The sequence below is a fragment of the Aulostomus chinensis genome, chromosome 13 (genome assembly GCF_037954235.1).
Source record: "Aulostomus chinensis isolate RoL2024-O1b breed Wild chromosome 13, RoL_Achi_v1.0, whole genome shotgun sequence".
NCBI lineage: Eukaryota > Metazoa > Chordata > Actinopteri > Syngnathiformes > Aulostomidae > Aulostomus > Aulostomus chinensis.
This window is the reverse complement of record NC_141332.1, coordinates 15,747,712-15,819,800: the sequence shown is the minus strand read 5'-3', so window position 1 is coordinate 15,819,800 and position 72,089 is coordinate 15,747,712. Positions and strand designations below refer to the sequence as shown.

The 72,089-nt window shown below is 40.6% G+C and overlaps 1 protein-coding gene and 1 long non-coding RNA gene across 3 annotated transcripts in view; both read left to right on the top strand.

Annotated features, from left to right (window-relative positions):
* Positions 1-4,783, top strand: part of LOC147251145 (uncharacterized) — a 10,092-nt gene extending 5,309 nt beyond the window's left edge. Inside the window, exons 2-5 of one of the 2 annotated variants that reach the window (XR_015119045.1) lie at positions 932-1,032; positions 1,531-1,572; positions 1,722-1,879; positions 3,983-4,783. This is a non-coding gene — a long non-coding RNA (uncharacterized LOC147251145). Of the gene's footprint in view, positions 1-931; positions 1,033-1,530; positions 1,573-1,721; positions 1,880-2,482; positions 2,566-3,982 lie in introns of those variants that run through there. The other variant, XR_015119046.1, reaches the window with a different exon arrangement.
* A 13,812-nt stretch (positions 4,784-18,595) lies between these two features.
* Positions 18,596-65,628, top strand: trpc7b (transient receptor potential cation channel, subfamily C, member 7b). Its single transcript, XM_086221604.1, has 12 exons — positions 18,596-19,156; positions 24,985-25,747; positions 31,722-31,904; positions 35,843-36,007; positions 40,645-40,861; positions 41,969-42,202; positions 43,762-44,026; positions 57,924-58,119; positions 59,066-59,287; positions 61,945-62,025; positions 62,785-62,860; positions 63,155-65,628. Exons 1-12 carry the CDS (start codon positions 18,687-18,689, stop codon positions 63,292-63,294), a joined length of 3,012 nt encoding a protein of 1,003 aa, XP_086077730.1. The 5' UTR covers positions 18,596-18,686; the 3' UTR covers positions 63,295-65,628.
* Positions 65,629-72,089: the final 6,461 nt, after the last annotated feature.

Here is a 72,089-nt window from a genome sequence, read left to right as displayed (position 1 = left end):
TCATGACTGGATTCTTTTCCCTCATGGCTTTTCTGTCTCACTTTTTTTAGATGGTTTTCTAACTTTCCCTCCTCAGAGTGATAAACTGCGGCAGCTTGTCTCTTTCATTCTCATCTTACATGTTCTTGAGTGACTCCCACGCAACTTTAAACTTTGTGTTCATTCACATATAAGTTTATGTCTTATTGATTAAATGTCCATGCAGAAGGTCAGGAATTAAGACCGGAGGAAAGGATGGGTTGGGAGTGATGAGACAGAAGGCCGAATTGGATCGGTAGGGGCATAGGACAGGTTGTGGGCCTCTGTAAGTTTTGGATGACGGCTCATGAAAAATAGGTCAGCCTGACAATAAGACTCTAGTGCTTTTTTAATTCTTACCTCGTTTTTCTTCCCCCATCATCTTGAAATCGTTCCGCTTCTGTCTTCCTCTCTCTCGCTTCGAGGGCTGGTACCAGATAATGTTGAGGGGGCGTAGAGGCAGGCAAGAAATTAGGGTTTTCTAATAGCTCTCAATGTGTTATTATATACTGGAGTCCAAGCTTGACAAATTTAATTAGCTGTGAGAAAAGACTGAGAGTATGAATACTTTGTTCTCACTATTTTCAGGAGCCTCGCACAACTCTCTTGAGGTGTCTTTGAAAATCTACCCTTTGATTCTCACTGGAACATTTAAAGAGTTACTGAAGGGAATGCGCAAATTTGAAAGAACTTATCAAGAATGAGCTGGGAGGCAGGATTCCATGTGGAGCTCAGTTCAACACATGCACGTGGTGACACTCACACTGGAGAGTATAGAACCCCAACTCTTTCAGGAAATTTGGTAAAGTTTTGAGCACACAGACGGTTTGGAATGTTCTGGGCAATGCATCTGCGAGTTGGTATGAGACAATGTTACATAGCTTTACAGCTGTTACTCTTTGGTCTCCATTAGCTTCCAGCAACAAGTACATGCAGTTGATTCTCCTGAAGTCTGGATTCACCAAGAAGTGGGAGAAGAAACAAAACTTCTCCATGAAATCAAGGCATAGAGTGGTGAGTAACGCCCCCCCCCCCCCCAAAAAAAACTGTTTTGGGTGAAGTATCACTTTAATGATAATAACCACCCTAACTAAACATAGGACAGAGCCTCTCTGGTAAACCATGGACAAAGAATACAACAACTGGCTTGAATGGTGATAATGCAGAGGCGCCTCTCCTATCCTCACATGGATACATCTGCACAGCTGGTCATTTATATAACTTTAAACTATAGTCGTGAAATTTCTGGGAGGAAAAAGAGGAGGATTAGCTTGTCTGTCTTGTCTTAATTTGGGACAAGCCTCAAAACACAATCTGAGAGAGAGAACAAAAGAGAAAGTGGTAAAAAGTTCTAATTTCCCAGCTCTGCAGAGGCAGAACAAGTTAATTAAACTCTGTGTCTTGTTCAACAAAGTTTAAATGATTTAAAAAGACTATTATACATCGTGAGGAGGAGGAGCGGGGGAATTTTTTTTGTTCATGATACTGAGAGTTTCTTTTTACTGTCTACAGATAACTGCCTGTGAAATTGAAACCTTGGACATTTTAGGCAAGGTACCCAATTACTGTCTTGCATGAAGGTTTCATGATATGAATGATTATGCATTAAAGGGATCATTGTACAACGATGTTTAGCATGATTAGCTTGTGTAAGCTAGCGCTGGTCCATCTCACCTTCTAATGCCAGGTTTTTTTTCCTCAAGAGGCATCAGTGAGCCCCAGTATTGAGAAGTAGCTGTGGTTCTATTTGGATCCCTCTTTGGAGTTCATGAACTGTCTCGCTGATCTCTCCTGGCAACAGCTCAGGAGCATCCAACCTATGCAGGGAGCTTCAGTCACCACCCAAAGTTTGTGACCAGAGGTGAATGTTTGAACATAAATAAATTAATAAACTGAGTTTCACCCTGGGTGCCACGGTGGTGCAGTGGTGAGCACTGTCACAAGAAGGTTCTGGGTTCGAGCACAGGGATCTTTCTGTGTGAGTCCATGTTCTCCCTGCTCCTGTGTGGGTTCTCTCTGGTACGCCAGCTTCCTCCCATAGTCCAAAGACATCAAGAGGGGACGAGGCTGATTGATACTCTAAATTGACTGTAGGTGTGAATGTGAGTGTGAATGGTTGTCTGTCTCTATGTGTTGGCCCTGCGATGGACTGGTGACCCATCCAGGGTGAACCCCACCTCTCGTCCAAGGGCAGCTGGGACAGGCTTCTGCCCCCGTGACCCTTAACAGGATAAGTGGTAGAAAATGGATGGCTAGATGGAGTTTCACCCTCAGGCGTTAACAGCCAAACTCTCTGCTGCCCTATACTGCCTTTAAGTGTTGGGCAAAAACAAACAGATCATTCTGAAAGAATCTTTTCAGTGTCTGATATGTATCGGGTCAGCCTGTCAACACTACAGATATCAACCCACTTACTGCTGGTTAATGTGTCCTCTGCTGCTTGTTTACCCTGAATTGGATGCAGGACAATCAATGGAGGAGCAAAGACAGACTGAGCTGGAACTGATGAGTATGTCCTAAGGATAGATTCACATCAAAAAGTTACAGGTACTGTGTGTTGTGGGTGAATTACACTCTGAAATACAGGTTTTATTGTACAGTGTTGCCGAACCCCATCCTTTAGCAAGTTACTATACAAGCCATCATTAATTCTTTACAGTGATAGACATATTTTCTTTAGGTTTTTTTCAAGCACGTACAGAGATCCCCATTGGTCCTGTTTTAATACGACATATTCCTTATTGACCCCCAAATCAGCTGTTTTGACAGTTACATTTAATAGAATAGAATAGAATAGAAAGCCTTTTTTGTCATTGTATGGTCAGATACGATGAAATTGGGGTGCAACTCTGATATAAATTATATTAATAATTATACAAGGTAGAGAAAATACTATACAATTGACACCTTTGTCGGTATTTAAATGTGCAAAATAAAAGCACTTCCAAATTATTTGTGAAAATTTCAATTGAAGGAGCTTTTTGGCCTCTTAACCACGACCCGGAAGTCATCAAAGTATCCTTGTAATAATTCAGAGAAGGAAAGTCTCAATGTTGCCCATGGAGCTTGTGATTTCCATGTATTCTTTTCAGGTTAATTTTGGAGTTTTTGAGGGGGCAGGAAGAGTTTGCTCTATAATGCTGCTGTGTAGTAGAGAGGATTAAATGATTTTCCCCAGGCAAAGAAAGCCTCAACAATTTTTTTTGTTCTCGTTCTCAGGGTATGAAGCTTTTGTCTTTTAAAATGTCACAAGTTTAACATCCTACAGAGCCAATCTCTGAGAGTTGTTATTGCTTGACTACTTCTTCTTCTGTTAATCAATACAACCTTTAGAAATACCAGTGTGTATCTACGTGTGTGTGTGTGTGTGTGTGTGTGTAAATATCATGTACTTTGCCCCTCATCTGTCTGCCTGTCGCCCAGCCACCCACTCGTCACCGAAAATGTAAATGACGATGAAGCAAAACATGTCATTTGTTCCTTCTCTAGTTTGCTGTCAATTTAGAGAATGACATAGGGACTTTGTTTTGCTGCAATTAAAGTCTTTTTTTTTGTGCAAAAATATGAGTCATTAAAACTGATAAAAATTACTAAGATGAATGCATGCGTAATTTTTTTAACAGAAAGGACCATGTATCTATTTGTATTCCCTGCTTAGCCACTTAATAAAAACTTTCATCTGTTTTTGTATAACATTGTTCGATTTCTTATAAATAACAAAAAAATACATGTTTGCAGTCCTTGAAGATGATATTTTTCGATGTTGTAAAGTGTAGCGTGTGAGTGCGTGCATGTCTGTATGATATCCTCTGGATAAAGAGCAGCAGTACATGTAAAAAAAAAAAAAAAAACTAATTAATCCAGAGTGGTATTATGTAACTGAAATAATTAATTTTATCAGTAACACACACACACACACACACACACACACACGCGCACTCATACTCCTTTCTTCTCTCCACAGTTGTTGAGTTTGCAAATGTGGCGGAGTGTCACTGAAAGACTGCGATAAGCGACAGTTGGACGTACAAAGTAGAGGAGAGAGAGAGACTGAAGGGACAGAAAAAGAGAGAGACACTGAAGGGAGAGAAAGAGAGAGACACCAAAGAGACGGAGAGACAATGTTACAGAGTCAAGACTCTGCTCTGTGATAGATAAGCTTGGCGATTCACCAGCAGCTCCTCATATCTCCCTTTATGCTTGATTGTGAGCACAGAATAACCTTTCAGGAACACTCCACCCACCCTCCATCCTTCATCCTCCATCCTTCTCCATACTCACTTTCAGCCGTCAGACTTTCAGTACACTGGAGCGACGTATCTGGAGTTAATTCACTTCTGTGTTATTTCCAATCAGCTTTTCCTCATGTAGCAAATTGACTATGAATGCATTGAAGCAATATGAAGGGAATCTTACAGAGAGGAAGACTAGGAGGAGTAATGTGACAGGGTTTGTCAAAAAAAATAGCCTGAGGGAAGTCTTCCCTAGTCACCCCACCTCTCTGGAGAAAGCTTTCTTTTTTTGTGAGCTATGAGGTCTTTAGAAACCTTTCTTTCTACACTCTTGGGAGTTTTATGCAAGTACAGCACCAATGTGGCATTTAAATATACTGTCAAAACTAGACACACCTGTCAATCTCTCCTTGACTAAAGTATTTAAAGCACCTGAGTGCTTTAAATACGCTTCAGTGTCCACGTAGACTCGTGCTTGTACGGAGCAGCATGCACCTGAGATTTAGTAACATGCCCAAGTTTGGATGAAACATTTGAAAGAAATATTTCGATTTGCACCACACTACAAAAAAAGGTTTACTAAGTTCTTTCTTTATTTCTTGTGAAAAAGAATGTCCTTATACTTCAGATGAGACTGAATAGCTCAAAAAGTAGCATCCAGGGGAAATAAAGAGGGTTGTTTATTCTCGAAACAATGTAGTCTTATTTTCTTGAAATAAGACTACATTGTTTTGAGGTGCTATTTGTTACGGGAATTTCTCTCTTTTTCTTTTTTTTTTTAACTAGAAATTAGACTAATAAGCATGGATGCTCTGCTTGTTTGCAGTTCTAAAATTAGGATTGTGACTTGTTTCTGCAGAATCTCATCAACTGTCTGTCTGTCACTATTGTTGTGCTCATTTATGCCCCAACAAAATCTTATTTCACTCTGAAATTTCATGTATATTCATGTCTACTTGCATCTGATCGTGTAGCTGCAGATCTGAACCCACCTAGTGAACATCTTCTCCCAAGTCAGTTTTTGTTTCATTAAACCCACAAAAAAGAAAAACATCTGACGTGGTTTGTCTCAAATAAACCAAAGTAATAAGGCATCCAATTAATGTCTCATTGAAATGTGTATAACTGCTGGTGTTTAGTTCGACCCTGTTCAACTTCTTGCTTCTTTCCCCCCTCCCCCTGATTTCTATGCTTTTCTTTATCCTCCTGTAATTCTGTGTCCCTACTTTCACTTCCTGACTCTGACTCAGCCAAAAGACTCTTGCAGATCAAAAAGTCCACAAAAAGTAAGTGTCGTCAGTTATGTTCTCCCCCTCCCAGCCTCCCAGTGTTGGAGCTCAAATAGCCTCACAGTGACTTCTCATCCATATTTTAAACAACCTCCTGCCTTGGACTACTGCTTTTTCTTTTTCTTTTCACTATTCAAACTCTCCTTTCAGTGTGTGGATGAAAAATGAGGAGGAAGGAGACAAACTATTCTGAGGTGGGACAATAGAGGCTCTTGAAAAAGGAAAAGATTTTTTAAAAAAAAGCTGGAAAGGCAAAAAGAGTTCATTGGAGGCAAATTGCAAACCGTGTGTTTTGGTGTTCATTTGTCTTTTCAGACCCTTATCCATATAGGAGACAAATATTTGCCGGTGCTTTGGGGGACAAATGAACACACCATTCACACCTCACACCTCACACACACACACACCTCTTACCAGAAGAAACCATGAAGTTAGAGCTGAATTAATTTCACTTTCTTTTATGAAAACATTTGCATTTTGTGACCCCAAAAATTTAAATTTCTAAAGAAAAGCCATTTCCACATGACTAAGGAAAGGCCTCTTGTTGCTCTTTTCTGAGATACAGGATTTTTCCTCTGACAGCTTCTGCTAGTTGGCGTCAGCTTCTTGTCTCCACTGGTGCACCTGGGTGCGAACACACACACACACACACACACACACACACACACACACACTCTCTCACACTCTCGCTCTCTCTTACAGGTACAGTCCTGTTTAATGAGCAGGAACCTCAACCGAGCAGCAAGTTTGGAGGATAAACAATACTTTTGTTTTCTAGGGGAGATGTTGACTCTTGTGAGGCACGTTGGATGAACTGTTCTACCCATGTCACATCGAGGAGACTTCATCATTAACTCTCACTGTGCTCATAAAATAAGACAAGTGCACACAGTACCAGTCAGTGTGTACTTGAATTTCCTGTCGTTCTATGAGTCTTGTTCTGTCACTCTTGCTGATAACTTTCAAACAATCCACTGTGAGTCCCAAATTACACAGACAGGAGTAAATATAGCAGAAGGCCTTGATGTTCTGCTTTCTCTTGTTCCTACACAATCTCCCAGCCAGATGTGTTTCAGGAGCTGCATGTTCAGTCAGAGTCATTTGTTTGATTGACATACATGATAAGAAACTTGCTGTTGGGACAAATAAGTTGAGTGTCTGTAGGAGGGAAGCATACATTTGTATCACAGGTTGAATGCAATTCACTTGTTCCAGGGGAATATAACTTCTGGCTCAGCAGACATATGAGTATTACTGCTTCTTTATCATTCAAGCACAAGTAGATTATGAATTCTGAATGGCTCGCGAATGTGTATTTTCTATGGCCTGGACAATAGGTCAGTGTTTGCTTCATTCTGTCAGTTGCAACCGTGGTGTATTTAAATCTTTTCAGCAGCTGAAGATCACCCTCATGACATTGTAAGTCCTGTGTTGTATTTGAAGGTCCCTTGCTAAAACCTGCTCCATCGCCATGGTAACTTCGTACACCTAACCTGCTCTGGAGCAGCTTATATTTTAAAGTAGGTATCATATTATTGTTTTTTTCCTCAGGAATTTATGGTAAACAGACATTACTGAAGAAAGCAGCATGGAGGGGCACTATTTCTTATCTTTTACTCCAGTTTTCTCAAAGTTGATGCAAACTGAGTGATGTTACAGCTCTGCTTACAGGTTGAGTTTGTAGACGAGATGACATTAAGGTCAGAAATAGTACTGGCTGAGGAGGCAAACTTCGATCGCCTCAGTGCTACATCTATATCTGCCTCAGTGCACTGGTCCTAGCACTTGTCGAATGTCAGTCTAAGACTGAAGCTGCAAAATAGAGCAAAAGGAGCTTTAGAAAACAATACCGCCGTTCCTGCAGGGTTCCTTTAGCGCATGGATAATGAAAGTCTCTCAGGAACACCAGAATTTTCAGACAGACAAAACCCCTGTCTACTACTGGAGTCTCTGAAGACCCCAATGGTGAAAATCTTTCATTTACTTTGTAATAAAGGCCTCATCACATCCCTACCTCACACAGCCACTGCCTGCATGCTGACCTTTCTCCACTTCTAGCTTCTGTTGAGCACTTATCTGCCTCAACACCCATCATCACCTGTCTCCCTTCTGTGTCACCAGTAACCTCCTTCAACTTTCGACAATAAATCCCTTTATTCAGCCTCGCTCCCCTCATCCTCCTTTTTACTGACTGTGACAAGAACTAGAAGTTTAAAGCAGCAAAACCCTGGTTGAACATTAGAATTTGTAGTTTCATATTCAACAGAAATCTTCCACAAGAAAGGATTTTCCTGTGAGCACTAAATCTCTCACCATGGTGACTTTGTAAACATGCAGGAAAAAAAAAATCAGTAATGAGATTCAAAAAAACTGCATGTTATCAAAGCCTGAACCTGACTAGCACAGAAAGGCGACCTGGATGACAAGGGAGCGACAGCAATCCTGCTGGCGTTTGCTTAAGATTAGAAGAGTTAAGCTGCTGTCACGCTACATTTAAGTGACGATTTTAGAGGCCCTCTTGTTCATGGGTTTGAATTTTATTTGGTTGTTTCTAGCTGTTGTAGAAGACAATTCCAGATAGTGTTGTTAAGGGTGACATGATTTGTTTTTGGCTTGGTGGAGAAGACGAGTTCTTTTGTTTACCATCTCTTGAAAGTGAGTACTTTTTCTTGCCGTACTTTCATTTCATGTCAGAATAAAATAATGACCTTAGTTAAATCGGAGGTAAAGAAACAGTGAAATAGTACCCTAGGTGCTCTGTGGCATCAGAGTTAAGGCATAGATATCAAGTCTCTTCATTTGGATGCATCAGGAGAGTTGACGTGATAATTAGCTGCCACCGACAGTCAATGTTTCATCTCATTTACATGCTGGGGGGGAAAAAAACAGACATCTCATTAGAATTTCAGCACTTTTTGCAAGTTAGTTTTCCACTCTGCCAGGTAGGCAGTGGACCCTCGCCACGAGGCCAATGTGCTTTCTACGCATATGTGCACCCATTATTGAAACTTGACATCGATATATGGCGTCTGTTACTTAGGTTGTGGCCCTGCAGACTAATACCATTGTGCTGATAAGTTTCTTGGTTGTTGATATTCTTTATGAGATTTTAATTTCAAAGCTCTTTTTTAAAGAATGAAATTATTTCAGTTTTATGTCATTGTTTATCTGTGTATGAATTCATGGCTGATGCCTTGAGCTCATGATTGACATGGACGACTGAGAGCTATGGTAATGGATCTGCTTTATATGCTAATTTCACTGCTCTAATTTCCAAGTCAGTGCTGAGAATGCATGCAAAGATAAACTGAATGCACATTTCAGAATGAACAGTAACCACATTAAACATCCGGCATTTAAACAATGATGTATTTCAACTCATTAATGAGATCAAAAGATAGTTGATCAACCTTTTTTTTCTGTTCAGAGGGAACCATCATTAGCATTTCTCTTCTTGCTTTTTATAAACCAATTTCGCTGAAGAGATTAGGAGCTGCATACCATTATAAATGACGCTTTCCAAATGTGTAGCATTCTGTTTGCAGTTGACTGCACATGATGAATGGCTTGCTGTGGTCATCCAGAATGAGCAGTGTGCAGTCAGAGAATCTGGATAGGTGGTCCCTGCATCACACATTGTAAAACACAAAAATGGCCCGAAAAAACCCCCAAACAAAAAAACAACAACAAATGAACAAAAACATCAAAAAACTGTTTCATCTGAATGTTACTACAAGGATTAAAACTGGTAATATTGGTCCCATTAAATACTCAAACTCATCATCTTTGATGAGATGTGAACAGTGTTTGGGTTTAAACATGTTAGCCTACGTATGAATGCATATACACCAAAAAGCCAGTTATTATTCAGTGCGGTTTGGCTGATGTTCACTCTTGCAGCCTGTGTATTTCGCCTCTTCTGCTCTTCAAACGGACAGTTGGCCGCATGGAGAAAAACCCAGTCAAATGTGTCCAGACAGTCCAATTCTGACTATAAGACACCTGAATGATTCCGGTCCTAAAATTTTGCCCTTGCCTTATTTCATCGATAAAGATGATTGCCAGATAACCTTCTGCATGCTTGTGGACTGACAGGTAATGACATCATTTTGTGAAGTATGGGAGTGTCTCTGTTCTCTCTACATCTTTGTCCTATATTATCTTCTCCACCACCCTGACAGCACAGCCCAGTGTGTCACTTTCGCATCTCTGTTCAGTTTGTGTGAAAAAGCAAATTTAGCCAGCCACTTGATCCTCCCTGGACTTGTTTCAATTTACGCCATGGATTTCCCACAGCTGTTAAAAGTGTGTGAGGCTGAGATGAAGGGTTTTACAAAGAACTCTGAGCTGTGACACAGCGGCGATAAGGCTTGTGTACTGTATGGGTTCATCACAAGAGTAGAGCTGGATATGTAGTCAAGTCATTTATAGTTCAAAGAGAAAGCTCATGTTACTGGAGGTGCTTACATGGTGCATGGACCCAGAAAGTGATAAAATCCTGCCACAGTCCTGTTTGTTCATCATCAAATATTCATCTGGAAAGCTTTAGAGGCGGTCGGTAACTTACTTATTTACTTATGAAATACAATCAAACATTTTAACTGAAAGTTTCAATTCTGGCAAGATTTTCTCGGAATAAAAGAAAACAGAGGGGGTTTTAAAGTATTTAATGTGTGTGTGTGTGTGTGTGTGTGTATTTGGTTTTAGTTATCTTTTGGAGACCTTTTCTGATATAAACACTCACCTTATCAGGACCCCTAGTCCTCATGGAGACCAAAAACCAGTCCTAATGCGGCAGAACTAAATTTATGAACACCTGGTCAAAGTTAGAGTGAAGATGTAAACTGGAGTTAGTTTGAGGTTGAGGTTAGGCCTCAACTGGTCAGGGTTAGGATTAAGATTAGGGTTTGGGTTAGGATATTCACATGAATGGAAGTCAATGGAATGTCCTAATAAGGATAGCTACGCAAATGTTTATGTGTGTGTGTGTCTGTGTGTGCGTGCGTGCGTGCGTGTGTGTGTGAGAGAGAACATGTGCAGAGGCCTGCGTATGTCTGAGCCCCTGTGGAATTTGAATGCTATTACCTGAGCCATTTTTTTCTTGTGTTCTGCATCAGTATGCAGTCAGCAGAAGAGGCAGATTATTCCTTATTCCTCACAGGAGTTCCATTTTTACTTTTGTGGGAGAAAGTTTGATGCATCCCATTATTTTCTGAATCAACATTTTGGCAAAATGCCATACATACAGTATGTTAAACATATATAGTCCTTACAAAAAGTTTGTGTTGTCACAACTTGTGGCATCTAACATGCCACAGGAGGCTGTCTTTCCTTTGCTTTTATTTATAATTTCACAGGTCGTCAGCTTTAACCTTTGATGCCTCAAGCAACATCACTTCAACCTCTTTATTGGATTTCACTCAGCCCCCTCCAGAACATCAAAAAGCTTTATAACTCTACACGTTCACTGAAGACCTACAAAAAAAACTTTGATGTGTAAAATCAGTTGAGAAACGCTTGAGCCGTGCCTATAAATGCATCGATAATGTATTGTTATGTCATACAAATACTTGGTTGAAGTCATGTAAAGGTCATGTTCCGGGCTAAATATTGACAATGTTCGTCCTTCCAGCTCCCTGACCTCAGCTTGTCGCCCTGCATTGTGAAATTGTCACGATACCTATCAATCGAGAGTTAAATGTTGCAATAATTGTCAATAGTCATTATTCACAGTGCAAAGAAGATAAATAATGGGTTTTGATTAACTTTTCTGAAATGCTGTGGCATTAATGAAACAATCAAATGCTGAAGTGACAACGAGAAGCTTGTCCGGTCGGATCGGCTGAATTAATAAGACCGTTGAGAGCACACTAATCAATGTAAAAGGAACATTTGCTGCATGTTTTTTTAAAATAGAAAATCATGCTTTTTTGCTCCCAGTGAAATCTGAAAGTGGCACACAGCACTCAAACCAATTCAAGCACAATGTGACACTTCAGAAAGAACAATCCAATATTGTTGATACAAGTTTATGAGCCCAAAATGAAATGTCAATAAAGCCCTGATGCGAGGTCATTGGAAATGATAATAAAAAACATTTAATGTACTATGAGAATAATGTCAGCGGTATGTCAGTTCCTATGTCCTCTCATCAGAAGATTATAATACTATGTTATTTAATGGCAATCAGTCTGTTGGTTGTTGTTTAAATGAAAATTCGGCGTCTTTTTTCAACCGATTTTAAATTTTTTGATTTGAATTATTTGATCTCAATGCAGGTGGTAAAATTACCTAATAAGAAGCTGCAGAGAGACGGTGATCTGGCTGCTCGGCTGAGTGAGCAGCTCTACTGTGAATACAATGTTGATGCTGCTCACAGAGTCCACTGGTGAGGATAATTAATGGCATGTATTACTTCAGTGATTTGCTCTGCATGAAGGAATGAAATCACTGCTGCGCCACATTCTCCATTTCACAGAACGCCTAGTTGGATTTCTGCTCTCTCTAACTCAGAGAGAGAAAACTGAATCTGATACTTTCAGAAGATATTATCAGAAAGTGATGGAAAACTCTTGAATAATGAAAATGAATCTGATGAACGTGCGTATATCAAGATGATCTAATCAATGTGGAATAATATCACCAACACTGGTTTGGCCTTGTAGAAGCTTTGTTTCCATTTCTCCTTTTGTCCTTTCCATGTACATTTAATACGAATGATTTATTGTTTCTCTTGATTATAATTTTTTTCAATCTGCTGATAACTTCTTCAAGGCCAGGTCAATACACACACACACACACACACACACACACACACACACACACACACACACACACTGGAAAACACATTTCCTTGAACTAGAAACACTTGTCACTTTCCATAATGACCTAGAGTCCCGTGTTAGTGTGGGAATGTATCGGTTGCAGCGAGGTGAGGAGAAAGTTGTTTTGTTTTTTTTAATAATAACAAAATCCTCATTTGATATTATTAAAGCTCCACTAGTTTGTGAGGAAATGTGTATTAGTGCTGTATTGATTGTATTCTGCTATTTCATTCCGGCAGTGTTGTTTTTGACTGTATGGGCACCAGTGAACATGAAAATTTGCTGTATGTAAATTATAAATGACAATGACTTTACAGAGATTGAAACAGCTCAGGCCATTTAGAATGTTGGCACAGAAGAAGAGGCAAAGTGGAGAGAAAGACAAAAAAGAAGTAACTTCTCTGGTTCATTTGCATGAACCTGAGTGGTGTGTTTGCATATAATAATGTTGGTGTGGGTTCAAACACTTGCATAACTGCACACGTAGAAAATGTCTGATGTCTTTAATAAAGGCCAGTTAGCAGAATACCTCATTAAATGCTCTGTCACAAGTCATTCATCAAAACGAGGCAAGCAGATGTAATAAACCTTTCAAACACTTGACTGCTACTGCTGCTGTGTACCCCTGAAATATGCATAACGTATGTATTGACTCCAATATCTGGCTGCTACTACACACTCAACTGCACAAAAACCTCCCTGGTTGTAAACAGAGCAGACTGGAGAACAGACCAGGCGGGGTGGGGGGGGAATCAGCATTGTCATCTGCTGTCCTCATGGAATTGATGACATGAGCTGTCATTGATCATGTGACCAGTAGAATTATCATAAGGTCGATGGAGGGTGTGAGTGATTTGACATAGTGCCCTTCCTCCCCTGACACATTAACTCCGATTGGCCTGCTGAAGTCAATAGGACGGGAAGCCAGCTGACACAAGGCCTTCTTTCCTGTGACAGGCAGAGCTGTTGTACTGTACCACTTTTAGCTAAATTCACTCTGGCGTCTTGAACAAGAAGGTCTGATTAAAATCGACAACACCTGATCATGGTTTCCTGTGTCCATTTTTTTTTTTTTTTGTTCCAGGCTAACACCGTGATCATACAACTTGAATCCAGCTGCATTTTGAGATGATTTTTGTTGTCCCCTTCGTTAATCCCATCTATTGAGACAAAATCCAAGAACAGGTCTTCATACTGTCACGTGGAACGACAAAATATCGTTAAAAAAAATTGTTGCGCAGAGGCAAGTCTATTGAAAAACTGCAGAGACACTTCAATATTCCAGTGAGCTGTGAGTTAGCCGAGCTTTAACGTCAGCAGTCTTCCACAGCAGTTTATTGTTTAAAGTTTACTTTTCTATGTGATCCAATCTGCAATCACTTCTTCTTTTGCTTTCTTTCAGGGACACAAGACCAGCAGCATCACGCAAAGCAGTTCTGTTGCCATTGTTGACCATAATTGACCAGAGCAGTCATGCAAGATGGCGTGTGATGACAGCAGCTCCTGCAGTTTTTCCCATTTTCCTGACCAAAATTTATAGATTATGATTACTTAACCCGAAATGGTCTATGTTACAAGACAAAAGACAAATGTAGTCTGATCCTGGCATAAGATGAAGGCAAAAACAATGGACCAGTGAAGGGGTGTGTGTTTATGTGCATGCGTGCGTGCGAGTGTGTGTGTGTGTGTTTGTCTTAAAATTGGATTATTCTGGCTTCCTAAAAATCCCCACAGCAGCATCACCCCAAAGCACCATCACAATATTAAACCCAATTGCTGTTAATAAACACAAGTCCTCTTATCCATACAGAATATAAAGATAAAGTAAATGCAAATCTGAAATTAAAAAAAAAAAACCTTCTTTAATCTCATTAAGTGCTCTATTTTATAAGCAGCATGTGATCAGTTTCTAAAAAATTCCTCTAGGCTTGATGATAACGTGATAGGAACAGGGATTAGCAGAATACAGTGAATTTACAGACAGCAGGAAGTTGAAGTGAGGACAGGATGTGAAAAAGACAGGGTCAGAGGAAGGGATGAAATAAATTGAGAAAAGATGCGTGGACACTGGATGATTGATTTTTTGGCTTCTTTCTCTCGCTGACATTGGAACTCAGAGTGGAACTCAGTTGTTTAAGGTTAGAGAAAGATTACAGTATTAATTGAGTTAAACGTTGAGAAATGATAGACTCAAAGAAATGGGGAAATCTTCAATAAAGTCTTATTTTATTACATTTTTTTATCTTCCCCATAATCGAGATTACTTTGAATTTGAAAATGAGAAAATCCCCAACACAAACTAATTTCTTTACAGAATAAACCCCTGTTACTCCACTTAGCCTACGGGTTCTTCCATATCACGAGTACAGGGATGTTTCAAGTTTTTTAAACAACTTTCTAGTCAAAATTGCGAGAGGTGAGGTATTAAGCTATCAAACTTGACAGCCCAGAGGACACTGGTCAGAATATATGACACAAAGGGGACCGGCTGTGGTCAGTGTATCATTGCAGAGGTCTCCTTAGTCAGAGGAAGGGGGTGAGAAACTTTTCTTCTGCAGCAAACTAGATAAACAGCTTGGGGCTGATTGAGCTAATAGATCCTGGTGGAGTTTTTGTCTGAATGCCATGTAGATCAGTGGGGGCAAACACGTGTTGAGGTTGTGGAGTCAAGACTGTGAATATTTTGGAGATTTTTTTTTTTTTTTCCCTCTAGAGAGTGGGGTTCATCATGGTGATACTGGGGTTTCTGCCAGTGTAGCTGCTGGTTATGCAGGGAAGGATCAATGGAACATCAGAGTCAGAGAATCAAAAACAGAGTCAAAGACCTCAGGGTCTAATTTATGGATGTATTCTTCTTTATGGCAGGAGTTCAGAAACTGGGTGTTAGGGGAACTGATACTGTATGGCCTACTTCAGCCACATATATTTTCTTTTAAAAAAGATTCAAAAAAAAGTTACATTACAAATCAGTTGAAATCTGAATGTGCTTTCATAGGAGACTGTCCTTCCAAGTGAAAGTGATAGCGACTGATGTTTCAGAGACGGAGGTCGCGTTCAGACAAAACATGAGCGCAGGAGACTTCTGTTCAGTCCCGACTGCCGGTGAGTTTGTCCCTCTCTGCAGCAGGAGACAGCTGGTCATTTCCTGTCATCGGTGGTACTACAGAGTACTGCATGACTGTAACATGACTTACATGAAATACTGCTGAGGCAGAGGAACAGTGTTGTTTATTCTACTTTAATGTCAATGCCTGTTGCTACAAGGGATGCCATTTTCTATGACTGTGTTTTTTTTTCCAGCAGCGTCAACAACTACGAGAACAAATAAGGTGCTGAATTGCTGTTGAGTGGCAATTAGAAGGCAGTTCTGATTGGTTCCATAACTTTGTATATTCTCATAGTAGTTTAACTTAGGAGGGGGACCAGGCTTATAGTTGCAAAGCTCAAATCCTGAGCTTGTGAGATAAAGTTGAATTCACCAGGATCGAGAGGATAAGAAAATGCTTAAAAGATTCCAGAATTTTAAGAATGTACTTACTGAGACACAGACTCTCACATTCAGCTCTGCAGCATTTGCTCGCATCCAGCAAAGGGCGCGTTTCCACTGGCTCACTTCAGCTTGGGTCAGGTTGGTTTGGCCCCAATTCCATTGGCCCCAACACGGTACCAGCCGTTACCATTTTGGTCCCTGCTCCGCTGGGGTTCTAACCAAGCAGGGACTAAAATGTGATGTAAACACATAGCGGGGCGCTGATTGGGTAACTTACCCGCTTATGTCGCCTAATTTGTATCATCTTGGCCTCGGTGGAATACTGGTCGATCGCTTGGGAAAGTCTTTTATACTTTTCTTGTGTGTTCGGTTTTGCTGCTTGAAGCCTTGCCTGTCTGTCATCCCTTACTTTTAGTTTAAGCAAAATCAATGATCGAGCAACAGGCATAATGCTGCCTTGTTGTTGTGTCACACACAAAGTACGCCGGGGAACTCTCAGCCAGTCAGTCCACCCACGCTGATGTGGTACCTTTTGCTAAAGGAAACGCACCCACACCGAGCTGAAGTGAGCCCGTGGAAACGCGCCCAAAGAGAATGAACCCACCCCACCCTTGAACCCCGACCATAACAAAAACCATAACAGTCAGAGCACATACTCAACAACACTCCACCACACTACCTTGTTCTTAAGGAAGCGCACCCATGCACTTCACACTTACACACATCCTTCTCACGTCCTCCACCACACTTCTCACACGCCTCGCACACTAGTGATCCACCCATCCCTGGAGTCTTTCACACTGGGGTCAAACTCAGCTGATAGTCCTTCATTTGGCTCACATGATTCACGACAAACCCATCTTCCACATCTGATATAATACGTAGTAATGGGATGGGAGAAGGAGACATGACCTCAGATGTCTTTATCTGATGCTTGGCAGTTATACTTGTGGAAAAGAATGGAAAACTTTTCAAACTTACTGTAAGGACAATATGTCAAACAGAGCTTTTTACTGGAGGCCCTTCTCATGAGGCAAACACTTTTCTACTTTGAAATACTTACACAGAAGTGACATCATGACACACACACACACACACACACACACACACACACACGCTGCAAGACATTACCTCTTGACTTTCACTCAGGACTTCTTCTACTGCAGCTCTTACTGTCCCCAATTCTCCCTAATCCTTCTATAATGCCTGCTGGGGCAAACTTCGGGTGGATCAAGTCTGAACTTAAGCCACAATAATGGATCTTTCATTACTGAGAAGCTTGCTGGAAAAGAACCTGCGGCCTAACAGAATGGCTTAGCCATAAAGTATCATTAAAATATGCATTCGTATATGTAATTAATCCTGCAGGCCTACTCCACTGGTTTTCCAGCTTCAGTAATGTGGATCAGATGTGAAAATTACAATATTAGCTGCTATTTTATAGCAACCTCAAGGCAAATATTTTCTTTTCTTTTTTTCTTTTGCTTAATCACACCTTCACAAGATCATGTGAGAAACTTGTCAGAATTCAAGTTGTGCGTTAGTGTCCGAACTGCTTGGTGGTTTAGCTGTGTTAGTTCAAAACAACAACGCTGGACCTCCAGCTCAATAATTAATGCCCTGATTATTAATAAGGAATGTTTAAAGATGAAAAAAGAAACACTGAATCTTATAAATTTGTCAATATTTATCTTTTCTTTGTACCAAAAATACAAACAGATTTGATAAGGGTTTCACAAGTCCGAATTTGTTGATTCATTAACCAGACTTACACAGACCCTAGCTTACATTGTTTGAAAATCTATTTCAGGAACAGTACGCACTGTTGGCAAGATGTTATGAATCAAAGCATAATTCCACCATAATCTACTGACCCAGTGTAGATCGTTTTGGGAAAGCTCTACCAATGGTAAACACAAGGGCAACTGATCTCGTGTGTGTGTGTGTGTGTGTGTGTGTGTGTGTGTGTGTGTGTGTGTGTGTTTGCATGTGCGTTGGTTTCATAAATAAAAGCAAATAGATCAAAGAGCTGAGTTGGGACTACTATTGTGTATTGGGGGTACAGAGAGTCTCCTTCACGACGAATAGGTCTCTGCCTCTAATTACAAGGACACACACACTCTCACCACACATCAACCATTTTGGGTCCTTATATGAAGAGGCTGGATATCGTGTGTGTGTGTGTGTGTGTGTGTGTGTGTGTGTGTGCGCGCGCGCGCGCGTGCGTGAGTGTGTGTAAATATCAAAGAGCTGAGACTGAATGTATCCAAAGATACACCTGCCACTGTGATTACATGCAGGCTTCTTTAAGTGTTGTTTAATCTAATTGGAACCAATAAGAAAATTATGTCTGGGCCAATAATTGGCCAACGACGATGTTAACCCCTTAACTCCCAAAACCACCCAAAGCCTCAATTTGCCCCCTCCCTTTTCCACCCACCCTCCCTCCTTCCCTCTCCCTCCCCCTCTCTTCCTACCAAACATGACCCCGGAACGCTTTATCATAAACAGTGCTGGGAGTGTGTATGGCACGTTTTCGGTGTTTTAGATAGATTGTCTAATATATGGAACAGAAGTTTTGTCTATTGCTCGATGCCATGAGCAAGTTAAACTATTTTTCTCGCCATTTTCTTTCATTTTGTAGAGGGCTGGCACCCTGCGCGCGCACTCCCGGTGCTCTCCAGTGCGCACTCTTGTTTAAAGGTGGAGCTTGGCTCAACGCTGCTGCGCGGCTCGCAGGAAACTTATACGCTCTAAACTTTGACAAATAACTAGCAATGTCTGTCACATAACTGTACTAATTTGAAGTGCATGCTGTACACGAACTCTTCCGATGTCTGACGAAGGGGAAGAAAGCGACAGCGGCGAGAGAGCGCCTCCCTCTCCGCCTCCGTCTGTGTGTTTCCCCCAAGGTTCTCCTCCCGCTCCGCGGCCCCCAGACCTCTTCTCCTCAGCCTCTCCGCTTCTAGAGGACACAGACCCGCCTTACCTTGCCTCTCCGGACTGTCTTCACTCGTCCCCAGAGAAGCGGCAACCCGGGGACTCCCCACACTTCACACCGCCAAAGTTCCGCCAGCGCACCGGAGATACCGGCTCTCCATTCCGCTCGCGCCAGTATGTGCGCTTAGATGCAGTGTGCTACGATGACCCTTTTCCTAACCGGAGTGGACGAGGCGCGGGGAACGCTGAGCGTCTTCAGCACCGCGGACAGAGACTCCACCGGGCTCCGGAGTGCCTGGATTATGGTAACCACCACCCTGTTGAGCTCATAGACCCCGAGTTCAACTCAGACACCCGGCAAACGTAAGTCCTGCTTTAATGATCAACACTGACATCAACTTTAATTCCTCTGTTGTCTAAGATAACAAACCAGCAATCAATTTAGCGGCCTTGAAAGTGCAAGTCTTTTAACTACATTAACTAATGGATAACCAGGGAAACGCTGCAATTACGCACAAGGACGTAACAATTTGTCTATTTGGTTTAATTAAGAGCATGTAACCAGAACGTCAACAAGTTTTGGGAGAACAAATATTTACCTTATTGTGCAGTCATGGACCAACATTGTCTTCATGATGACATCAGAGGGACCATTGCCCGTCTGCAACTGCTCCTCCTCCCAGAAGGAACCCTTATAAGTTGACATTTTCCTCTGTGAGGACCTGCTTAAATGTTGTATTTGTGTCATAAATGTTGTGTTTAGGAATCATATGATTATACAGTCCAACCTTATCCTATTACTGTGTCTGTCTGTTGTTGCTGATAAAGTGTGTGTGCTGCGTCCATCTTAAATGAATGTATGCACAAGCTATAAGGAAGGGGAGGGAGTGATGGGTGTGTGGGTTCCAATGAATTCGTCAGTCTTTGGGGTTTTCCACTACAGCCCATATGCCTCCTTGCTAGCTGAGACAGATAGCCTCCTGATTGGTTCCGGTGCATGAGTGCTGTCAACAGGGATTGTGTGTTTGTGTGTGTTAGATGGAGACCTTGGTGTACTGTATATAACGCTGAGCTGGAGAAGACTAGACATCAGCTAGCAAAACCCCACAATTTCACACTCATCACACACTCTAATAAAACCCTGAGTGGGAACCTCTCAGTCATTTTGAAAACATATTCTCCTGTTTCTCTCTGTACTACATACTTAATTACTTAACAGTGAGATAAGAGTCCTCCAGAGCGTTCACTGAAATGAGCCCAGAGCATGCATGTAGGAAGCATCCACAGAGGCAAATTGGACATAAATGATGACATTTAACTGCTCTTCATGGAGCAGTGCCAGTTTAGCTGGGACAATCAGATATTGAGAGCGGCAGGCCCCAGTGTTGGCTCTTTGATCCTCTCTGCTCTGTCTCTTTGATACACCAGCGTTCAGCTTAAAAGGCCAAGCAGAGGAGAGAAGTGTGTTCTTCAACTGATGTCTGGCTCAGCTAAATGTTGGAAGCAATCGTGTGTGCGTGCGCACACGTGCGTGCGCGTTAGGAGTGGATGAAGATGCCTGGTTCTCATTACCAATATGGTGAGCAAGTCACTTTGATGTCGAAAATGAACAACTGACTGCATTCAAAGGTGTGTGATGAAGTGAGCGAAGTGGGAGTAGGTTGATTGATAAAGTTGAAACTTCTTTAACTCGTATCCTCAGTATGGTGACAAACCAGTTCATTCCAGTTTTTGTTTAATCTACTTTACTGGTTACATGGTTGGTTGGTTGTGAATTGTGAATTGAACAGAATATAAGTGACTTGCACGTGTTTAGCAAAGACTTCAGGATGTCAGATGTGTCATGGTCTGATTTTATCACAATACAATAGGATACATTACCTAAATTGAATTGTGTAATTTTTCACAATTGGGCAGAAGATACCACCTAACGATGTATCACTTTGGTAGTCAAATATGTAGATAAGGCAATGAAGAAATTGAGTAACATTTATATCATTAAAAATTTCTATTCCAGTTTATTAGAACTATTGTTACTGTTACTGATCTCACTGAGACATAACTACCATGACGCATTAGGGTCATGATACAATTTTATTTTGATTTATTGCTATAATATCTATACTAGAGCAAGAATTTTGATACAGCATCGTGAAAAGAAAACACTGCAATATATTGCTGTCTTGGTTTTACTGTATAGCCCAATATTTGATGAGTTAATTACTGAAAGGTTTACAGGAACTTAAGTCTTTCCTGTAGAGTATTCAGAAACACTTTACTTTTGTTATTTTCTCTCAATTCTTAACATTTTAAGTGCAATTCAACCTAATTCTTCCCTTAAAAGACTTCCAGTAGCTGATATTCTTGTCCAAGTTTGAGCACCTTTTAGCAGTTAGGCAGGATACATTCTCCCCCTGCTGTCAGATCTCCTGTTAATAGGAGCGGTGGTTTGTGATTGGACATGGTTTCTGAGCGATTGGGAGCAGCATATGTGACAGTAGTGTAGGCTGAAACATGCCGCTACACGTCAACAAGTCGCTGACCCTCTTTATGCTCATGGCCAGGTTATTCTTAAATGCAGAATTCCATCCATCCATCCATCCATTCATTTTCTTCCGCTTATTCCTATTAAGGGTTGCGGGGGGGGGGGGGCTGGAGCCTGTCCCAGCGGCTACGGGCGAGAGGCGGGGTTCACCCTGGACAGGTTGATGCAGAATTCCCCTGCAAATAAAACTGATCTAAATGGGTTTTTCTCATGACAGATGCAAACATTTTTGATGGCATGCATGAGGAGTGAATGAGGTACTGATTAAGTTTGCCAATTAAAAATAGTATGAGAACCAGTGATTAATATCAAAAAACTATGTTTAATGTCCTTCATTCAATACAGTGTGTGTGTGTGTGTGTGTGTGTGTGTGTGTGTGTGTGTGTGCATGTTCGCAATTTAGCACGCAGCCTCACTTGTTCTCCACCTGTATCCTTTGATCCATGGATCAAAGAGTTATAGACTCCTTACTTTATAGACTCTATTCTGTATGGGAGAGTTTTCTCTACTTTTTCTATGACAGATGTTTGGGACGGGCTTTAACCAAGGCTCGATTCCAGCTTACGATTCACAAGTTGCTATGCTGTTGAAATAATGTAGCCGATAGTCCAGTTCAGAGAGAGAATCCAGCATTTTACTGGGAAACGTTGTTATTTTGATGCCATTCCAGAGATGTAAAGGTGTGTTTCAGGTAATCCTCTACACATGAGAATTAAACTTTAATGTTGCCTCCACAGTGACTTCAGGAGTCACCAGCCTCATATTATTCGCGTGAAGCTTTTGGAGACCAAATACAAACTCTCAAACACATTTCCCAGTGTAATCTACATCTTCTGTCCCTTGACATACATGCAGTATTCCACAAACACATTGATGAGAGCTAAAAGAAAAATCAAACCAAAAGTTCACCTCTAGTTCAGCAAGACCATGCAGGTGTGTGAATGAGCATGTGCAACCTTGAGGAATATCTTATCCAATACCACAAATAGCTTTCATCCAATTGAGTTAGGCCAAGTCAAAAGACTACCAGAGAGACCCAAGTAGATCTCAGGGCTGTCAATCAGAAGTTCCTGGTCGATCGTATTGATCGCACTGTGGAAACAGCAGATCCCACTGTGAGTCAAGACCCACTTGTACAGCTTTCTTCACCTCTTAAGCAACTTTCACTTTATTATGTTGATTCTCCAGTCAGTAAGGCAAAAACCCCACTTGCCACACACAGTACAAATGAATACAATTTTTTTCCTCTTTCTCTCACCCATTCATCCTTTTGATTGTCTATCTCTCACACGGAAGCACGCAGCCATCCACCTCCCTCCTGCTTACCTCATTTCGTTTGTGAGTCTAATTCCACAAAGAAATAATGCAGGTAAATTGTATTTCAGATCAGAATCCCAAACAGTCAAAGATGGATGGAGAGAAAGATGGAGACTGATGGAAGGAATGGAAACCTTCATTACCTGACGATGAGGTTATCTCAAATGGATGGCAGCCAGACTGTCCCTTCAGTCATGAGCAATCCTCCAAATACTAACAAATATCTGTGTGCATGTGTGTGTGTGTGTGTGTGTATTTGTGGGGGGATGGAGGAGAAATTATACTTTTTTCATAATGCATTTAAAAAAGCAATACAGCTTTAAAACACTAAAATGAGCAAATATGACATCAAAGATTAAACAATGCATTTAACATGAAGGCGTTTTTTTTCTTCACCTACATCGCTGTCGAATTGCTTTGCATCACATTTCAGTGATGACGTATGTGGTGTACGCATGCTGCTGCATACATACTGACTGCTGGTGTCGATCCTGTCACTCACATGCTTGCCTAGTGTTGCACCACACACGTTCAAACGATTATTTGTGTGTGAGAGAGATTTACGACTATATGAAAAAAAATCCACAAACACTCTCTCTCTCTCTCTCTCTCTCTCTCTCTCTCTCTCTCTCTCACATACATGCACACACACACACACACACACACACACACACACACACACACACATACACAAACATACACATATACAGTCCTGCAGTGATTTGCCTTGCATGTGCTCTCTTCATCTTCTCAGTTCCACATCCTCTGACACCCCCTAGGGAATATTTCCACTGAAACTGTGTTTCCATTTGCACCTGTTCTTTCAGTGTCCAGCCTTTGGTGCAGTGACACACAATTTACACTCACACACACACACACACACACACACACACACACACACACACACACACACACACGCACACAAAAAGTTAAGGAGTGATTACAAAATGCTTACATTGCAATTAGCCAAACCTTTCAAATCTTAATTTTAATTTGGTAAAATGAAAATGGACCATTGTTTATATCATAATCTATGAAAATCTCGATAAAGTCTATTTATGGATTGTAATAACCAGTCATTCTTGAAATTATTGAAGCTAGAATGTAGTTGTGAATTGTTCTGTTCCATCTAGACATGGAAGTATTTTATAGATTGGGTTTTAAGTCTAAATTGGTTATTAAATGTAAGGTTTTGTTTGTTTGCTGATTTTCATGAAGCTTGGTGGAGTGGAGTGGTAGAGCCTGAGCCAAGAAAGATCCCATGAAATTTTGAGGAAGATAAAGGACCCCCCCCCCCCCCCCGCCGCCCCCATTTTTATATTATCAGGATATATTGGGCTTCTTTGACTTAACAGATAATATGATTTTTTTTTTTTTTATTATAATACAAGTGTTGACTATCTGCTTTTGTGGATGTTTTCTCCAAATGCACATCTTGTTTTGAAGTGGAAAAAACTAAACTGTCCAGGCAAACAATTTCCTATTCCTTCATCAGTTTTCCATGTCTTTCACTGCTCTGTCACCTGGTCTTTCTTCCATTTTCTTTGGGGAACATGTGTCTTTTTTTCTACACAGTGGGTCAGAGAGTCTGCCCATAAAACGAATGCTAGCAATCTGACAGATCTATGTGATTCAAGAGTACAATAGAAAGAGTACAACAGTGCCAGTGAAATGTATTGTGCAGTAACCTGGGTAATTACCAGTCCAGCTACAGCTCGTTATGTTTCAAATACCCCCCACAGATGAAGGAGATTTTTATGTGCTCCGCCCAATGTAGGATGTAACAGTGTTTCCCTGGAAATAATGTTCCGTTAAAGAGGCTAGCAGTGTTCACGCCAGTGTGTCTGCATGTGTTTCAGATTCACCAGCAGCCAGAATCATAATACTCATATTCATCATGCTTGAGACAATTCCATTGACAGCTTCATCTCTCACTTGCCAATCAGAGGTGTTGACCTGAAATGGCCCTTCAGTGAGCTTTGACCCTGCGAACGGTGCATTGATCTCGCTCGGGGTGCAGAGGCTTTGTTGAAGTGGTTTCTTTGAGGTCAGGGGAGAAGTCTGTGTTAAGCACTACTGATTGTATTTGACCAGTCCCTGTCCACAAACTATACTCATCCAAAGACAGTAATTACTTTGTTTTTCTTGTTCTGCCACAATCAGTTCAATGTAACTAATGATACTGTCTTTTCCTCTTCTTTCCATCATTTGATCTCTTGTTCCTCCCCCCTCTTTCTTTCCTTCTCTCTCCATCCTCCGTCACCTCATCCACTGAATCTCAAATGCTAAATTTTTTTTTTCTACTTACTATTTCCTCTCAACCCTACAGGGTGGAGGCCATGCATCGCCGGCACACCACGCTGAGGGAAAAGGGGCGTCGCCAGGCAGTAAGAGGACCAGCCTACATGTTCAATGAGCGTGGATCGGCCCTCACTGCAGAAGAGGAACGTTTTATGGATGCTGCTGAATACGGGAACATACCTGTGGTGCGTAAAATGCTGGACGAATCTAAAACCCTCAACTTCAATTGTGTGGACTACATGGGCCAGAATGCATTACAGCTAGCAGTGGGAAATGAGCACCTAGAAGTGACAGAGCTGCTGCTAAAGAAAGATGGGTTGGCGAGGATCGGAGACGGCCTGCTTCTGGCTATTTCAAAGGGTTATGTCCGTATTGTTGAAGCCATTCTCGCTCACCCTGCTTTTGGCGGCGGTCTCCGGTTGGCTGTGAGTCCTCTGGAGCAGGAGATGCGTGATGATGACTTCTACGCTTATGATGAAGACGGAACCCGTTTCTCACATGACGTCACACCCATCATCCTGGCGGCTCACTGCCAGGAGTATGAGATAGTCCATATTCTCTTGACTAAAGGGGCTCGCATAGAGAGGCCACATGACTACTTCTGTAAGTGCTCCGAATGTGTGGAGAAACAAAAGAAGGACTCGTTCAGTCACTCTCGGTCCAGGATGAATGCATATAAAGGCCTAGCCAGTGCGGCGTACCTGTCGCTCAGCAGCGAGGATCCGGTGTTGACGGCCCTGGAGCTCAGCAATGAACTGGCAAGGCTGGCCAACATTGAGACAGAATTCAAGGTATGTTTGTCTCCTTTTAGTTCTGTGTTTTCTATTTACCCACGTGTTTAATACAGCAGATATATGGGTTGGCAAGATGGTGACAGTGAAACAGGGATTATCTATTGGATACACACATGCAGTTTTTAATGATTTTTGGAACAATAAACCATTCATTTTACCCTGGAAAATAGTTTTAATCACATTTTAAGGATTACAGACCTCACATGAAGGCAAGAGAGGTGACCTGATTGAACATTTGTAAGTCCCTGCCTGCCAATGTTTAAACCTGTACCTGCCAATGATCTGACTCAAGACTCTCAGTTTGAATGGATTTCCCATTTCTGCCTTTTATTACTCTTCTAAGCAACATTTTACCTGGAAACTCTTCCCTCAAGACCTAGAGAAGTAAACACGATTGACTTTTATTGAGGGGCAGCACAGTGTTGCAGTGGTTAGCACTGTCACCTCACACTAAGAAGGTTCCAGGTTTGAGTCCATGCTCAAGCACAGGATCTTTCTGTGTGGAGTCTGCATGTTCTCCCTGTTCCTGCGTGGGGAAATTGGCAAGAAACATGTCATGGCGTGCGTGTATGAGTGTGTGTGTGATCACTAATGAAGTCGTTTGAAGGAGCTGGATCAAACATATTTGAATCATAGCATCCAACGACACACATACATGATTGAAGCATCACATTGTCAACTTCAAGAGAACATATAATAATATCTTTAGGGCAATATCATGTACCAGGAAACAAATGATTTTGTTCAAAAAAATCAAGAAACACTCCAACATTGCCAGCTTTGTTTGCCTTCATGTCCTTGAGAAAGCTGGGGGTCAAAAACAAGCCCACTCACTTGCACGGTGTGGCAGGTTTATTTAGAGAGGGAGAAGGACTTGATTTTCTGCCACCTAGCCACCTGCTACACCTGTTTGCAATCAGTTAGCTTTGGATATTAAAGCCACCACACTTATTTACAAGGAAGAGTTTCTCAGAGGAAGAGGGAGTACAAAGTTGGCTGTGTCGAATGGACTAAAATGTTAGAGATCTATTTTAAGGGCAATGTTGTATCCAAAAACACATGAAGATAATCATGTTTAAACGTCAAAAATTGAACTCTTTCATTGTGTTCTTTTAACAGCAAATCTGTATAGCAGCTCAGATGTTCAACATCATGACTATGGGAATCACTGATTTCTCTATATGTTGAAAAAAGAAAAGTGCATATGAACGTATGTCATTTTGTCTCTGCTGCGGTCGGCACACTGCAGTCTCAATCAACGTCCCACCCACAGCACAATCTGACTGACTAAATGTCATGGATAATACTGCTTTTCTTTATTACTCATAATCTACTGTGGCCCTGAAAGAAAAATGATATTGGTCAAGCTTTATTAACAAAACAATCAAAAAGACATAAATGCAACTCGACATGTCCAAACCTACACGCATGGATTGTAAAAAAGGGGTAAACATAAGCAGATTCACTGGATTCTTGTGAAATATGAAGCTGAATCAGGACTTCCTGCCTTTGTTTGTGAACCCAGCAGATCTTTGTAAAGACTCCCATGTCTTCTGTCCACTATCAACAGACAGTTCGGTCAGTCATATTCACCATTTGTTTAGTTTATTTTTAGTGTGTTGTCACTTTTTCCTTGTAAGACTTCAAAATGAGTGGCACATTACTGTGTAGGATGTAGGACTTAAAGTTGTTTCAATAAATTTTACAAAGAAATCAAAACTACCTTTTAGGTCTGTGTACCTTTTGACACAATTGTGATTGACATGTAGTATCCAGTGCATGTGTCAATAATGTTTTCCCCAGATTGAGGCCCAGTCAGGTTGGAATGATGCCAAATTATGTTTTACTTTCACGCAAAAATAGTAGTTTTTGTCGCAGAGCATCCCCAACCCTTAAACAAGGAAAAGGAAAAAAGTGGGCCATTATTTTATTTTTGTATTTTTCATTTTGGTTTTTAATAGAAACAGCTTGTTTCTATTGTGATGAGAAATGAAAAAAATCCATTAAAAATTATATGTATAACAAAAATCATTAATTTAACAAGCGTGATCAAAAGATGTGATCAATCAGATAATGGGCTGATAGGATTTTCAATTTCTCTCCTTATTGGTCTTCCTCTCTCTGCCCACGTTTGGTCACAATTTCCTCTTTTAATTTTTTCTCTCCATTTTGTAATCTATTCTCCCATCTTTTTTTTTCCCCACCTTTGTCATTCAGCCCTTCTGTTCGTCATCCCATTCCCCGTTTCCAGACAAGTTAATGAGAAGGGCTCACCCAAGGGACCAGAGTTGTGTTGGTGCTCATCTGTCTCATTACCATTTCATTATCACCTACCTCTGTCCCTTTGCTTTATTTGTCTCAGGATAGCCTCCTCTACATTGTCTTGTCATTGTTTTAGAATATCAAACTATCTTGTTAAAGGTCCTGAGGGAAAATCCAACAAGAGGAATGTAGCTTATCATGTCGACAAGAGTTAAAGTAATTTTTTTTAAAAAAATGAAACTATATTTTCAACGGTTTCTTGTACGTTTTATATATCATATTTCAGTCAACTTGCTTGACATGCAGGCCTGCTTGATGATTTATTGGAATTTGGAGAATTTGTGAAGTGCGCTACTCGCTTCTACTCTGAGACTTGGCAAATTTAACCGAAGAAGCTTTCAAGTGCACATGAAACCCGTGTTTGAGTTTTTGTTTGCTTGGTTTTGTGTTCTGAGACCTTAATTTGTTAAAAGTTACATTCCGCATGTTTTGGGAGTTAATTGGAGATTTCCCCCAGCTCCTTTTTTGGCCCAGCAGTTTGGTACACTGCAGAATACCTGATAACTTTCAACAGCTTGCCAACATATTTTTACCTGCTTTGACCCTGCCCCGGAGGATAAACCAATCCAGCTGAAACAGTCTAAGGTATATCATATCATCATATCTGCTCTATGAATCACTTGGTATTTGTTCATCTTTGACGGCAAAAAAAAGGGTACACATATTTAAACTCTGATTGTCTCCTTATCTGTCAATGTAGAATGAGACGTTTTTCCAATACGCCGAATCCAATCGTGCTCAAAGCAGTATCACACTGAGCCTGACATACACACAAGATTCAGATTCTGCAAAATATCCCTGCTTATCTAAGCTGCAACGAACCTAAACACACAGGCCTGTTCAGTGTTGAACGCGCCACTAAACATTCACCTGAAGTACCTGCTAGTCACGTTGTGGCTGGTTTCTCAGAATTTTTAAACTAAGACCCTGAACACTAATGACATGGTAAAATAATGTATAATGATCAGATTGGGACACCTCTATTCTTCTACAGAGGGTAAGTGTGAACACCTCACACACTTTTTGCAGTGGCAAAATAAAATGCCGCCACTAGTGCATGCTAGGTGTTAATGAGGGCAAATCAAGACAACCTAGCAGTCCCCTTATCTGGGGGAAAAAAAAACAAACAAACACTCGTCACGTTTCCATCAGTGTATATTAATACGCATGTTGATTTTTTTTTACCTTAAACAAGGTTGATTGAAGTAGCAAAACTTGGAAATCTTGTAAAAAAAAAACAAAAAAACAAAACTCTTAACGCACACTTTAGGTGGTTTTTGCCTTTTTCCAAATACTCATGTGACTGACAGGCTGTGTCCCCAGCTGATTTTATCCACATGAGATGCAAAATAGCTGATATTCAGTGGTATCAAAGAAGAGCTCGCTCAGTTTAAAATCATTAAGATCTTTTTTTTTTAACTGGTAGATGTCCTCTACTCTATTCACTGCCATTGGTAACATTGCGTCTATGTCTTCTGATTAAAACACACATCCTCTAGACTATTAGCCTCAAACCAGTTGATGGAAATTTGGCTAATTGACATTTCATCTTCTAAAATTCACTTGACAATGAAATAGAAAGATGATGACGGACACAGTTTAAATATTCCTTTAATGATTTGATTTGATTTCCATCCTTTATATTTCGGGTTCTTCTATATGCAAATTTCTACTTTGTTTTTTAATGTTGCTAATATTTGAGACACCTATAGCGTGAAACAGACTGCGATAGAGAAAATGAAAAAGAGGTGGAGTCAGAGTTGCTGCTCAAGGAACATGAACTCCACAGTCCTTCCATCACCCCCGACTCACCCTCCCACCATGCTTGAAGCACCTTGCCCCCCCAACTCCCCTCCTCCCCTGGTTCACTCATCTCGCCCCCCCCCCAACCCCCCTTCCCCTTCAGTTCACTCATCTGTGACCATTTTCACCCTGCTTCACACTGCTCCGTCTCCATTTTCAATCTCACAAACATCATTCCCATTCCTTTATCTCCGCCCCCAAGGCACAAATCACAGGCCTTGAATTGTGTTGGAAATTTCACACGTGTGCTGTTGTGTAATGGCTGTGTGTTCTTGATGTGTGCCTTACATGCAAATATCATTGACTAAGAAGCGAGTAAATGCAGGGCCCTGAAGCAGTGCCCTTAGATGAATGTAAACAAACACATGATTGTTATTGATTTTTGAGCATAAAAGGGAAATGCTACACCAAATGGCGTCTTTTACTTTAGTCCCTAAAGGGCTGGCATATGCTTTACCGTAACTTGATGCTCTTGGATGGGTTTTTTTTGCCGCTTTTGTATACAGTTATGGGCCTTTTCAGCACCCTCATTTAAGATGATATTTTATCACAACATCTCACAAATTTCAAACCGTAATGCATTTAACAGTATTCAGAAGTTCAAATACACTGCGACTCTTGTAATTAAAGCCATTTTCCTCACAAAGACCTCCTCTGAAGCCAGTAAAAATATGTCAAATTTGTTTTTGTTGTATTGAATTCTCATTTTTAGAAACACAGGGGAGACATTTATAGAATTCCAGCCCTCCTTGTACAGAGATTAAATTAAGATCACTCCCTTTGAAAGTAATTTTTTTCTTACTTGATCCAAACTTTTGATTTCTTCACATCAACAGATAATATCACGGTAAAAATGCATTCATTTCTTTGTCAAAAAGAAAACGAAAAAGCATGACATCCATAATACACTGTGTCCCTCAGGTTGATCATCATATCTTTCAGGAATAATCCATGGTTCCACGTGCCTCAAGAGATCCATTATTGTTCTCTTCATTAGCCGGTCTCAAAGATTATCACCCTGCAGCCCCTCATTTGTGCAGGCTTAGCAATCTGGACACGCCACAGTTTTATTTATCAGCTAAATATATGATGGCGACATAGGACATGTTTTCTTTTTATCCCACAACCAAAGACTAGATTTTATTTTTAGATTTGATGCACTTTCTCACGTTATCTCCTCATGTGTACAAAGAATTTGAGAAAGATATTTTATTTCTTAAAAAGCTTCAAATTTGCCTTAAGACAAAACTTATATAAATGCATTCCAACCACAGTTAATAGATATTTTTCTCCTGTTTCAAAGACAATTTTGAAAATGGAAAGGCTATAAAACAAATATAAGGTGAATTACAATTGGGAATACTTCTTTCTGTGAGGTCAGCATTTCTGATTTCAATATGTGTGAAGGGGAAAGGTGAGGACCCTCATGCACCCCAGCAGGAGCGAGATGGGAGGAACAATTTCATGCTTTAAATGGTTGAAATCATTTTAAAAAGGCTGCATGAGAGTGCTAGTACTGTAGACCCAGAGTCAGGTAAGTTGACCATGACATGGCCAAGACCCTCTGTTTTTAAATAGTAATAGTCTGAGGCGATAGAACCAGAAAAAGACACAAAACAGAAAGCAAAGAAAGCAGTTGAAGGGACTGTTATTATCGGAGGAATCTTCCCTTTTGTGATGCTCAAGTGTATACAGATGAAAATCGCATTGGCATTAACAGTCAGTGACATGACTCACAAATTTATCTTCTAATTCCAGCTTTCCCTCTCTTGTCTCTGCACATTTCCTTCCTACCCTCTTGTCTCTCTCTACCCATTCCACTCAACAACCTGGTTTTCTCCTGCAGAATGACTACCGCAAGCTATCCATGCAGTGTAAGGACTTTGTGGTGGGTGTGTTGGATCTTTGTCGAGACACAGAAGAAGTAGAGGCCATTCTGAACGGTGACGTGGATCAGTGCCCTCCGAGCCCCTACAACCGACCCTGCCTTAGCCGCGTTAAACTTGCCATCAAGTATGAAGTGAAGAAGGTAAGAGGAAAAAATTGCTCCCTTTATATTTATCCTGATGATGAAATCATTGGGAAAAAAAATTAATCTTCTCCCAAAAAGGGGGTTGCAATCCAGGTGAGTTTAAAATCAGATTTCAAGAAAAATGGTTGGAAATGGTTGTTTTGGGTGTTTGTGTTTTGAAACTAATGGAGCATCACATAGGTCATCTGTAAGACCGAGATCTTGGTTGTATGTCATAACAGCATCTTGTCACAATATTGTCAAAATATGTTTATTAATCTAACTAAAAATCTCCAGTCAGTCACGTTGCCAGAGTTTAGATTTTAGTCCTTTCATTTGCTAAACCTGCTATTTTATTTTACGCCTTTTATAATGACACTGTCCTTTAATCTTGGTATTTGCCAAACATAGCTAGTGGACTGCCCCCCCCCAACACACACACACACACACACACACACACACACACACACACACACACACACACACACACACACACACACACACACAAGGTAAAATTTGGAGATCAGGCCTCTCATCTCAAAATCTGGGCCTATCTTAATGGATGTAATGCAGTTCCTGCTGGTAAAGAGTTGAAAACAAAAAAAGGAGCGTATGAAGGGAAAACGAGAGTAATGGATGGTATTTCAAACAGAGCACAGGATGGAGCCACAATCAGATTAATACCATAGTTAGTGGAATCATTTCCTATCTCCTACCAGGAGTTAATGTTGGTTTCCTGCAAGATACTGCAGTTGTATCATGAATTGCCTTCTGGCTTTAACCTCCTCCTGAGATTGGTATTGATCTAATGTAACTTACTGCAAGAGAGTGAAGAGGGGCTTTTCCCATTATGTCAAACTCTGTTGAAGTGGTATGAAGACTTGTTGAAATAACTTAAATCATTCTGCCCTTGAGCATGAGACTTCTCTTTGCATTACAGCGGCCTCCACACTTGAGGACAACAATCTGAAGACAACACAAAATAGAGATGACCTCTATCAAGGAGGGCATGTTTCTGTTTGTTTGTTTGTTTCTCTGTGTATGCTGGCAGGATTTGATTTTAATGAAACTTGGGTGGAGGGGTAGACTCATAGATCAGATCTCTAAATGATTCACTCACGCAGACAATGTCTATAAGGTGGCCCGTGAAGCTGATGCAGTGTACAAACACTCTCTTACCAGCAGCGTGAGCACTGTAGGACCCAATGCAGTCAAAGAAGAAAACGCCTTCACAATTTCTTGATGTTCTTGCTGCCAACTTAAGTTGGTCAGTACATCAAATTTAAGTGTTTTAAAAAGTTTCCTCCTTCTTACAAAGGCAAATTGCAAATGTAGGCATTTTATATATATATATACACATATGCTTGTTTTAGTTGCCTACTTTTACTGAGTAGAGTAATGGGCCATTAGCTTTGGCAGGAGTCTGCACTCTCCCAATGCATTTCCAGCTATTTGTTTGTCCCTGTATTTATTATAATCTGCAGATGCCCCTAAAAACTACAAAATGAACAACATATTCCATATATTGATAACAGACGGAGAAAATGACTGCTGGACATTCGTGGAACACTACCGTCTGATTTCAAAACGTGTTTTGCTTTCAGCTTCAAATCATACATGAACACTTAGAAGCGTGTTAACTTGTGTTAACAACTTGTGTCACGTGATGTGCATTTCAGTCACTGAATCATTTGATGAATCTTTTTTTTTCTGAAAAACAAAAATCAACAAGAATAAACAGTATTACACGAACTAGCAAGAGTTAACAATTACCAGACAGATTCAACATCCTTATTTAAAGGCAGTAAACATCCCAAACACTTACGATAGCACATTTTAAATTTCATCATATTTTTTAGGAGGACTATTTTGGTAATATACTGTAAAGTGAGATGAAATTTTTTTTTTGTAGCAATTTTTATACGTGTGTAATCAAGCAAGGGTCTTTGAGCTCATGTATGTATATTTAATGTATGTGTATGTTTATTCATTTGGCAGAGTCTTCATCCATAGCAGCTTAAAAATGAGGAACTGCACTCAAGCTTGTTTACTGGAGAAGATCTGTCAGTAAAAACTAAATCTACTGTAAGAGAGAGTTGAAGGAGATCAAGTAATGAACTTTAAGCGTGAGTTGGACGTGTTAAGGTGTCAGAGGTGTTGGAGGAAGAGGTGCTCTCGGAAGATAAGACTCATTAAGATGTTCTTGGTGCTAGAGAGGTTAGTTCCATCAGGGCACCGCAAACAAGTACTCAAGAAATTATATTTCCTGGAAGGCAAGGTATTGCCTGACAACATTTCTTGTAGGAGCAAGGTGGTCGAGAGGGAGAATATACCCGCATGATTGAGTTCAAGTGGATGGGCACCGACTCAAGTCACTCTTAAGCATTAGTGACTTGCATTTGATTCCAGTGGCTACGGAGAGCTAGTGGAGGTCAGTGAGCAGCAGAGTGACATGTGCCCTTTTAAGTTTGATTGAAAAACCAAACACACACACACACACAAACACATTCTCTCTCTTTCTCATCTTCCAAATGACCTTCATATGTCCCACGTTTTCTATCACCAGCTAAATCCCAAGTTCAAGTTTGTGTATGTGTGTTCTTGTTAATATACAGTATGTGTATGTGTTGGCAAGTATACTGTACAAAAGTGTGTGACCAAATTACATTGAAGGCAAGGGGAGAGGGATGAATAGATTGCCATGGAAACCAGGTGGAGCAGGACTGTGTGTAAAGCATTTTGCTGCATGCAGGGGAGAAGTGTCACGTGTCAGGAGGTGGAGGGAGTCGCTGGACAGCAGTAGGAAACTATGTTAACTACAGTCTTGACTGTGCACCATTGTGTGCACTTCTCTCCTAATTTCTCAATATAGTGACTCTGTGTGTGTGTAGGGGGGGTACTAGCAGAGGGTAAGATGCCAATTGTCAGCTCAGATTAATGCTCTTTGAACGTGATGGCTGAGGCTGATGGTAAAGGGGTGGGAAAGATTGATAGAGATCAAGGAAAAGGGCAGAAGTCACCAGATGTTCAGAGGATATCGCTGTGAACTCAAAACAAAACAAAACACAAAAACAGAATTTGATTGTGACACTAGGTGATTTCCCACTGAGCATCGATTACTCCGTTGTCCACATCCTTCCTCCAGATGGAACAAAAACATCCATCTTCATCCTCTGTCTCCTGAACAGCCAGGCCACACCAGGAGTGGCTTTTATTTATCACTTCCTCTCTCAGAGTCAAGTCATTTACAGATGCTGAAATGGCAGGAAAGCCTTGTCTCATGAAGCTACAATGCTTCAGGACTGAATGTTCATATTTGCAGCCAGCTTTCTTTTGCATTCTAATTGATTTTCTTACCTGCTTGTATAAATGTCAGCCAAATGGCAACTTGGAATACAAACCTGTTGGACTTTATATTAACTTTATAATAACTGAAATGGGATCCAAATTAATTCTAGTTCCGCTGATGTATCTCTGCCTTCGTTAGTGGCCACTGTGGCCTGACTGCAGCCACTTATTGCTCATAGTAATGTAGTAAATAAATAAAAAATCCACACACATACTTTGTATGTATTCACAGTAAAATGTACACAGCTATGAAACCTAAAAGAAAGACGAGAGCAAATTTCATGTCGCTTTCTGATTTTTGCTCATGTTTTAAGCAACATTGGTAATGTAGGTAAATCTGTTAAATGTTGAGCGTGACGATAACTGTGTCTCTGCTGTCAGGCTGATACAGTAGACAAGCCACCCCTCGACTGCTGTGTGATCACTGAGTCATTTCAGTGTGGCTGCCAGAGATGATGTCAGGGTTTATGGAGGTTCACAGTGGCAGAAATATTTATAAATCTTTTATGAGTAAAGGCAACAATTGCTCCTGTGAAAATACCCCTGATGATGGCACCTATGGCTTTCTTCTCTTCCATCACCTTTCATTTTGTTCTGTCTCCCTCCAGTTTGTTGCCCATCCTAACTGCCAGCAGCAGCTGTTGACTATCTGGTATGAAAACCTTCCTGGTCTGAGGCAGCAATCCATTGGGGTGAAGTGCTGGACAGTGCTGGGTGTCACTGTTGGCCTGCCCTTCTTGGCTGTTGCCTACTGGATTGTTCCATGTAGCAAGGTATGAATATGACACTATGAATGCTCATCATTTCTCAAAAATAAATGTTCTGGGTTAGAAGAGGACAGATGTTTTTGTATGCCCGCCAGAGGAGAAGATACTTGGTTTGTATTCGAAGTTATACGAACTACATTGTATCACATCAAAGTCTCACTACTGGCAGCCATCTTGGGAACGCCTCTGGATTGCTGTGTGATGTGAACAAGATGAAGCTTGTATGTAAATTATTGGACAGTGAACATAGAGGCTCTTTTCATACTTCAGGTCATAAAACCCAGATGTATAGATTTAAAAAAAAAAACAACAACAGCAAGGAAAAGAAATGTGATTAAATTCTGGAAATGTGTGTGACTTCACCCAAAAAAAAAGTTGTTGTTTTTTTTAAACTGGTTACTCTTCTCCCAGGCATTATCATAATTATTACAATATTTATCACAAATATGTGATTTCAAAATGATATTTGGTGCATGAATTAATCAAACATGACTTACCATCAACCAAACAGGACTTTCTTCCCTCCATGTTTCTGCGTATATGACATCGACCCAGCAAATCACGTTACTAAATGGTCTCAGACTTTACCGAGATGTTTGTTTCTGACATGAGGGTCCATTCATGTCAATTTTCCCAGTCAGACACTTTTTATTCCCATCAGTCCAGCATTGTGTGAATGTATTATTTCAAGCTTGTCTTCCACCAGATTCTTTCCTGCCAATTCAATAATTGACACTTTCCAGTTCAGCAGGCAGCTGGTGTTTTGAGGTAAAGGCTGGGATAAGTGTCATACAATACAACTGGCAATGTCAATTCAGGATTCCCAAAGAAGTTTGCCTCTATTTATAACATCAGATTTAATGGCAGTCTAGATCCACAAGGGTTGGACAAATAAGTGTTACTGAGACATGAACATTTTAATTCATTATTTGCCTAAGGGGAACACTGAGCTATTTCTCCATCAGGTAAATTATAATATGTAATCGTATGACGGACACACAGAGAAGCTGACTGAGCGGATATGCAAATCTGCTCATCAGCTTGATTGATAATCCTCTAATCCTCTTCTCCATCGTCAAGTGGTGTATGTGCACGTGAGTGTTTGTGCGTGTCTGCATGTGTGTTTGTGTGTCAGATTCAGAAACCACACTGAGGACCTTCGAGTGGTTCATCTGATGTGTGATTGATGAATTTGTTATTTTGTCGTCTAAGTGAGGGAGAGCGACCCATGTCAAGTGTGTGTGAGAGAGCAGAAATGCTGTGAGAGCATCTCATCGAGACATGGATTCAATCATGAGACACTCGAGGCTTCTAATCTACCTGTGTGTGTGTGTGTGTGTGTGTGTGTGTGTGTGTGTGTGTGTGTGTTTGTGTGTGTGTGCGTGCGTGTGTACGCATGTGTGGTTGTGTGTGCACATCTGTACACACATGTATTTGTCTGGTTACATTTAATTAGGAATCCACCAACCAGTGAGCCTGTGTGTGTCACAGTCTGGCATTTTCTGATGCAGCTGAGCAAACAGAAACGATGAAACAGTAATGAACTAATATCGGATGCATAATATCTCATGATAATATACCAAGAAAGACATTAAATAATCTGGCCATCCATAACAGAGAGTGAATAATTATAATAATAACAGAGAGACCAAAAGGATCATTTATAACAATGTAACAGCAGCTCAGCAGCGACTGAAAGGTCGATCAGATGAACTGATCGTGGAACAGATAGAGGCTGACTGAATGCAGCTGATGCACATTGCAGCATTGATGTGTTTTGTTTGATTGGGTGCTGTGTGTGCTCACCTACACCTGCTGCTAATCATACCATTTTGTTCAGCTCATCTCATCAATCACTCACCCCTCACAGCTCATAACACTCTCCATTATGACTCCTCAACATGAGGACCTCCATTATATTTCACATCAGCTGGGAGAGATGAAAGAGATGCTGATGTTTTATCGCTCAACAAAACAACAACAAAAACAACAAAACCAAAGACATCGAAGTCAGACAAAGAAAACTTGGATATAATTGACATAAGAGAAAAAAAACATGCAGTGCTTTGAATGTGACAAGGATGAGAACAGATTTGGAAAATAAGAAGGTGGAAATGTCGTAAAAAAAAAAAAAAAAAAAAAGCCTGCTGAGGGTAATTGAAAATGTGTTTGCACTTATAACTTTGAGCCTTTCCTGAGTGACAGAAATGAAATGAAACATAGAATAAGAAGGGGGAAAGTAGCAGGAAGAGAATTGCCATCATTTTTCTTGCTTTCCCTTTTGTCATCCATTCAATTTGCTCTTGTAATATCTCCATACATGAAGGCTCCTTATTCATGTTGTCGCTTTGGCTCCTCCCCCTGCATCTGTGCCCTTTTCCTGCTCCCATTTGTACCTTGAAACCTCTTGGGAGATACAAACCCAGGTCACCACACAGAGAAATACAACAAGTGATAGTCAAAAGCTAGGGTCACCATTCATTCATCACCGATGGAATAAGTGATGTCAGTTGTGTTCAAAGCTGCTGCAAAATCAGTCTAAAAAGAGATTTATGATACATGCAATATGTTCAATCTGAGAGGTAGTTCCTATAGCAACATTATAATTCTCAGTGGATATTACACTGCAGATATTGTACGTCAGTCTTGATTCTCACGGGTGAAAAATATTGGAGAATAAGAGAGTGTGCAGCAGCTTCATTCTGGCCCTGTGAGGTTTTCATTTCACACTAAACCTCTTTTATTTAGTCTGCATGTCTCCAGCAGCCAGCATCTGGAAGAGAGAGGATCAACTCTCGTTAGCGTCACACTGGGAGCAAAACAAAACAAAACAAAAAAACAAAAAAAAAACAACCTGTGGGGTTTGCAGTCTTGAAAAACTAGGTGGCCGTATCTTGGATGACCATCTCATTTAAGCTGAGGGGTGAAATGAATCAGTCTTATCTCACACAGCAGCCTGGAGGCAGAGGTGTCCCAAGGGCAGCAGGTTTAGAGGATGGCTTTGCAGGGTTAAGATTCAGCAGACAACCTTCTCCTACATGCTTCAGGAATGTGTGTGCTGCTGGTACCGCTATCAGACCTAATGTGTCACTGTGCATGCAGAGAGTAGAGATATCCTGTGGGTAGTTAATATTGAACACAGCAGGTTTAGAGAGAGGCAAATGTTGAGGTTATCTGGAAGTGTGTGTGTGTGTATGTGTCTCTGTGTATTTGTGTGTGGATGTGCATTTGGGAGGCACATTTTCGTCTCTGTGTGCAGTGGCTTGTTTAAAGTTGAATTTCTACAAATCCAGTTGTTTGGCACCTAGTCTCAACTCTGATGCTATGAAGGCTGTTTTCATTCATTTGTTTTAATAACGACGATATTTGCAGCCGCTGTTCTGGTGACAAAGCTGGTAATTACTAGCAAGAGATCAGGATGTGACATTTTCATTTATGATTGAAGCCAAACCATCAACTTACCCAAAACCCTAACCACAGCTTTGTCACAACTATCTTGAAATATTTTCCTTTGGCAATAAAGGAAATATTCAGCAAGGTTCTACTTGCAGCCATTTGCACAGGTCCAGTGATCATTCAGACTGCTGGACATTTGTCAAGTTTCAAACACAAAAACATTTGCATAGATGGTCATAAAATGATATGAATGTTAAAGGTAATTGGGAGTTAAGGGTACCCATGACTTGTAAGGTGCCTTTGTCTATGCCAAACTCTCAGAATCTTTCCCAAACCTCAAGTGTTTTTGAGCCACAAAGTAACCAATGCATTGACGCCTTATAAAACCTACAATTGTTCATCAGTGATTCATAACGGACTTTGGAAGGCAGCGTCTGATCTTATTACTCTCAAGAGTGCAATAGTCATAAATATAATTTAGTCTTACTGACTGGAAGTAAGGTGGCATAGCTCTAAAGTAGCGTTGCCGGCTAACAACTGATGGGTCGCTGGTTTGATCCTCTCTTCCCCTGGTGACCATGTCAAAGTATCCTTGAGCAAGATACTGAGCTTCTAATTGCTCTGCAACGGACTAGAGATCTGTCCAGGGTGAACCCCGCCTCTAGTACGATGTCATCTGGGATAGGCTCCAGCCCCCGTCCTCAAGCAACACTTAATGGATAAGCGGTATAGAAAATGAATGGATAGATGATGGATGCCTGTAAGTAAAGCTGGTTGTTATTTGTAACTCCTTGTACCTTACTCTTGTAGCTGCCAATCATCCAGCAGGCTTGCCTAAGACTTAAATATTACAAAAATGTAACCATAAATGTATGGAGCAAGGAGATACAAACAGCCATCAGGCTGTACTTCCTGTCAGTAGGAAAAAATGAGGTCAAAAAAAAGTTTCAGCTGTTAAAGAAGCAATATAACTCAATTTTCTCTGTCTCAGTCACGTCAAAGTCTTTTTACCAGCCCTGCTACTCTGATCATCAACAGAATATTACGCTCCACTGTCCTTAAATCCCTACTTGTGGCAGCAGAGGGTGCTATTGCTATGGCAAAAGTAACAGCGTTGCTATAATAGTCCAATAGTAATTAGGATTGAATTGGGACAGTTGTGAAATCCTTTCTTCTCTATCGTATGGTGATATGTTCACGTTTATCAACCAAAGCTAAACTGTCTTCCTCCATCTTGCTGCCTCCAGCTGGGTCAGATCCTGCGTAGCCCCTTCATGAAGTTTGTGGCTCATGCCGTCTCCTTCACGATCTTCCTGGGTCTGCTGGTGGTCAATGCCTCTGACCGCTTTGAGGGTGTAAAGAACCTGCCCAATGAGACCATTACAGACCACCCGCGGCAGGTGTTCAGGGTCAAGACCACCCAGTTCTCTTGGACAGAGATGTTGATCATGAAGTGGGTGTTGGGTGAGTTGCACACATGGAGAATTTTCTCATTTATTATTATTGATGAGGTGCATTTATATCCTAAAACACCAGAAATATCCTTGATATAGCATGCAAGTGAGCTGCCAAATGAGTTTTTGATTTAAATTTGATTTACATGAATATAAAATTGTAACAGGGAGAGCTGGCAATGTTTTCCAACCACGGTTTAAAAAGTTTTTTTATGCTAATGCAAAGTTTCTCAAAAAATAAAGAGCTTCAGAAAAGCTCTTGAAAACTTTTCTATTCAGAATTCCATAAATATTTCCTGGTTGAATGCAACATGACCCCTCCAGACTGGGTAAAACAGTGGCCATGCTGAGTCCTAACAATACACCGGAGGGCAATATGGAGACAGACGTGAAGCCATGGTGAGTGGTGCTCATGGTGCTGAGGGAGCGTTAGGGGAAGGGATAGGGAGAAAGAAGTAAAGAAAACATGGCAATGGTTTGTAGAGATGGATGAGAGTAGAAGAAGAGGTTGGAGTAAAAGTAGCAGGAAGATAGATAAACACCCAAAGGTCTTTGCGTCGGACCTCAGCTGCTTCACATCTGCTGATGTTGTTAATTTCATCCAAACACACATAATACCATTACAGGTGTGGTTCTCTGAGCTAATGTTTTCATTTGTTTTCATGTAATGGCACTAGTCTTTCCTCATTCACTGCAATTTTTGGCAGGAGGTGCCTCTGATGGTGTAGCTAGAAAAGGGTCATTGTAATTCCAGCAGCTTGCTGTGAAGGCCCAGTAATTGTTCTGGAGATTATACTGAGTGTGAGTGTGCCTTTTCAGTAAGCAATTTTCTCTGGGTTCATAATACCTTTATAGAGAGGGACTGCGTCAAAGAAATTAGGGTTTTCAACTAGTGGGTGTATTCGCATACGTCTGAGCTATGAGTGGATATTTCTGAGTGTTTCCACATGTATTGATGTTTATGTGTGTGTGTGTGTGTGTGTGTGTGTGTGTGTGTGTGTGTGTGTGTGTGTGTGTGCACGCCTGCACTTGTATAATTTCATGATTGCATCTGTCTCTACTTGTATTTTTTTTTCTTGTATTTACACAAAAGTTTGTTTCTGTGTGTCTTCGTCAGGCATGATTTGGTCAGAATGTAAAGAGATCTGGAGCGACGGGCCCAGAGAGTACATCATGCATCTTTGGAATGTTCTGGATTTCGGTATGCTGTCCATATTTGTGGCATCCTTCACAGCAAGGTTCATGGCCTTCCTCAAAGCATCCAAAGCACAGCAGTATGTGGACATGCACGTACCGGACGAGGACATCAGCAATGCCTCACTGCCTGATGAAATCGCCTACTTTACTTTCGGTTCGTAGAACTCTAACATTTGGGTTTTTTTCCCATTATTTCCCATTATAGATTACTGAGATCAGCTGTATCTGTTTGTTTGTACAGATAATATCGTTATCATCCTTCCTGTGAACTGTCCTATGGATGTGACAAAAAAAACCTCACACCTGCTGCACAAAATATTTAATTACTTCAATACTTGTCTCTCTGACCATTTTTCAGCAGGGAATGCCAATGTGACATGACATGAGAAGATGTAATAACTTTCAGGTGCTTGAGAAATTGTGCTGCAACTGATGAGGTCCAAAAAACAATATGTAACGCGCGCGCGCGTGTGTGTGTGTGTATATATATATATATATATATATATATATATATATATATATATACAGTATATGTGTGTGTGTGTGTGTGTGTGTGTGTATATATATATATATATATATAGTATATGTGTGTGTGTGTAGAATCAATAACAAAAAACTGGAAAGTCTTAAATGTGACAACACACTAAATTCAGCTGCTTCACATGCAGCGTCTATTCTCCACAGATGAGGAAAAAGAGAAGTGAGTCTTTTGTAAATATAAAGATGTGATTGAATTTAGAAGAACGAGAGGGGAATACATCAATAGTCAAAAGCCCCTCAGAAAATTATTCATCTGCTCTGCTCCGTCTACATCTTGAGGGAATATGTGCTTTGAATAAGATACATGATGAAATGAACAACTACCACTCCGAAACCCCGTCACACAACACTTACGCTGCCTCAGGCGACTGGACTGTAGATGGCTTAGTGGCCTATTAAGGCAACCTTCATCAGTGCTGTCATCTAGTGGTCTGACTCTGTCATGACACCTTTAATGCACAAAATAGATGAATGTGTCGTATATAACTGCAACTCTCCATATCAGAAAGTATACTTTTTTATCTTTGTCCTAAAATGTAATAATCTAACAGCAAATCTGTAAGATAAATTATTTTTTAATTCTGTAACTTTCTTTTTTTTCTCCTGTTTGTGCCTTTCTCTCTTTATCGATCTCAGCCCAATTATCTTTTCCTTCTTCATGTCGGACTGTGCGCCTCTCGCTGATCCTCCCTCATGTTCCTGGTCTATGCTCTAACTTCTCCCCGGACTCACTATCCTTCATATCTTTGGCTACCCACAAAATCACTCTTGTACTCTTTGCTTTCCCCCCTGCTTCTCCCTCTCCCCCTCTCTCTTCCCTCCAACTTTTCTTGCTATAACTTCTCCTCCATGGAGGTGCAGATTTCCTTAAGCCAAGATAGGAACATTTCTTTCAAACAGTTGGATCCTACTGTAATCAAATGTTCAAGCTACTCAACCCTTCCACAAAAGTTGGCTTTTGCACTGTAGAAAGAATTATTTAACCAATTTTGGACCACTTTAAAGTTTAAGTTAAGAGCCATGTGTGAATGCTTAAAATCCCACAGTTATTTTAGAAAAGGTTGAAAAAAATGTGGGTACATTTTCAGCCTAAAGTCCATATTTTAAAACAAATGTTGGCCATCCTTCAAATAATAAATCAAAGTCTAACTCATCATCTCTTTTGCTCTTCAGCCAGGAACAAGTGGCGGCCCTCAGACCCCCAGATCATTTCAGAGGGTCTGTACGCCATTGCTGTGGTACTGAGTTTCTCACGCATCGCCTACATCCTTCCGGCCAATGAGAGCTTTGGCCCACTTCAGATCTCTCTGGGACGCACAGTCAAAGACATCTTCAAATTTATGGTCATCTTCATCATGGTGTTTGTGGCCTTCATGATTGGCATGTTCAACCTGTACTCTTACTACTTAGGAGCCAAGTACAACCCAGCCTTCACCACGTGAGTTACACTCTGTCGTCACGGCACCCCTCTACGTACCCAAAAACACTGACAAACACCACACATGCTGACTACTTTAGATTAGCATTGATTTGTGTTAAAAGTTCCTAATTTGGAATGCATATTAGTATAAATGACATGTCGTCCTTTGTGAGTCTGTTCACAAAGTTCATAAAATTGTTATCAGTGGCAGAAATTGAACTTTCATCTCCCCTCAGGCAGTTCATTGGCACTCAGGCTATTTGGCTTGATTTAATCGGAGAATTTTAAACAGGAGTTTTCACTCACAGGTTCAACAGAATTGTGGACGACAACTTGGCCTTTTCCCAGCATTTTTTTGATGATTTTTAAGAGGTGTTCAGTCCTCTGTGCCTTTCAAAGTGTCAAGGACCTGTGAGACTTATTCATCAACCATATCAATTGGTCAATGACGAGGTAGCGTCATCAGCATGTTCATTTTCTGTATTGGTTTCATTTTAGTTTGGTGTGCATTGGATTTTTTTTGTTTTTTTTGTATGTGGTTGGTTACTGCTGTGGTGAAAGTAAAACAATAGCAGCATGTGGAAAAGAATTCCAGAGATGATGTGAAACAGAGACATGTATTGTGCAGTGGAAGTCACCATCTCTGCTGATAAATGCCCTGGATGGTGGAATTCACACTCTGCTCCTGTGACAAATCAGCCCCATTGTTCAACAGTGTATTTGTGGGGGGAGAAGAGATGAGGTTGTGTCTGTCAGCAGCAACACAGCTCAGTGGTGATTCGCTGCATGCTAAACATTTTAAACCGTTAGCTGAGACATAAATGCAGAATTACTGTCCCTTCCTCTTGATGGTGTATGACAGATTCTCTGATGAAGTATACAGTTGTGTGCTGCCTCAAAACCACTGGGCAGGAAGTGATGTCATGTTCCCCTCTGCAGAGTTCTGTATTATTCTATGTCCCAGATGTCACCCACCACACAGCTGATAATAATGAAGCATAATTGTGGCATGTTTACATCACACCTAACTGCTCCTGATGTCTTTGCTTGAGTGTGTGTGTGATTTTGTTCACACGCTTGACCTTCAGTAGCACACAGAATGTGTGTATGCGTGTGTGTGTGTGTGTGTGTGTGTGTATGTTAGTGTGTGTGTGTGTGTGTGTGTGTGAATATTTGAATATACTGTATAACAGATTAAAAAAGTGGTATTGAAATGCTTGATGTTTAAAAATCACTCGTATTCCCTCCTTATTCAGCAGTGAACCTTCACTGCCTTTGTTATGGTTCAGTCATCAGAACCGACCAATTCTTTTGCTTTTGATAACTGAAAACCTTACAAATCGTCATCATAAAATTGAAATTACAGTCAGCATTTTAAAAAGGAACTTTCATGGTTGAGTGCACGTTTCATATTAACAAGTCAAATTTCACTTCACGTCCAACCATTTCTCTTTTTCAAACTTAATCCAACCCAGCAACAAGTGATGCAATTTCTGTCCATCAATATGTAACTGACAAGCCGTTGTGTTAAACAGTCTATCTTCCTGTTCAACGAGTAATAAACCAGCCCAGCAGGTCCGACAGTCTGAACTACAGTCCTTCTGTCACACTGCTTCAATCTAGTTCCTCCATATTTTAGCCAGCCGTCCTTTCTCATCAGCCTCGCCCTGAGTGACTGTCACTGTCTGATAGTTGTAAGAAAGTTATCCATCTTGGCCTGCTGACAGAACGATAAAGCAAGTCTGTTTATCATCATCCATCTCAAACTCTCCCTGAAGTCTCGATATGTTACACGTCATCCCTCATGTTGTCAAAGGATGACATCCTCAGATTAAATTGATCACAATCCATCATTTCTACTCAATCAAACCAAGCAAAAAAGAACCTGCTTCACAACTTGGGTGAACAAGTCTTTGATACTGCAGTAGTTCGTGTGGTTTATTTAGCTGGCAAGAGAACCTTCCAGGGGATTCACAAGAGGAAAAAGAAGGTTTCAAACCCCATCTGTATATTTAGATAAAGTAAGCATGATGGCTTCTCTTTTGCATAATTCACCTTCTGGCTTTTTCAGTGAACATAAGCATCAATCCAGATTGTGACTAGAATTCCTGACAGTTCGTTTTATTATCGCAGGCTCTCCAACCATGACAAACTGCTGCCAGATGTCAGTATCTTTCTCCTCATAAGAATGAAACTCGGAGTGTGATTTGATAGGTTTTACTTTTGCAGGAGACCTCTGAGATTCAAGTTAAATTTCATTTTCTTAGGTGAACTGAAAAGGGATGTGACGACAGGCACATGGTACTTAATTTTTAAAGCATAAACACACAGATAACTCTCCCATTATGCTGCATTAATAACATCCCAAAGCAGCACTGTGGTATTTGAATGGGTTGGAACTCCTCTGCAGGTTAGCATGGGCAGACGTGCATCTCACAGGAATGCAGCATTATTAGAGTAAAACTAAATTTGCAAATCAAAACACAATCAAATTTTGAAAAACAAATTGATACGCAAAGAGCCAGAGACTGAGATGGGAAGCTAATTTGTGTTATTGCTTATGCGAAAGGGCAAACTAATAATAGTGTGTATATTCTGACGTCACTTTCAGCCCAGGTAATGATCCCTCAGTCGGACTGAGAGGCATAACATGTTGCTTTTAACAGGGTAAATTATGGAACCGAGAATAAAAAACAATTACCTGCCAAAAATAAATTGGACCCAACAGCCAAAGGACCAGTGAACCATGGTCATTGACATGTAGCCAGGAACTGGTTTTCCTAACATTTATAGGTGTATAATTTAAACATTGCGTAGCCTAAATTCAGAAAAATCAAGCCTGATCATCATCCCCTCCATGCACAAACCATTTGCACGCAGGGTGCTGAGTGCCTAGTGCTGTTGCCTGACTTCAAGAAAGTCCTGGGTTTGAGCCCTTTTAAGTGGAATTTGCATGTTCTTCTAACATTTAGACAAATTTTTTCCAAATGTTACTTTTTCTGTCACTGTCAGACATGACATAATTAAAGCATGTTAGCAGCTAGCAGCTAGTTAGTCACATTTAACCATTACTCCATCCATTTTCTACTTCTTATTTTGTTAAGGGTGGTGGGGGGCTGGAGCCTATCCCAGCAGCCTTCAGGTGAGAGGCAGGGTTCACCCTGGAAAGGTCACCGGTTTCTCACAGGACCAAAACATACAGACAGACAACCATTCACACTCACAGTCACACCTATGGTCAGTTTAGAGTATCGATCAGCCTCGTCTTGCACCTCATCTAACTAGCTGATTACAGTTCATGTACTTATTAATTCTTTTATTTTAATGTTTCCTTTTGATTGTCTTTCATTGACATATTACTGTCGCCTCCAGTGTTGGGACTAAGGCGTTATTGCGTTATTAGTTACTGCCAAAAAAGTAACTTTGGCAGTAACTAATAATCAAACGCATTATTTTTAAAATTCAATAACTCAGTTATAGTTACTAAACGATCCGTTAATTAGTTTATCTTACGTCATTTTACTATCTCGGCTGAGTCACTGTGTTTACTTCCTGTGTCGGGGGGCTTGGGGGAAGTGCAAGGGACAGGAGGAGCGTGAGCTGCGCTGTGGGGGCGTGTTTGTGTATTACAGTAAGAACGTGCAAGACGTCATGGCGGAACCTAGGGCAAGTTTCTTCACAAGGAAGTACGCACAGTACTTCTCCTTTGTTGAGCAGAAGGAGAAAAATGTTTATGTGAAATGCAACTTGTGTCTCGGAACTAAGGCCCTCTCTGCGGCCGCAAACAGCAACTGTAATCTGTTAAAGCATCCAGGCACGCAGCATGCGGCGGCGACGAAACTTGTTGCTAAAGCTAGCGGGTCAGGGACCGGCACAGATACCGACACAGATGTCACCTCACCCCGTGCACCTAAGCAACAGCGCCTGAGTTGTTCTTTTCAACGAGGGAGTGCTACTGCTAGCCAGGCTAAAGTTAATCAATCAGTCAATCACTTTGAAACATCTTGGTGGTTGTGATTGTATAAATGTAGACCATATTGCTTAGCAGAGTTCAGTTCAGTGATGAAAATGCATGTCAAGTAGTACAGAGCTAACAATGTTGACAGTTCTGAACATTTTTTTTTTGGAACTAAATAGTTACTTTTCATAGTAATGCTTTACTTTTTGGTTTTAATAACTGAGTTAGTAACTGAGTTGCTTTTGAATTGCAGTAACTATAACTAATTACTGTTTTTCACTAACTAGCACAACACTGGTCGCCTCACAGCAAGAAGGTTAGGGTTTGAGTCCTGGCTCCAGCACAGGATCTTTCTGTGTGGAGTCTGCATGTTCTCTCTGTTCCTGTGTGGGTTCTCTCTGGTACTCCGGCTTCCTCCCACAGTCCAAACACATGTAGATGGGAACTAGACTAATTGATACTCTAAATTGACCGTAGGTGTGGCTGTAAGTGTGAATGGTTGTCTGTCTGTATTTGTTGGTCCTGAAATCCCTGAGATGGACTGGCGACCCGTCCAGGATCTTGCCCAAAGACTGCTGGGATAGGCTCCAGCCACCCCCCACCCCCCGAAAACGACAGGATAAGCGGTATAAGATGGATGGATGGATGGATGGATGGATGGATGTTGTTCCAGCTGATATTTGCTACATTTTTCTGCCACTCGGCGGAGGTCACTTATGTGACATCCAACACCAGGGTGCTGTCCCAAACCATTATGGAGCCTTAAGCGAAATTAGAAATTTGGGGCACCATTCATATTAATTGTTGTCAATTGGTTCTTTACACACCTACTGTAAATTCAATAATCTAATTTCTTATCCATTATGATGAATACACTCATTGAAATAGGTGTGAAAAATTGTGTTGTAATTGAATTAAACTCCACAGAAAGATTATGATGAAGATCATGTAGTTAATGGAAAAGAATACCTTTTTTTTTTTTTTTACTAAAATTTGAATTAGAATGTCCAGCAGCAAACAGTTACTTCAAATAACAAATGTCAAACTATGGCTGAATTAAGGCCCATAATAATTAATCTGACTGGAATATCACTGCAATTACTAATGATAGACTGCCAGTGTCATCAGCAGGACATTTGTGGAACAAAAGCTTGCTTTCATGCCAAACAAATGCAGCCCATGCAGACATAAACCAAGAAGCAAGTTCACCAAAGTTCAAGCACAGTACTACATCAAGACTAAAATGTTTTTATTTTCTAGGCTGTAACCAGCTGGCTAATATAAACGTATACAAAAGAGTGGATTTGGATGATATTTAGTGACTTTTCTTACTTTAGGTAAACTTTTCCAAGACATTATATGCAACTAACTTGTTAACTAACGGTGTGCAGCAGCATTGCAGTGCACATGAACGTCATGGTTTTCACCAGCTGAGCTATGACAACGGGCCTACGTAGAATTCTTATTCAACTTCTCTAGAGATTTCTTGCTGCACATCAATCTGCTGTGATTGACTGCATGATTACGGACTGTCACTGATTAATGATTCTTATTGGGCATCATGTCAAGTGTGAGGTGTTTAGTAGATGAGATGCTTTCTACGCAGTAGGGTGGACAAAGTAATATCGACAACAAGGTTAGGACTCCTAATTCTGGGGGAGCAAAGACTGGAGGCAAAACATAATGATTTTGGTTGCCAATTGTGAGGCAGTTGTGAAGTGGGCGATATCCAACTTTCTGACCTCATAAACAGATAGAAGAAGATGATAAAGGATGTGTGTGATTGGAATTACAGTGTGCAGACTTGACTTTTCAGCACTGACCAGCCGTGTACCTCTGTGCTGTGCATATAGAGAAGCTCCTCTGTTGAACTGCAGTATGGGGGGATAGGGGGTCTTCGAGGCTGTAAGTTCTGCTTGGCTGCTCACATGAAGCCAGAGATCCAGCCGATGAGATGAGCAGACAGACTGGCGGTGGCATGCAAGGGAATTACCTGACAGAAAGGCAGACAGACAGGTAGAAAGAGTCGACAGGTTGAGCTGAAATGGACAGTCAGAGAGAGCATGGTCACAACTTGACAGATGATTTAAGATGGGACGAAAAGAACAGAAAAGACCCTGAGCCCTGCAGGTGGGAGTGCCGCATCAAAACCCATTACATAGTCATTTCCACCATCATGAGTCGGAGGATACTGCCCTGTTCAAGGTGTCCTTATCATTCTACACCTTCCTTTAGAGAACAGCATAAATGCTGAAAAAAAGAGCATCAACCCTGCCATGTCAAAAGTAGGCTGCTCATCTATTCAACCTGCATTTCTTTCTGAAAATAATCTACTTGACTGTGCCCTTATGAATGAGTCGCCCTGATGTTCCTGTCCCTCTCAGTCTGTGGGGGCTGCATAGTAATAGTTTGCTGTTATCACTCTCACCACCAGGGGTCAGTGTGGTTTTAAATCTTGATGCTGTCTGTCACAGCAAAGGCCTGGACTGAACTATATGGCTATACAGACATTCAGTTTTGTTTTGTGTGTAATTTCTTTAAATCTATTCAGCCATTGTTGTCAGTTCTTCTTCTATTATTGTGATGTTTGTTTCTGTTTGTAGATATTCTGTCCCATTAAATTCAATAAGCAGTTGTAATAGGTTTACTGTGACTTAGTCTTTCCTATTCTGTACCTTAATTATGAATTCTCTTAAGAACAACCCTGTCTCTCTTTTCACAGCAGCATAAGTGTGTATTGTTGCTTGCTCGTGTGTGTGTGTGTGTGTGTGTGTGTGTGTGTGTGTGTGTGTGTGTGTGTGTGTGTGTGTGTGACAAGACATATTTGATGGAGGGCAGAAGGAAAAGGCAGGTCTGATAGCTGTGATACAGATGAGGAGGGAGCCAGGTGGAGGTAGTAATGATCCTCGAGGAGGGGCTGGAAGGGGATAGAGCGGGGAGATATGAAGGAGGAAGGAAGGAAGGAGATGGATAGTATCAGTCTTTCACATATATAGGCTGGACTTCACACACACACACACACACACACACACACACACACACACACACACACACACACACAGCCGGATAGAGCTTAATGAAGACTGAAAAGTTGAAGCCGTTCATACCCAAATCCCAGAGGCACGAAAAATCTGACTAAAAAATTACACACCACATGCTCTTTGTTGAGGGCCCACGCAGACACAGTTGGTTTCCTCATGTGCAAATACACTTAAGCAGGGACACACGCACACACACATATGCACACACAAACACATACACACAAAAACACAAAAAACAAACACACATACTATACAAGCACACACCCTCTCTGTCTGTCTTTGCACAATATAACAGGTGCTTAGGTGGTCACACAAATATTTATGGATGGTTTTGTTTTATTCACACACACATGCTTATCAGGATTCTGATTTGGACAGAGCTGGTGAAGTCATGGACCCCTGTGTAGTCAGCCGTGCATGACAACACATACACAGAAAGAAAAAGAGAGAGATAGAGAGAGAGAGAGAGAGGACAGAAGAGGTAAAAATAAAAAAAGGAATATGAGAGGAAATCATTTCAAAACAGAGGTTGAAGCTTTGCATATTTGTGGTGGGGCAAAGGGAAGTGGCAAAGCAGGTTATCAAGGACCTTCAAACATCAAAATAATGATGAAAACACTGAAGTGAAACAGTCAAAATAAAAGTAGATAAATGAAGCGTAATCATAGCGGGAGCAAACCGCAACAGTGTAAGAAAATCAAGAAGATGAAATCCTTTAGGAAGAGGAAGAGGAAGAAGGAGGGCAGAGGCGGATGGAGGGAATGAAGGATGAAAAGAGGACCATGGGGAGGGATGCAGATGCAGAGAGGGTGTTTCTGGCTCAGCTGTTTGTTCAGTCAAAATGTGGGAGAGCAGCCAGGATGCAAAAACAAAGGAGGGGGAAAGAGAGAGAGAGAGAAGGTCAAACAGACCGAGCATCACTGAGAAACATGGACACACAGTCTTAGCCCAGATTTAGTTAACGCATATTTTACCATCAACCATTTGAAAAGGTGGGAAAAAGGCATTTGGCAACAAGTCTTTTAATGCCACCATATAACTAAATTAACTAGACAACAAGACAACATGACGGCTTTGAATATCAGATGTACACCAAGGTCAAAGTTGAAGTAGAGGGAAGGACAAAGGAGAGAGGTTGGAGTGGAGTGGATGACACATATTAGAGAGAAACTCAGAGTTGAAGATGGCCAGAATATGAAATTGAAGACTGGTAGAAAGTGAAGGGCTGAAGATGCAAACAAAGGAAGTTTGAAAGAATTTTGGGAGAAGAGAGAAGTTATCAGCTGTGAAGGTACGGTAGAGGTGTTCTGTTCAGCCTTTACCAGTCAAGAAAATCTGAACGTCAAAATGAGGACAGGAGGCACATTCACAACTATGAAGCACTCAGAGATTTTAAACCGCCACCATGGCTAACTTTTGTCTCCTGGGACTTTTTGTGCTCGGACCCTAATTAATGCTGCAATGCAGGGATGAGCCACCCTTTACACCCCCACACTTGTCGGATTGAGTAGCTGTTCTGTTGAAGAAGATGCCGGTAAAACCAGACAATATTTGGATGCCGACCAAAGTGTGAACTGTGGTGCAAATATCATCTCCTGTGTCACTGGGTGACGCTAGAGAATACATACTTTGTTGTTGAACATTATAGGAAGACAACACAGTGTAATTTTGCTGTAAATAAATGAAGTTTTTTTTTCATCGAGCTTATTACCTGTAACCCCTCGGTGGCGCTGTGACTTAAATTCAGCTTGTGCGCAAATGCATAAAGTTTGGAAAGATGTGAGCCTGTGGAGTTCTGTTTCAACTGTTTCATGTCCCTCTGTGAATGATCAAAATGGACACAATCCCCCCAGTTACCCATCACTAACTTTGAGCCAGAAAATACATTATGTTACCATCTGGTGGTGACTACACTAGTAGCGCAACTAATACCAAGTTTTGACTTAGTTCCCCCTTCACTAAGTTTGTTAAAAACCAGCCAAATAGTTATTGTGAAATCCTCGTCATTGAAAAACGATAAGACAATTGAAAATGGGACCTCCATGGCTGAGAAAATGATGACAACAGAGCAAAGAATATGAGAAAATATGCAGCTTTTGAGTTCATTCCAGTAATCAGTATCATGCCAAATGATGTCAAAAGTGTCGTTCTGCGTAAGATGTAATCCATATTGAGATAGCACATAACTTAATTATCTTTTAACTGACGTGGACTTAGGAAAGTCAAGGGTACGTAGATCGACCCTTGCATGGTTGTGGCAATGTTGCCATAAATGAAAATACACGAAGTTAAATCTTTCTCTCTTTTTCTCTTTCTCACACATAATAGTTGTCAACATGCGTCATGCATTGGTCTTTACTTTGAGTCGTGAAAAAAATGAAAAACAACACATGCTGACAGAGAGACAGAAACCAGACACAGCGAGAGACCAGACGGATTAAAAAGTTGATGTTGTGTCTGATTCCCTTTCAAAACACTCTTAATTGCTCATGTTATGGTGTTGTATTCCCATTTAATAAGATTTATCTCAGAATTCGCCTGCAGACACACAATAAAATAGTCTCCCTTTGCGTTGATCTTTTTCTGCCTTATTTTCTACCCCAGCATCACACCATCACACACACGCACGCACGCACGCACTCGTGTACACATAGAGAGACATCTCACCGAAGCAGCGTTCATTAAATCATTAAAACTGAGGTCGGCAAGGCCTCGCTCCTGCTGTTGCCACAACAACTTTGCTGAGAGAGATAGAATGGTAAACTCAATTTAATGTTTAAAGATGTTTCCTCTATATTTGACTACATGTCTGAGAGGAGCGGGGAGGAGCAGAGCGGAGGGGAGAGGAGAAGTGACGAGGGGAGGGGAGGGGAGAGGAAAGGAATGAAGAGAGGAAAAACAGGTGATGGACAAAGAAATTTAACACCTCACTAATGACTGAAAGGCTAAGAGATGTTCAAGTCTACATTTACATTAACATCTGACCTTTGAAGGAAAATTGCTTCAGATTAAATAAGGAGGAAAAATCTTTGAGACAAAGTTATAAATCAAAAGAACAGATGAAGGGAGAGAAATAGCTGAAAGCTGCGGGTAATGCAGGGGATGGAGGGGGAGGGGATGATTGGGAGAGAGATATAAGAGCAGAAGCAATGATAATGAGGAAATGGAGATGATAGTGAGAGAAAAAGGAAATAAAACCGTCAAATATGAATCAGAGAGCAAAAGAAAACTGAAAGCATGTCTCAGGGGGAAGGGGTTGATTTGGGATTGAGTTTGTTCTGCTCACACATAGCCTTGGTGACTCACCGTTCTCCTACATGTGCATACTAGGCTTTATGCATCGAATGAGAGGGAGTAATGGCATCAGTTCTTTACTGCAAGTGTCGGGTTGTGTGTGTGTATGTGTGTGTGTGTGTGTGTGTGTGTGTGCTATGTGTGTGCATGTGACCTCTGCTGCTCGTAATGAGAGATAATAACATATTGTCCATCTCTGTCTCCAGATGCCCACTGCCCCTGCTGATTCACGAACAGTTGTACAATGCTGTTATGATAGAGAGACACACACACACACACAAACACACACACATACAGACGCACACTACGCTCAGAGGTGGAAATTAAATAATCTCACACTAAGATTGTGGAAAAACTTCTATTATCTCAATCACTGAGCATCTCATCCATCTCAATTACAGGGTGCGGCATTATTCTGGTACATTACTTGATTTAACAAAAGATATATTAAAATAATCACTGAGGTATAATCTTCAAGGATAGATTTTTTGATTTTTTTTTATTGGTTCAGTATCTGTTGTTTTAGGGTCATGGTTTGTGTAATGTCACTAAAAAAATCATAGTGATCCTAAATCTCCCTGACAGTCCCTTACTTTGATCTCTGACTTTGATCTCAGTCACCTGCATTGTCATCTCAGTTAATGCAGTCCCCACATTTTGTGTTACATTTTGTCATCTTTGACCTCTGACTGCTTTGGCCACCACATACATCCAGACGGTCAGAGGGATAGCATCTTACTGCTATAGAAGCTCGCCGTTCAGGCAATGGCACACTGCAATTGTTCCACTGTATTAAAATATGTCATTCTAAATTGAAACCTAAATCCACCAGGGATTATTTGGGCTGGTTGTTCTGTAGGGTTGTTGTTGAGATTGAGAAGCCACATACAGACAGTCAATGAGAGATTTCTTGCTCTTATTTTTTTGTTGGTGTGTTCTCCTGAGTGACATTTAACCATGGAAGGCAAAACAAACAATGATACCCAGCAGCACTGCCCGGCCGTACATCATTGTTCAAAGAGACCCCGAACTCTCATGTATGCTTCTATCCATATAGATAGAAGAAGGTGTGATGCATGCTTGCCCGTATTTTTTTTTTGTGCTTGGTCGTGGAAGTAGGAGGTGTTCACTTGTGCTTTGAATAAAAACTAACGATCAGCAGAGACGAGCAGTGTATAAATAGGCTGCTACAGTATGTGGAGAGTGTATAGTCTCACAATGGCATGTGTTGCTCATTCACATCGTCTGGAACAAAGCCCATCATTATCTACATGGCTGCTTTGTTTAGGTGGGAACATGAAAATTTGAAAGTGTTTTCACACATTTGGTATAGAAAGCAGGAAAATGACAATCATTTGATTATGAAGATAATTGGGATAAAGAGTAGAGTAGATAATTTCCTACTTTTCTTCATTTGTTTCCTAATTCAAAGCCATGAAGGCACAAGATAAGTGACACATTGTTGTTTAAAGAGCTCAAAATAACAGGCTGTCAAGGCAAGTCCACCACAATTCATTTCCCGGGCTTCCTTTCCATGATAGGTTGTTGAACATGTGTGTGATGTGAGTGGTGAGGGAAGCGATGGTGTTGTTGACAACAATTATGGCCCCTCAGATGTTTGGGACATTTATCACAGCAACACAAAGACGAGACCCACTCAAAACCCACGTGATTGTCAAGGTGTTCCTGGATACAATTGCCCGCCTCCTGAAAAAAAAAGTGAACTTTCTGAGGTTGCCTGTTGTCCCTGATTTTGATAAATCTCCTTGTAACCATGGAGCCTTTGTGAGAGCTGTTAAATAATGTTAGTGCAGTTTTTAACTCATCATTTAGTTCTTTGTCAAGCCTCCTGGCAGCAGAGCTCAGGCACAAAGGCGTTATTTTTTGGGGTGTCTCGATAGCCATCCTATTCTCGCTGCCACAATATCTCAGCAGCAACATCAAGGGAATATATGCAGATCTGATGTCCACTTGGACTGAAGCATGAACTGAAAAGATGTTATAGGTTAAAGGTCAGGGTCACTTTGACATCATGTCTGTCCCATTCTCCTGGAACACAATATTTCAGCAGAGCCTGGAGGAAACTTGATTACCTTTGGCACAAACTTCCGTTATAAGTATTCATTTGCTTTATGGCAGGAGGATGTTTGGACATTTTCAGGTTCCGAAACAAAAATCTAACTTCTGGATCGACCAACAAAACTACATCATCTCAGCACTCTATTGCTTTGTTTTTGAAGCCCTTAAGAGAGATGAAAGGTCACAGGTTAGAGGTCGGTAATTATTAGTACCGTTCAATTGTTTACATGGTGCGAACATCAGGGCTGGACGATGTGTTTGAAGATTTTCTTCGTATCCAGCATATCATGCTGCCTGAAGGACTGATGCATTTCCTATTCCAGAACTGTAATGCGGATGTTGGAACCTACAGATCCAACTGCTTTCCTCTAAAACACTCGTGTTAGTGTAGACAGGCAAAGATGAAGATAGATTGAATTCTTTTGTGGTTTCAATCAATGACTGACTGGCCTGTTTCTTCCTGGTAGTGGGACTCACTCTGTATGCAATGACTGTTAAATATTTTCCTCAATGGCGTGTTTTTGAAGGTAAAGTCTTTGACAAAGACAGAGTATAATTTACATGCTCTGCAGCTGAGAGGGAGAGAGCACTCGGATGGAAGGTTAAAGTGTTGCTTTCTTCCTGAAAGCTTCAAGGTGGGATGTGTTTACATGCATACAAGAGAAGAGACAGAGAACGTTTGTGTCTTTATCTTTTTATGAATGTGAGAGTTTGTTTGTCTCCCTATGCCTCCACCTGACTCTCTGCATGCCAATCCAAAAGTGTTTCTTTGAAAGAAGTTTGTTTGGAAGATGCCCACAGCTCCTTAGCAGTAGTCTACAGATCTTCTCTCCCACCAGTCTCCTATACCACCTCCAGCACCCTCCAGCAATCCAATCAGGCAGCGTCTCCCTCCTTACCACCACCCCACCCCCAAGTCATCTCAAGCCCATGCCTTTCACTCGTAGGATGTATAATGACACACTTACCTGAATGTTGAAGATAAATTTAAAAAAAATAATAATTAAACAGTCTAAGTTATAAAAGAAACCAATGTTCAAAAGAATTGTGAGAATATGGAACAGATACAGATAACAGATATGTATTGTCACATGAAATTATTACAATAAAATGATTGTATTTCATTTATTTAAATGAAATCACATCAGAGGTATGGAGGGAAGGCAAATGTAGCTTGAAAATGGTGCACTTTTGCACCACAGTCATTTCAATTAATCTGAGCAAAGTCAGTTTAAGCACAATGCATTCTTGATGATGGAAAGTATATGAAAAATTACACATTGACAAAAGACTGCTCTCTAGAAATGGATTATTGTGCTTTTTTAGGCTTGGTAGATGTCAAGCATGTTTTCCCTACGTGGAATACCGTAAATATGTGCATTATACACATACATATATGTGTGTGTTGTTTTGTGTATTTGTGTGTGTGTATAAAGGAACCAAGCTCATATTGGACAATTCATCGTAGGAAGATGAACTTTGCATGTATTGTAAGCAGTTAACCTTCATGTATTTTGATGTTCTCTTTCCTGTCTTGCTACAGAGTGGAGGAGAGTTTTAAGACTCTATTCTGGTCCATCTTCGGGCTGTCTGAAGTGATCTCAGTGGTGCTGAAGTATGACCATAAATTCATAGAGAACATAGGCTACGTGCTGTACGGGGTCTACAACGTCACAATGGTGGTTGTCCTCCTCAACATGCTCATCGCTATGATCAACAGCTCCTACCAGGAAATAGAGGTAAAAATGAATGAAGAGGGTTGTTCGTCAATGCAGGAATATAATGCTGTCAATAAGGATTCCTTTCTTTGAACCGAAGAGAGAACAACAGCAAGTGAAATCCACAATAGGCAAGAAATCAATGCAGCGGCAGCAAACTAAAATCACAGCATGAAAATAATTGCACTTAAAACAATATCAGCGGTATTTACAGCATGTTTAATCACTTGTGACTGAGAAAAGAAGCTTGAGAATCAGACAGCAACAGAAGTAGAGTTGTTTATTGTCACGCAGCAAAACGAAACCAGACTTTTGTTCACTTCCCTTGATTATGACAGCACAGTTCTGTGAGGCTTAGTACAAAGTGATTGTCCTAAGACAACTTACTTCATTACAATCAAGTGTAATTTCTCTAGTCATGTTAATGACCACATCTGTCAAGTTGTTATGTAGTACTTTTAATTGATTGGTAGTTTCCTGTATGATTGTTCACATTTCCATTTGAGTAGGTTAAATTTGTTACTCCTGTAAAACAAGTCAAGCATCTGCTGGGGGCGGGGGGGTATTTTCGTGCGACTGAGATGCAAACTGTGCAGATGAATATAATGCTTCGACAGTGATTGAATGGGGAATTTGATACAAACATTGCTGTCCTTAAATTTTTGCCTAATGTCCCTCCATAGGTCAGTTTTATTTATCTTTTCAAATATTTTTGGTTTCTGTAGTTGGTTTTCTTCAGTGTGACTACTTGCTGTGTTAGCATGCAAACAAACTAAACTATGATGGTGCATATTATATCTACTTAAAAGCAGCATGTAGCTTTGTTACGATTAGCGTGATGTTCTAAGCAGTAGCTTTTAGCGCCACTTTGCCTTTACTGTCTTGAATAGAGAAACTGTGATTTCTCTTTTAGCTAATAACCGCGACTCTTTTGTCAAATGTACATACTGTATGTTTGTCTGTGTAGGAGGATGCAGACGTGGAGTGGAAGTTTGCTCGAGCTAAATTGTGGCTTTCCTACTTTGATGAGGGTCGTACATTGCCTGCCCCCTTCAACCTGGTTCCCAGCCCAAAGTCGTTTTACTACCTGGTCCTTCGCATCAAATCCTGCCTGATACATCTCTGCAAAGCCAACGGCCATCGCCATAACAACGAGCTGGAGATGGGCATGCTCAACTCTCAGACCAAGGTATCTGGAACTTTCTCTCATCTAATTTAATCACAAACAATTGAAGGAAAGAAAAACATTATGTACCCACGTCACAAGTAATTTGCAGGCTGTCTTTTTCTTTTTTTTTTACATTAGTGTTGCTCTTTCTCTCTCTTTTATGATCTCACTTAAGTGCTTTGAATCCGCGTTTACTACATTTGCTAGAGACGGCATCTGGAGCCAGCAATTACAGACAGGCTTTTCTTAACGCTGACTCATTCCATCACTCGCAGACAACAGGAAAACAATTATGAAGTGACAGTATATGCACAAAATTGCAAGAGCTGGCAGTGATAGTCTCATATTCACTCTTTCTGTGCATTCTTCCTTTCTTTGTTTTGAAAAGTTTTCTGCAGTGACTGACATATAACTACTTATCAGTCAGTTCTTCATTCCCCATCCAGATATTTTTCATTTATAGCTTTTTTATGAGCCTAATTAGGTCATGTTATCAATGGAGCTTTATGAACAGTTATGAAAAATGGGAAGTTAGGGGAAAGGACAAATGCAATCATTCCACCAGGTAATAGGTCTGGTTCAACTATATACTGTACAATTACAGCATCTACAGTATATATAATAGCTTCGATGGCCTTGTGGTAAGGACCCTTGGAATATACGTATATTCCTGCTGCAAGCATGGGATGCAATTTTAGTTTGGTTCATTTCCTAATCTCAAGGATTGTCCACCTGAATAGACTCAGTGTAATGAAAATAAAGTCTTGCATGGAGAAAAAAATACCACAGGGAATTTACCACAGAGTCAATCTTTGCAGTGGCCTTGTCCACCTGTATCTCCTCTCTCTGATTCCTCTGCTCAAATGTTTCACCTCAGCGCCCAAGCTCAGCCATTAGTCAGGCCATTGGATCTGCCTGCTTCTTCTCATATGCCTGGGCAGGTTTTGGATGTGGACAAGATGCGTTACACCCTGTTGCCTCTGTGAGTTCCTGGGTTTTCTGCAGCACTGACAGTTTAACTGTGAGCTAAGCAGGTGCAGCAAGTGATTGATACATAAGCTTGCATTATTTTCTTCACACGCTTTTGGTGATTCATCCTAAATTAAAGCTAATTATTCAGATTTGGATCAGCATTTTCTAAGACACTGAGTCATAAGCTGGTGATGACTTGATTACATATAATTCTCAAGCACCTTAGGAAGCCTCTGGATACATTTACTCTTGACAAAGTTATGTCAATTTGTTATAAAAGTCCTAAATAAACATGTTTGTGCTTTTACTTGCACATAGCAACCATGCAATTTAATCACTATATCTTTTATATATTAAAAGAGGTTATCCACAACTGTATGTGGATCAATTAATTTCTAAATTGTGGGCTCCCTCCCATTGGTAAAAAGCAAAGTAAGTAAATTTTGTTTTAATGGAATAAAGCCAAGTATTGAGAGACTAGATCACAGAGGTCACAGCAATGAGCTGTGGGATTTGGAAAAAACTCCATCCATTTTCTACTGCTCTTCCTGTTAAGGATCGCGCACGCGCGCGCGGGGGGGGGGGGGGGGGGGCGGGCGGTTGGAGCCTATCACAGCAGCCTTCAGACAAGAGGCAGGTTCACCCTGGACAGGTCACCAGTCCATCACAGGGCCAACAAATACAGACAGACAACCATTCACACTCACATTCATACCTACGGTCAATTTAGAGTATCAGTCAGCCTCGTCCTCTCTTGATGTCTTTGGACTGTGGGAGGAAGCTGGAGTACCAGAGAGAACCCACACAGGAACAGGGAGAACATGCAGACTCCACACAGAAAGATCCTGTGCTGGAGCCGGAGCTCGAACCTGGAACCTTCTTGCTTCTTGCTGTGAGGCTACAGTGCTAACCACTGCACCTCCATGCCACCCTTGAAAAAACTCTGCATAGGAAATGTGTTCCCCACATTAACTTTAAGTTTTAACAGTAGTTGCTGTCTGGATGTGGAGATCATGATGAATAGATAAATAAAAAGGCTGAATTCTGGAATCTGATCATGAAATCAATGAGAGAACAAATGCTAAACAACAAATGATATAATCTCATACTTATTAATCTTACTTGACTGTGTAAATAGAAAAATAATGATGCTGTCGGTAGGTAGGTAGGTATTATACATATATTATACATTTATGAATACTATACAACTTCTAAAATTGTACTTCTGTTTAATACCAAAACGTAATAAATTACTCTCATTTAAGTTTTATAAGTTGTTCTTCAAAACATTTTTGTTTGATTATTTTTTTTTATGACTAGATTCTTCTATTATTCTGCCATGCGAAGCTCTCTCCATTAAGTGTAAGTTAACGGCTCGTTGCAGGTGTCCACACTTGAGGTGAAATGTCTTTTGACACAGCAGTGCTGAAATATCATTCAAGTCACAAAAGCAGGTCTTGGACATAGAAGGCATCTAGTTGTTGCTTCAGAAACCTTGATGTAGGTTAAGGAATGTTGTGGACGAAGTACCTCAAAATGTCTGAGTGCTCAATACAAACCCTAACAAACCCTTAATTGATGTTTTGTTCTTGCGGCGTGTCAACTGCTCTAATGCCTCTTTCAAATACTTCCATTTTGGATGATCGTCCAACCCTGAAATGCTATGCTAACACTACACTTTTATCTGTATCTTACTGTTGCAACAGGATGAACACTTCAGGTCTTACCCTCGACCGGGAGAAGAGTTTGTCACCAGAAAAATTCGAAAACACCCCACCAGATACCAGGTAAGACAGAAGCAGAGGGGCCGAAGTCAAAAGACTGTGTGTGTCAAGGCAAAACACACATGAGATGGAGAAGTATAATATATTAGGAATTAAAAAAAAAAAGGGGAGTGATAGAAGTGCAGTGGAAGATAAATTGAGATAAGGAAAGGAAGCACAGAATGATGAATATTGAGGTGAAATAAGGAGTGATGATTGTAAGAAGATAAAAGAGAAAATGGAGATGTGGAGTGGCGAGAAAGAATGAGAGCAAAGGAATAAGGGTGAAAATGCCTCTAATGAGCTCTTTGAGTAAGACGGAAAGACACTCGACAATTGAGCACTCGAGGGAAAATATGTGCTCCTCCTTAGTCTGCCCTTCAACTTTGCCCTGAGAGAAATCTCTGAAAGTTCCTTCACTGTTTGACTCCACTTTACAGTTTGTGAAAACCAACAGCAAACACCCACACGCGCACACAGGCAAGAGTGTGCTAATGGCAAGCACTGTCACATTTGTTAGTATGGTGACAGGTATCGACCCATACTTAGAGTGCCTCCTCACATGGACTGACTGCTTGAGCCTTGCAAGAAACTGCAGGACATCCCTATAGGCTGAGGATCAATACTCAATACTTCTCACAGACAGAGTGCTCTTCTTGAACGCCTGAGTTGGAGAGTGTATGACAAAATTTTAATCAGATCCTTATTTACAGGCTAACTACAGAATGCATTCTTATGTAGTTTATCACCACCTCTTTCATTTTCCTCCTGTGATCCTGCTAGAAAATCATGAAGCGCCTGATTAAACGCTACGTGCTCAAGGCTCAAGTGGACCGAGAGAGCGATGAAGTCAATGAAGGTAAAATGTCCCTTTCATTATGGTTCACTGTGTTTAAGTGATTATTTTCTTATGTGTGCGTGAATGTACGGTATGTCTGGAGCTAGGTGTGTGTGTGTGTGTGTGTGTGTGTGTGTGTGTGTGTGTGTGTGTGTGTTTGTTACTGTGAAGATGTAAAGGTTTATTGCACTCTCATGTTCAGGGCAAAGTACTTTCATGACCTTGTCACTGAGCCTTCCGTTCATCCTCTCACATGTTCTGGTTGTTGTTGTATTTTGTCTCATGTGTTTGTGTTCATGTCCGACTCACTTACAGGTGAACTGAAGGAGATCAAGCAAGACATTTCCAGCCTTCGTTATGAGCTCCTGGAGGAGAAGTCCCAGGCTGCTGGAGAGCTGGCTCTGCTTATTCAGCAACTCAGCGACAAATTTGGCAAGAACACTATGAGGCATTGACTGGACAGAGGAGATAGGAGGGATGAAGCGAGAGGGTAGCGTGAAAGCAGGTGAAATCAAAAAGAGGCACAACAAACAAATGGATAAAAACTGTTTTTTTTAAGCTGTTGTTAGTACAGGAGAGACTGTATGCACGGAAAGCAAGCATGGTTATGGGAGAGAGAGATTAAAAAAAAGTGTATGAAAAGCTTGATGGGAACAGACTAGTTTTAGAGTGAAAATACCAAAAAGCAAGCATTTTGTATCCTCAACAACCAATGAAGAAAGTATGTGAGGAGAAAATCTTTGCGGTTGTGAATAAAAGGTTAATGGACCAGAGGTGAAGCAAACTCGGCTGGGGTGGTTGTTGTTGACAGTTAAAATCTAATTAAAGTCAACATCTTCAGGTAGTTAAGGAAGAGAAGAAGGGGAAGAAAAACACAGGGAGTTGCATGACGAGAAAAACTCAAGCACCACGGGTACGAGCTGGAACCACAGGGCAGAAGAGTCAAAGCAGCGTGGAGCTAAGGGCCCCCGCATCTTCTGCCAGGAGATATCAGCACATCAGCAATTTGGAGGAGAGAGAGAGAGAGAGAGAGAGAGCGAGAGAGAGAGAGAGAGAGAGAGAGAGAGAGAGTGAGAAATCCAGAGAAAAGATGATGGAAAAAGGGTAGGAGGAGAAAAAGAGATAGATGGAAAAATATATCATACAGAAACTGCCATTTTTATTCACACCGGAAAGACTGATTTTGCTTCTGTGTTCACTTTGTCCTGACAAACATAGTGATGCCTGACAAGAGACTGTACATCCCTTTATACACCAAGGCAACCTAATTAATGCATTTCCATCCACGATGTACAACCTGTGATTGTGACTGAGAGCAATTCACAGCTTGAAAAAAATAAAATCATCAAACATAGTTCACCTCAAAATTAAACATGACCATGTCATCCTAAAACACTGTGTAGTTTGTGGAAACAGAGTGGAGCAGCTTAATGTGTCCAAAATGAGATTGTAGAATTCCCAAAAGTGATGGGAAAACTTCCTCAGACGACATCTTTTTTATCTGGTTGAATATACAAAATGCTACCAAAGCAAACACATTTATCAAAAAAGGTAATTCAAATTGCATTACTTTCTTTTTTTTTTAAGTTTACGTTATGGGCATATTTGTATAATGTTGAACCAATAAATGCACAGATGTTCTATTCTTTATTGCATCTGCAGAAACAAATGATTCTGCATGCTGTTCTCAAGTAACTTTTAGGTTTTGAGAGACACATGAAGGCAACATTCACTTTAGGGCTACCAGATGTTTGTGAAGACAGAAACTGTAGGTGATTTTGAGAAATGTAATAATAGATGTGCAATCATTGGACTTTGAAATACTGATTGTGCTGCAGAAGCCGTGTTGAGTAATTTTATTGTCTTTTTTTGTTCCCTTAAGGGGTTATATGATATATGTCTGCATATTATGACATACCGCCACACTACCTAACTGTTTTTATTATTTAAATGTCATTCAAATAACATATCAAACTGCTAAAAATGTTGCTTGAACTAAATGATAGAGAAGTTTGAGGAGCAGTAATGATGCAAATTTGAACACTGAAATTAGAAATACTTCTTTTCTTTTGGAGTCCAGGTTGTGATGATGAAGGCCAAAGCGTTCTTGAGCGCTATCAGGACTGGTCCAGTTTGAATGAGATTTTCAGGTATTGTCTTTAGATGTTTGAATGCTATGGAATGGCACTGCTTTTTATTCACTAAATGTAGTTTCTTAATTAATGGACTGACACTTTTATTCAATAATAATGAAAAAATGCACATTCTAAGACCTGAAAGGATTGGTGCCGGATCAAAAACTTTCAAAAGTGAAAAGGAAAGAAATCCTCCAACTAAACAGTTTCCGTTTGAAGGTCGTTTCTTTTGTTTCTGCGTCAGGTTTCAAACTGGAGGAATTTACTTTGGAATCTCTCCATTCTTCAACTCTGCTGTTTTTTTTCCCCAGTATAATCATCACAAGAACTGTTCACTGCCTATATTTTTATGTTGTCGTTTAAAAAATAATGAGTCGGTTTTGATATTTTCATTTAAATCATCGGTTTGAACTAGCAGGATTCCTCCCTGCACCATAAAGATGAGAGGGTGTATGATCATCATGTGGCTGAATTTTTAGACAAACTGCTTTGAATATTTAGGTTTTAATTTAAGAAATGTGTTTTTGTTTTTATTTGTATGTATCAACCAGTGAAAGAGCAGCTGACTCTTTTCAGGGTGCAGAACCAAGCTAAGAACAAGAGAAAGTCTTATGTTATCCAGTACAGGGGATTCCCATAGAGAGACACTTTCACCTGAAATACTGTATTTTTAACACGTAAGAAATAAAGTTAAATCTTATACTGTATATTGTCATATTTTTTGGTCCTTGAAATAAACAGGAAGCTCTAAACTGGTCGGTTCATCATTGCAGCACATCTACGCCAGCATGCGGAGCCTAAATTAAGGGAGATGTGAGAGATGAAACACAAAGGATATCCCCATTAGCAGCCTTTAGTCAAGTAAAACTCAGCATGTGGCTGCGAGATTGTTCAACAAACTGGAAATGGTATGAGCATGCACACGCACCTACACTACTTCAGCGTTCGGTAGCTCAGCTGTAAATACCAATCACACTTAAGTGCACTGCCAGATTTTTGCAGTTCATACCACAAAAAGCTGGGCCATGTCATATTAGTCCATCACACATTTTGGTCTGTCTTGTAAAATGTTATTAATTTTACATATATTTCTAATTTTAGCTGCAAGATCATGTAACTGCAGTTGCGAGTGCATGATGAACATAAAAACTATTCCTCAGACGTGCACTGGTTTGTCTCTACCTCTGCCTGAGCAGCTCTGAAACACCTACTGGAACATATTGCAGAAACAGAAATGGCTCAACCATAGAAAATGTACATGCTTACGAGATACTTTAGTATTAAGCGCTGTGAAATCAAAAGGTTACTGTAATCTATAATATTGTCTTTGAATTGTTTGTTAATCCAAACCTTAATTAGCTGAGGGTTTTTTTTGGCTGAGTTTTTTTTTTTTTTCAGCAGTACGTGCTGTGCGTGAGTCAAGCACCTGTGTGACTTGCCAACTACTCTGCATCAGAGAGTGTGAACACTCTGTTCAAACATATGTCCAGATGTTTATCAGACCTCAGAGGCTCCATACCATTAATCCACCACCCTCGCTCAGCAATCTCTGCATTCTTTCAGGCTGTCTCTAACAGACTGTCTTTTACTGTCTAGTCTCCTACACTCAAAGGCCAGTCAACCCTGTTAGGTTGTCACCAGAACTTGCCTTACATGGTCATCCTTTATACTACGTGTGACAGTAGACAGTAGGATTTGGAAGTGATTCTGACAACAGTGATTGATGCTGAAATTGTCATTTGAAGAGCAAAAGGACCTCCGTTAAAACTGATTTCACTTATAACTCCTTTTAATGCTAAAACGGTCACAGTTCAAAATGCATAACTACGTGTAACTGTTTTCTTGTGGAATTGTGGGCCATGGTTCATGCGATGCAAAGCTTCAAACTGTGCAAACCATTTGTCTCCTTGTTTCCTTCGTTTCTTGTTTACCCCTAGGTTTTTTGTTTTTGTTTTGTTTTTTTGCTTGTTTAAATTGAAGTTTTGCACTAAGTCTCATTTCAGAAGATTTCTCAAGCTTGGCACCACACTGTCGGCCAATGTCCTGCTGACAACCAGCACAAACCTGATTAAAGAATAACAATGGAATCTGTAAGTAGATAATTTTGCAGCCTCAAATACCTATCCTAAATACCTAAGTCCAGAAATGTATTTTTCATTTTTTCTTCATGTTGTTGAGTCCAATTCGTAATATATACCACATTTTCTCTGTGTTCCCTTCACTTTTCACCACAATTTCCTTCCGGTCATTCTTCTATAAAGCAAGGAAGCCTTACGGTTTTAAGTCTCCATCCTGTAAGCCTGTCACAATGACCTCGCCCTTTGACCACCAAAATTCTTCAGTTCATCCTGCTAAATTCCCCCTAGAAGTTTGAGCCAAATTGAACAAGAATGGGACATGCAGACGGTCAGCCCAGAAAACATGATGCCGCAGGCCCACAGCTGTCACTAGTGCAAAGGCATGAAAATAGTGAAAGATTTAATTCAAAACGCTGAATGGCGCGTACCCTTAAACACCAGCCCTGGTTGGACAATCGCCATAGCAACAAAGTCAGTCCAAGGGAGATGTGCTTATGGAAGTTCACGGGAAATTCTATTATCTGATTTCCTTCAGTGCTCTCTGTCAGACTTTTGATACGAGTTTAAGCCTTGAGGGCATTACTCAGTAACACACTCTGCCTCTGTGTTTGGTTGTTAATCACATGATAATATTTTATGGAAGTATCTGCTCGGTTGTGTGTGACCACAGAGAAACACTGGCCTGTGTGATTGCATAGAAGACTATGAAGATGTGTGTGTGTGTGTGTGTGTGTGTGTGTGTGTGTGTGTGTGTGTGTGTGTGTCTTCCTCACAGTACAACTGACTACCGCTCTCTGGTGTAATTTGTCCCAGAGGCCTAAGGCAAAGAAGCATTTCTAGCCCTCATTCTCCTCTCTTCCTTCTCCTCCTTTTCATCTTCTCTCTCTCTCTCTCTCTCTCTCTCTCACACACACTCTTTCCATCCATCTTGCCTCCTCCTCCGTTTCTATCTCTCCTGGCAGAGGAGTGAGCAATGTGACCTCCTGCCTCTAAAGACAAGGATTCCAGGGATTTGGATGAGAGATTAGACTCCCTCTAAAACATGTCGCTTCCCAACTGCCTGGAAGCCCCTTCAGGAGAAAAACTTACCAGCATATGCACACGCGCACATACACACACACACACACACACACACACACACACACACACACACACACACACAAAACCCCTATAAAAATATTCTATACAGAAGCTTACCCATGTGTACCCTTCTTCTTATATTAGTAGAAGCTTGAAAACACACATGTGGGAGGGCTCAAATACACTCTGTCAGAAATCTACATGCATTACACACTCACTGAGGCGTGAATCCCCACATATGCGAGCTCACACTTCAGACACATTGTCTCTCATGAACATTTAAACAACGAACTTGCACATACACAAACACAGGCATACTTACACAAGCAGGCGTTAGCAAAATTGAACACAGTTTTTTGTCTTTGGCACTAAAGCACCTGCAGATGAGTGTGTGCATTTGAGTGTGTCATTCATCATTTTCACACACACATACGAAACCCTTATCCAGCGCATCAAACCCCCCTTAAGCCATCTAATGCCTTCATCACAGTATCTCATTTCACGAAAACCCCCTGGAGAGGACCTCATCAGGACAAACCTCTTAAACAAACTGAGAGACTATTGTAGATCATAAAACTGTCACAACCTAGCAATCATGGCCATTAGTCACTAGATATAAGCTTTATTACACTCAAAAGACTCTAATCTAACTTTGCTCAAATCATTTTTCACTTTTACAAAGTGATAGACATCACAATAATCACAAATACTGGCTGCTGTGTCTCCACCATTGGTGAAATGCCAATATCTCATTTCTGGAGAAGTCACAACACTGATGAAGACGTGGAGGAAAGGGGTTATCGAGGGCCTATCAAGGGCAAAGACCCAGCAAGCGTTTAGAATTCTTCAAAGCTTGAGAGCACACATTAAAGATGGATAGAGGGATTGATATGACAACTCCCTGGCAAGAACTCCAGGTGGTTCAACTGACCCTGAGGGCATGTGAGTGGAGGAATAAGAGTGTATGCAGTGAGGGCACTTGGAGTGCATGAACCTGAGGATGAATATGTTGGGTGCTTATCTTTCTCGTGGGGCTGCTTGAAATACTAATACATCGGCACGCCCATCGCAATATACTATAATTTGTCCTCTCTGTATCTGAGGTTCTACTGGTTCAAAGAGTTTAATAATTGGGAAACTTAAGTCTCCCTGGTGTGAAGCCTAAATAAAGCTTAAACTACTGCTAAACCCAACCTAAGCCACAGTTGAAGGCCCAGTCTAGTATAATAAGTTCTTGTTCCTAAGGCTGAATGTTTGAGTGGTGCAGAATGCTGCATGTGCAGAGCTTGACACTAGATGTTTTCACAATCACTGTTGAAACTGTAAATTTTCTCTACATTCGGTGAAAATCTCATTGTAAAACAAGGCATCTTGTGTACATGAAGATATATATATATATATATACATACATGCATATATGTGTGTGTGTGTGTGTGTGTGTGTGTGTGTGTGTGTGTGTGTGTGTGTGTGTGTGTGTGTGTGCAATATGTGTGCAGGGGATCTCATTGATTTATTTGAATCTCTTTGTAAATTATCCCATCTAGGCCAGCTCCTGCTTAACCTTTGGTCATTTTTCTTGTCCCCTTCTAGGATTCTTTGTAGATTCAAGACATGAACGTTCATTCTTAGTGACAAGGAGATTACTGTGTGTCTGTAGTGTCAATTGCCTGACTCTTAGCAGAATTACAGAAAAAAACTACCTGAGAATCTTGTATGGACCAATGAGTCCATGAAGAATCCATTAATATTGGAGTGGATCAGGATCATCAAGTACATCATCTATTCATTTATTTAGTCATACATTCATTCTTGAAATTTTACTCTGGGATTTTCCTAAACATGTCAAGAAATATTATATGGGCGCTATCTGAAGTATCAGTAAAACTACCTGTTTATTATTGACATCACCAGCAGGGAAACTTATACTGTGCAGCATCAATAACAGAAACCTTGCAATGTACACTATTTTTGGTAAAAAATTACAAATAGACCAATGATATCCAACCGAGAGAAAAATTCCCTACTTTCTACGTTTTTAAATAATTTATATAACATACAATATCTGTATTTTCTACTTTCACCAAGTTTTCTGTTGTATAAAAAAAAACAAACTCACTTGACACATATGAAGAGTAGGGTCAAATCTGAAAACCATCAGTGTATAAATCAGAGAGCAGGGAGGGGGCCAAACTCAAGGACTTGAGACTTGAGCCTCTAACATTGATAGCATCCGTCAATAGTAAGAAATTCTATTCAAGGACAATGTTTTTGTAAGAAGAGTAGAGTGGTATCCAGGGTCTTCAGCTCTAAAAGCAGTGACATGAAGACAACAAAGGTACGACCATGTTTTATTCATTCATTGGCGGGGTGAACATTAGCTGTAAAGCTGACATTTAAACCATGTTGGACTTGGCTTTGAAGCAATTTACATTTTATTAAGAAGACAAAAAGAACCCAATACAAAGAAATTTGACTTAAATATGTGAAATGGTATGACTCGACTTTTGACTTGCTGGCTCCTTAATGAAAAGTCACCATTCTCTAATGAATGTGGTCGAAGCAACAATGTTACACTACTACTGGATGTGTGCTGTATCATGGGAAATACAAGTCCTTCAAAATAAAAGCGCGAGATCAGATATTCTCTGTGGACATTACCACGTAAAAAATTTCTGTGCAACCAAATTAATTTGGGGTCTCTATTCACCAGTTTGGAACCATATTGAAGTGCTGTGTGTTCCAGTACTGCAGTTCTTTTTGTGTTCCCTTGAAGTTGGCAGGCTTCAAATGGAAAAGAAAGGAAATGTTAATTAGGTTTTGGCATGCTTTTCAATTAAAAATGTTTTTATTCAAAGTAACTATTATCTGATTGTTTTGGATAAATGTAGTGGAGTAAAAAGTACATTTATTTTTAAATTTCTGGAGGAAAGCATCCCCCTAAAATGAAAATATTCACTCACTGTTCTTCAGTACAGCATTTAAGTACAATTTTTTTTTTTTAATTACATTCCGCAACAGAAATTGAAGGTTAAAAACTTGAGACCTGACTTAATGCAGGTGTGACTTGCACCTGCAAAGACGTAATAATGCATTTTATTATATATCATTATCATCTCCTTCTGCACCATCAATCACAGTGTTTGTCATCTTCATCATCCTTGATATCATCGTCATTTGAACCGAATTTGGCTATCTAATGCCGTCCTCCTCTAAGTTTCATTCATTTTCATATTCTAAATCTTATCTTACTATATCCAGCAGTGGAGATGATGAATGTGTGTTGTCATATGGCAGCTGTTCTCTGGGTAACAAACACAGACCTATTCACTTTCTGTAGGAGCCTCATGTGAGTCAGAGAAAAGCCAATGAGTGAGACACAGAGAGGAAGTTATGTTTATAACACCACCGGCACTGCTGTTCATAATATACAGCAGCATTTCCCCTCCGTGTATTTATGTTCCTACAGCATAGTTTCCCTTTTATGGGCTACCCATAGCTGCTGTGTCACCATTCATCCTCTGACTCATGTTGCCTCTCTTGCCCTTTGTTTTGCTTTGTCTGTCTTCATCTTTTCCCACTCACTCACTGTTTGTTTCTCTAGCTTTTTTTTTTTTTTATTTCTGCATTGTGTCTTGTGAATCAATTCCCTTATTTTTTGCACTTTTTAGTTCGACCCTGATTTTGACCCTGGAAAGCAGTAACAGTGATACAATGTTTCTCTATGTCAGTCCTTCCTCTTTTCATAAACTCTCAAATTATCATAATGCAACAGAACTTCTAAGCACACACATGTGCACACACTGATTGAATTATGGATTAAATCAGTGTGTGTGTGTGTGTGTGTGTGTGTGTGTGTGTGTTTGTGTGTGTGTGTGTGTGTATGTGGAGAACAGTGACTCTGTTATTTCCCTCTTGATCTGTTTGGTTCCCCTCCGCTTCTCCTGCTTCACCTCCTCC

Coding starts and splice junctions, on each gene's coding strand:
- trpc7b (XM_086221604.1), top strand. CDS start 18,687: ATGTCTGACGAAGGGGAAGAAAGCGACAGCGGCGAGAGAGCGCCTCCC. Junction 31,905..35,842: donor TCAAGTATGAAGTGAAGAAG/GTAAGAGGAAAA, acceptor GTCTCCCTCCAG/TTTGTTGCCCATCCTAACTG. Junction 44,027..57,923: donor TACAACCCAGCCTTCACCAC/GTGAGTTACACT, acceptor GTCTTGCTACAG/AGTGGAGGAGAGTTTTAAGA.